General features: G+C 34.9%; 1 non-coding gene across 1 annotated transcript; it reads right to left on the bottom strand.

The window, feature by feature from the left end:
• Positions 1–63,073: 63,073 nt before the first annotated feature.
• On the bottom strand, positions 63,074–63,145 carry trnac-gca (transfer RNA cysteine (anticodon GCA)). The gene has a single exon. It is a non-coding gene; the product is annotated as a tRNA-Cys (tRNA).
• Between the last annotated feature and the right edge of the window lie 8,944 nt (positions 63,146–72,089).

The following is a 72,089-nucleotide window of genomic DNA, read 5'->3' as shown; positions in this document are numbered from 1 at the left end:
TAGAATTTTTGTCTCTACCACATATTGCTGGATTTAATTTGAGTCCTCCATAGTCTCTATAGAGTTGTTGAGTAGTGCTGATCATAGTTAGGAACTGGACAATGAGGGTTAAACCATGTAAGGCAAGGCAATAAGTCTCTAAGGAGACAAGTGACATATATAAGGTACATTTGCCCTTCCCATGTAATTAAGTGTACAATTAGAACAGCACTATTAATGCTATTTAAAGCAGGTAGGCAGGTGACCATGGATTGCGTGTGTAAAAGTCAGAGGAAGAATGGGCAAGACAAATGATTTAAGTGATGTTAAATGTGGTCGGAAACAGACCATTGATGATAGGAGGAGGGTAACATGACTTGTGCAGAATAATAGATGGGATGCAGTCAGTCAACTAACAGCTGAGTACAACAGTGGTGCCAAAAGAGGCATGCCAGAATGCACCTTGTCACTGATGGAGTATGGCAGCCAGTAACCAAGCCAAGTTTTATCTCTGTCAGCAAGAAACAAGAAGGTGCAGTTGCAGTGGGCTTAGGAACACAAACACTGGACTCTGGAGGATTGGAAAAACATTGTGTGGTTGGATGAATCCCGGTTCCTGCTGTTTCATGCTGATGAGAGGACCAGGATATGGACCTGGTCATCAGGACCAAAATCACATGAATCCATAGATCCATCCTGCCAGCCAGCTATCAACAATGCAGGCTGGTGGTGGGGGTGTAATGATGTGGGATGGTTTTACATGTGTTATACATTACAGTATGAGTAGAGGAATGTTTAAATGTCAGAGGATATATGAACATCATTGCCGATTGAGTGCATTCCTTCATTGCACCAGTGTGCCCGTCTGCAGATGGGCTTATTCAGCAGAATAATGCTCCATGCCACAAGGCTTGGAAAGTCCTGGAATGGTTCCAGGATTATTTGGTTCTTAGCTCTTAGCTAGATTTACAGTACCTAATAAAGAATACCTTCTATTAAAGGGGATGCCTGGCCACTGGCCGTTGAAGGGACGAGCCTGCTTCAGTGTGTCAGAGTGTCACTTTATGTGTTGTGATTAGTTAAGGAAGAAGAATGGGGTTTGTCAAGAATTCGGCAATTCCATCTCTTACTGGGAAGTATTATAGAAGACTTGAAGAGTCAATTTGTGGGAGATGAAGAGGGATGGAGGATATTTTTTTAATCAATACCAGTATGATGGACTGTTTTTGGGGACTGAGCAGGCTTCCCTGAAAGAGGACCACTAGTAAGTGCATTGCAGTGCCCAGAGGAGTTCTGCAAGCAAAGAACAGTGACAGACTTCAGAAACACACAATCCATATCTAGTCAACATGTCTGAGTTGGAGTGGGAAGGGGTTTGGCATTTACCACTTAGTTTGGAATAGAGTAAATGGATAGCTTCAGTGTAATTTTTGTCTGTAATTAAGAAGGTCAATAAGAGATTGATTAGTTGTTGGATGCCAATATATATACCTTATTCAAATTATTTGAAGTATGTTGTTCAGATGTAATAGTACTGTACTGTATATTATTTTTGTATGTTAATCTAAACTTACAGTTGATTAGATCCTGAGTTTAACGTATTGAATGAGACATGCAGGAACATGTTGATCTTGTGCTGATAAAGATTAACTTTAAATTGATACAAAATTATATAATTTTATATTAAATTCTATTTACTGTATATTGTAGTAAATTAATGACACTGGTAAAACAAAGAGGAAAAACATACATGTAAGCTGCAAAGCAAATATTTTTCACATCTAAAACTAAGTTGGCATTTCTCTACACACTGAAGCAGATCAGAACATTGACATTAGGGACACTGGAGTTTGAGCAAACAGTTTTCAACATAAGAAGGTTGATTCAGAATGACAGTTCTCAAGAGCTGGATAAACACACTTGGACTGAGGCCATGATTTTGTTATTTAGCTAAAGAACCTCAATTTGTCTAAATGTAGACCAAAAAATGAACGTCATTGCGTTGATGATGATTACAATATATAACCATATATTGTTCAGAGCCTCATGGTGCTAAATATGTATGTATGGTATAATGTTGTCTATTTTAATTTGAAATGTTTAATGTTCATTTCATTTTTATTTCCATTAAAATAGGAAATATACTGTATAATATAGTGATAACAATTACAGTATACTGATTATAAAGATTTTAAAGTCAACTATATTTCAGTTTCACTTTTTGTTTCTATCTTAAGTGCAGCTAACAGATTTTAGGACAATTAAAATTGTAATTTTCTTCCACTTAAAACTATTTTCTTTACAATGCACAGGCATACAGTGCATAGCACACCTGTAACGAACAGTTCTTTCCGGACCTTATGCGGACTACACAATCCGACGAAGTGGGGAAACACTGGGGAAACGTCATGCAGGAAAACGGGGCAGAAGACAGGGGGGCGTGTCCAAGGTGCGCTGGTGCACTGGTGTATTCATAATAAAAGTGATTACATAGGCTTGTATGCTTGATGACTAAGAGATGCGTTTAATTTGTATTGTATTTAGTTCTGTTTGTATGGCCAAAATTTACAGCTCCCAAATCTTGCCATCCTATGAAAGATAATGGTTATCTCTTGTAAGAGTTCATTTCCCACAGTACTTGTATGTGCATACTGTATATAAGCATTAGTTAATTGGGACCCCAGGAAAGTTTTACTGTTTTTTGTCTGGCTATAGAAGGTGGACGTACTGTATTAAAAGATAATTGGATAGTACATCATAGGATACTTAGTTCCCACCTGTGGCAAGCCCAAAGGCCCATTTCTACCTGTGTCAACAAACTAATCTGTAAATGAGATCTCATGTCTGTCAAGCTGAGGCTACTGCCTGACTTCATCTACTTTCAACACCTCAGTTAAATGTTCCCTGCTACTGCACTGTCCTCTTTTGGTCATTCCCAACTGATGCAATGGCACTTCTATGGTTTACAAATAAAAAGTATAACTCTCACATGTGATAGATGCATACTGTAAATAGAGGTTTATTTTTTTCTGATGAACTATCACTAAGACTCTGGGAATCAACTGATTCCCTGCGCATTTGGCTGAATTATCATGCTGGTCAATGAGTGATCTCTAAAAAGAAACATTTTATCTATTTAAGAACACCACTGTTATGTTTTAGTTTTCAACTTACAGCTCCGTCAAGAATGTTTTGTTATTTAAAACACTCCAAATTGAACATTATTTAACCGAAACCCTCGTACCACAAAAACACTGCAAGTAAAAGTCTTCTTTACTCTTGAAATCATTTTCATCAGAAGGATATTTGGGCAAATGTATAAGAAGAAATATACTGTACACAGCAGCATTGTAAAGATGGAGAATTAAAAATGTCTACGTGATTGTTTAGGAACTTCTCTGACCCTGCCATCATTTTATAAAAAATATCTGTTTTAAGAAGAGCATTTTTAGAAGAGAAGTGGTTATTTTCACTGGTTTAAGAGAGAATTCATAAATCCATATGAACATCAATGTGCTACCACTGTTGTTCAACATACAGACCATGTGGGGAAGGTTCACATCAGAAACGGTGTTTAACCATTCACCAGTTAGAAAGAAAGCAAGAAACGTTAAATAAGAAGAGGCTACATGGCCGATCTGGCAGCATGGTTTCTTTTAAAGAAAGTGTCAGATCCAAAAACATTGAAACTCAAATATTCACATGAATATTCCATTAGTCTGTTGCTGGAACATAACTATTATGTCTATTTTTAGTTTCATTGAGCATTTCTTCCGGAGAGAACATTATCACATTCCCAAAGCTGATAGCAAGTTTTCATTGTTAACAGGTGAGTAGTAGCAATATAAAAGCTTGCAGGGCCAGAAATAAAATGCGCTCCAGGGAGGGTAAATGTCACTGGGTCAGTTGTATTGCTTTGTAGAGACCACTTTATTGTGCTGATTCTCTCTGTACTACTTGCACATTCAAACAAATAAACCTGATATCTGTTTCTTAAAAAAATATCTTTTAATCTTTTCATAGGCAACTCATCAAGTGGCATTAAACATTTAGTAGATAATTGCTTCTAGGTCCTGCTTTGCCTTGGAACGATCAATAGTTTTACCTCTGAGGCTGCAAATGATCTGAAAATGGCTATAGAGCTTTCTCTTTGTACTCACAATCATTTTAAAAATACTAAAATATTTAGACTGAAAATGGCATGAAAATCTGAACAAATCAGTGTCATTCAATATTGGAAATCTAGGTACAGTAGCTATGGAAACAGAAAAAAAACTATAAAACTGGTGTTTGCATTGAATTTATTAACTACCGATTCCTTTGTTCAGTCTGTCAACAGCAGTTTAAGCATGTTAAGTCTGTTAATGTGACTCTTTAACAAATCTTGACACAGTTGAGTCTACTCAGACAGCCTTTTTATTCTCTTTTAAATATTATTGTGTTGCATTAAGTGGTCATGAGAGGTAAATAATTGAAAGCTCTAGAGAATTATGTCTTCTATCTCTCTTGCAGGCTCCGAATGCCCTGTCAATTTCTCTTTACTGTAACAAAGAATCCTATTTGCGGTCCCTGTTGGGCTCAGGCAGTCAATTATGTGAGATTGCCATTTCTTTGTGAAGTGGGCCACAGACATACTGCTGTGGGAATTATCACAGGTCACTCATTTGTACAGCAGTATGAAAAAACGTCTAAATGAAGATTTTACATACTTTGCAGCATATCCATGGAGTACAGCATGCATAAGTAAAATTAAAATCATATCTTTCAAGTATGCATTGCTCCACCATAATCAACACTGTTCACATTACTTTAATTGCTAGGAAGGATGAGACACTGCCTAGTACGTGACACCTATTGAATGTAAATACAGTATATACAGGTATATAAACTTTCCCGTCCAGTACAATTATACTTAATATCAATCAATACTGGACACATACAGTACACAGAATCTCAGGGCATGAGTTGATGTCCCCTCAAGGATTATTCAGTTGTATGCGGGTGACCTAAGCACATTTAATGTGAACCTTGCTTAATTCCTTTCAAATTCCTTTCAAGCAAGAAGGAGGATGGTCCTTAGTTTCAGTACCAAACATAGAATTTAACTCATGGTGCATTATTTTAAATATATTGTTCCCATAGATCTTTAGTTACAGTAATACATTTAGTTATTGCAATAACACTCTTTACCCTTTCTAATCCAAGCCTGTTTCTTGCTTTTCTCTGCTCTAGTTTAAGATTTTTAAGATTTAATTTTGTTCTGGTTGAAGTGTCCCACCTGACCATGCTTTCATTTTAGACTGTGTGTATTTTCTCATTATCATTTCCCTTAGGAGCTGAATACATGAAGGGAAATAAGACATCCAGTTGGTAGTGTCTTATCAGACAGTCCTTATTTATTTTGTCTTGTTCACATGAGATGTGTTAGACTGTACAAAGGAGGTTTGATATTCTAAATGTATGTTTTAGTCAAAAACTATCTTACAAAATGTTATGACTCAGAACCACTTTCAGCTAATGTACCATTGTAGACTTAAGGGAAATGAATCACCATACAGCCATAAGCACTGCTTAGAAACCTGTGATACTTTAACATGTTTCAGGGCAGAAATCACCTACAAAGAATTTGACATACTTACAGTAGCGTAAGCGTCTCAGCATTGCTGTGGAAAGTGTGGTCAGAAATAAGCAAACTGGGACTTACTGTGAGGAATGAACTATCTTTACAGTATTTGGGTGTTTGTGGTTTATCACTTGACTAGAACAATAGCAAGTTCCATTTCCACTGGACTCCTAGGGATCAACCCGTCATGGTTATTACTTTAAGCTCTAGAGGGTTGTAATGTATTTTAGCCCTATCCACCCTCAAACTGCATCACCCATACACACAGTGTAGAGTTCTGTGAATATGTTTTTTCTGAGACAAATTATCTCAGAGAAAGATCTATAAAATGACTGTAGTTCATGATACACACCTTCCATTCTTGTTTTCACAGAATGAATGAATACCAAAATTACAAAAAATGTACATATATACATACGTATACTGTAATCTGGTTCACAGCAAGTATCTATAAATGCAGTAGGCGTACAGTAGGTTATCAGTAGGAAGAAATTTTGTTTTCATATAAATCCATCTTTAATGGAGGATTACTAAAGTACCATATTTTTAAAAGAAAATTGGTATAATTACAACACAAATGATATTCACTTTCTTTAACTGCTTTTTGAATTTCCATGAAATGCAATTACCCTTCCTTATGAATTCCAAGAAAGCTGTTAAATACTGATTTAGATATACTGTTCTAAAACTGTTTAATTAATGACACTCAAAGTATTTTTAGAATCATTTTAATTTTAATTAAATGTGCCAGAGCATGTGATGTAGATGACACCCTCATTCCATTGGTCAGTGTCATGAGTGGTGAGCTACCTGTGAATAATCAGTGTTAAGTTGTAAAAACCAGACTAAAAAATGTTTAGTACATACTGTACATATATGCACCTTAAAAAATAAGATAATGTCATATTTAAATCCTAATTATCATTCTAAAGAGTCTTAAAAAACTTAAGTAACCGAGTAAAAATGTATTTTAAAAAATCATCTAAATTCGAATCCTATGTATTATTTGTCAGAATGTTCCAAAAATGAAATTAAGTGAAAAATCAGAGTATTAGAGCCTATTTATTTTCTTTTGATTAAGACCAGCGAACGATTTCCATCACAGAAATGCAAAGGGGGTATGAGCTATTCATTTCTTTGTTCCCTTCAGCTTTCAAAAATGGATCCTCCTAATCTGCTGTCACTTGTCTCATGTCTGACTACACCATCTGGTTTCCTGAAAAGTTCTACAGTTGTTCTTTATGTAACATTCCCAAGATTCTCTCTCATTGTCCATCATCTCCCCGGTAACTGCAGCATTGCTCACAAGTCAATATAAATTGTGTCAACTTTGAGGTTTTGATATGTCACACCAGCCATCAGTATGCTCAATGTTACTTTTAAATGTGTCTCAGATTATGCTGAGCATGTCTGATTTAGCTCCAAACCTAAATATAGAATAGAAGAATACTGAGTGAAGGCAGGTGATTGTGTAATATTCAATTTAAAAAGATAATTTTACGTTTAGTATTTAATGATTATCAGAATCTGTATTGGGTTTAGTAAACTACACAGTTTTTATTATATAAGCATTTTCTATCTGTTCTTTAAAAAAATAGTAAATTCAAATATTCCTGATGTGCAGACATAGAATATTTTGTTGTATGGTCAGGTCAGGTCATGTCATTTGCCATGACATGTCAAACCACTTTATACCATACAGTGTCACAGGAAGCCGGAGCCTACCCAACAAGCAACGAGCGCCAGGGAACACGCTGGACAGGGAGCCTGTCCATCGCAGGGCAAGTGCAAGCAAGTCACACATGGGGACAATTTGGAGGCCACGGTAAAGGCAGAGGGGGGAAATTTGGCCCGGATACCAGGATAACTCCCTACATTATTGAGAAATGCTGAGGATCTTCAATGACCACTGAGAGTCAGGACCTCAGTTTAATGTGTCATCTGAAAGACGGCACTACAATATAGTGTCCCTGCCATATGTGGTACAGTGTCCCACCATAGGTTCCCAGGAGGTCTCTATCCAGGTACTGACCAGGCTCACACCTGCTTAGCTTCAGTGGGTAGCCAGTTGAGAGCTGCAGGGGGGTATGGCTTCTGGCCTGTGTTGTATGGTATTAGAAGAATTTTAAAGTCTTTTCTCAGATATTTTTTAAAACAATTACCATTGGTAATGAGAAACGCAATCCATTGTTTTGCTTACTACTGTATGTTTCCCTATGCCTTTGTTTTACATTGACCATTTCATAATACTCTTGTTACTTTATCATAGGCTACTGTACATGCTTGCATTTTACTAAACGTTTACCATGATTTCATCATGACTCTTTATCTGGGGAGCAATAACCTGAATAAGTCAATACCTATTATGTTCTATGTCTCACTTCAGGTTTGTTTGTGTTTTTTATTTTCTTATTCAGAATTTTCTGTTATGCATGCCACATGTTTTGACTCATTTTTTTCAAATTGACCGTTACAAGGAAAGGCATTCTTCATCACGTTTGTGTAAATTAACATGCAAGAACAAACTGAAAAAGAAAGATGAAGGAAAATAGCACATTCTTGAAATGATAGGTCAAGAAATGGGGAATTCAACATATTTTAACATCTTCCGTGTGAAAGGTGGTATAAGTCTTCCATTTCTCGTACATTTATAATACATTTATAATATTCCTGCTTAACTTGAAAAGGCAGGGGGGTTTAAAAAGATGATCCATCTAAACACTTCTGTTGTGCTTCTTATAACTACAAACACTTAATCAACAGCTTACAGTATACTGTAAAGAATATGATATACATACTGTATACACATATATTATTATTATTACATCAATACTGTATATCCATATATTCCTTCTATTTCTAACTGCCTTCTCCAACATAGGGAGGAGAAGGGGAGCCAGAACCTGTTCCAGCAAGCAAAAGGTACAAGGCAGGGTTCACCCTGGAAAGGACACATACAGTCACAGACATGCATACAGTCACACCAGGGCCGATTAACCTACCGGTATGTCTTTGGACTGTGGGAGGAAACCAGAGCACCAGTGCCATCCTACATGAACACAGGAAGAACATACAAACTCCTCACAGATAGCTGTCCAGGAATGGAACCCAGGGACCCAGTGCTGCAAGGCTAACCATTGTGCCACCATGCCAACCGTACAACATTATACTGTATTGCAAAAATTTGGGGTGTTTTGCTAACAAGCCCCTTTTCTCTATACCTTTTTATTATTTAAAGCTACTTATGAGAGCTTTGAAGACAATATGAAATGAAAAGACACAATATGCAACCCTAAGCACCAAGACGTTCTAATATTGTATATGAATATACAATAAAGTGGAAAGAGAAACACACTAGACAAACGCCTCTGTAAATCAATAGTTTGCTCACCATGATGCAGAGACCAAGGATCCAGCAAAATTTGCTAAAGATTATTGCTTTATTACATATTTCTTGAAAAATCTACAGATGCATTGCAACAATCAAGTGGAAAATTGGATGGCTTTTCGATTTTGATAAAATGTGACACTTTTCTGAGGGACGTTGTCTGATCCCTCTGAGAATAAATCAGTGTCTTCTTTTTGTGTCTGCCAGAGCTCACTGATTAAAGAAACCAAAAACCTGTGGGAGAGGTAAGTTTTCATAATTTTCATTCTTACTTTTTTTGTTGTAACCAGTTTTTACTGTCAGCTGTACACAGTGTGTGCTCCCAGGATATAAAAATAAGCCTTTTGTTCTCACATTTGGATTTTTGATACTAACAAAATAAAACACAAGCAAATGCCAGATGAGATGTATTATACTGATTTGAAACACAGTAGGCTTGCTTTACATTTTATTATAATGCAACCACATATGAATAATTAGAAATTAAAAGAAATTTGGACAGCATGGAGCCACAGTGTTTAGCTTGCTGGAATAGGCTCTGGCTCCCCTGCAACCCTGAATTGAAAGAAGCAGTTATAAAACAGGATGGAAGACATCTCTAAAAGAAAAATATTGAATACAGGGTTTATACAAGTTTATTTGATGCTGAAAGGAAAAGAAAAGAGACACAAGGTGTGGCAAACGTGAAGAAGGCTCCACAGCCGAAACCTTGTGTCTCTTTTCTTTTCCTTTTAGTCTGGAATAAACCTTTACCTGTTCATTTGCACACATGCTGACATAGCTACCTACTTGAAAATCTACAGAGATGTTCATAAGGTAAAGCATGCAAACTGTCATGGGGTTCATGCAAAACATGCTGGTGAAGTAAATACAAACTGACAGAACATTAGCATTTGAAAAAAACATCTTATACTATATAAATGTTGCTTTGCATTCCAGTTCACACCATGCTGTAACATTTGTAAGTAACAGAATATTAAATCAATTACAAGAGTTGTGTAGAATATTGTTTCCTGTTAATTCAAATAACAAGCATGTTTATATCTAATTTTATAAATTGATAACAAAATAATGTTTACATTTGATGAGCTTACCTGATTATTATCTCCAATTATAATCCCCACTCCCCTCCCCCTATTAATGTACTGTATGTTTTGTAGTGCAGTAGATTTTGGTATAGTAAAAATCCTATTAAAAAACTTTTTGGGTATTGACAACTGAACTGCATTGCAATTCATGTACTACTGACCAGCCATAAAATTCAGTTAATCTATACAGTACTTGCGGCTAAAATGATTGGAATGGAAACATCAAAAGAAAAAATGAAAATATAGGATTTACTTATTTTCTTTTCTTTAGCACAAACTGTTAAGAAATTTTGTTATAAGAACATGAATGCCCTTTGGTGTCATACTGTTTTGATCTTTCATAGACCTGCATCCAGAAAATAAGCAACCCAATGCAGTCAATTGCCCTGCCAAAGAGCTGTTCTGATGCCAACTAACATCAGCACAATATTGGAGACACAGGAAGAAAAGAAAACAGAAGGAAGTGGTCGATTTCTTTTCCCATCATCAGGTGTTGTAAAACTATAATATACAGTATTTTTCTGGCAGATAATTGAAACATATGGGATTAGAATACAGGATGCACTAGTTAGTAAATCAAGTCATACAAGATGTAATTACAAGCACTGCTACTGTACTTTCTACGGAGTCTAAAGACAGACACAAGTACAAGCCCTGAAAATTATCATTAAGAATTTTTGAACATAATAAAATTTACATTAAATAATAATAATTACATTATCAAGACTGTATAATAACTGTAACTATACAAATAATACAATCTTAATTTTACTATGGCTCTGATATGTCATATTCTACTGATTTGTCATCTACAGCCAATTGTGATATTGAAAAAAAATTAAGTGTTGAGTTCTCACATCATGATGCATGATCTTATCCTTCAAATGGAATATAGTTTTGCTTATGAGTAACTTTGCTACTTATGGCATATAATAGTGCCTGACTGAAAGCATCATTTGCAACCAACAACGCTTTTTACATTTCCTCACCAAATTGCAAACATTTAGCACAGAAGTGATCGATTCCATTTTGAAGGAAAGTTAGAATTTTCATTCTTCTTTTAATTATTTAATTATCACTATTAATATGTTGTGTCCAGGATCCCAAGAGAAGCAATCAGAGGTGTAAGGTTTTGAAATAAAGCAGTAGTCTCAACCTTCAAAGGAACATGTAATTGGTTTATTCCATGCTGAAAAGAGAGGAAAGAAAACACAACGTTTTTGCTCTGGAACCTTCTTTGGGTGTGAGGGAAACATTTTGGAGAAGAACCAGTGTTACCAGCTACTGTACATAAAAACACTATGCGAATAGAACAAACCCATGCCAGAAGCAGTTATTAGGGGATAAGGGGATTGCATTAGGGTATGGTTCGCATTTTGAATATTGTTAGTGTCATCACCAAAATTTCACACTCTATCAATGTTTTTTTTAATATTCCAGCTATAATATTTATACATGTCTTTTCTCATCCTTTATCTACGGCACTATAATTTTTTTCTTTAATGTATTATATTTTTCAATGAACTGGAAATTAACATATTGTACAATATCTCAATTTAGATGTTGTCTGCCTTGAAAGGAGAGCTGCGCTACTTCTGGTTGATGTCTTAGGGCTTGATTGATTGACAATTATTCTGAAAAAGAGAGATAACAGTATAACTACCTCAGCTGCAATAATGAGGCACATTAAAGTCTTCTAAGAAGACAATAAAAATGAGAACCTACTGTATAAAACACATTTTGAATCTCTGCACAAATGTACCCGTGTCATTGTGTCATTCTCCTACAGGGTTGTAAGATATGTTTGATCCTGTGAATAAAGGATGTTCTTCTGATTGATTGAATGATTTTGGGGACTTCAGCTCTTATGTGGCATTATGGAGTTCTGACATGAAATGAGTTGTATCTTCAAATGGTTAATTAGCATACTGCATTTGGATTAGTCATCCAAATCTTTATGAACCGAGTCAGTCGGTTCTCAAAAACATGATCCCATAAGGAGAAGTCTCAGTTTTATAATATATTTGATTGTAGCTTTTAAGATGTAGTATACTGTTTTCTAAACTGAAAAAATGAGTAAACTGAACTAAACCTCTTTCAACTGATAAAAGATTGTTACAATAAAATCTCCTTTTCCTTGGTAAACTCCATAATGCAATCTGTTCTCTACATAACTGTTATGTAAGAACTCACTGTTGTTCCTTATTTTTCCTATTAGCTTACAGCCTTGAAATTGGCAAATTTCACAGCCTTGTAATACTACGTACGAGTAATGGGAAACAGGCTTTTAAGTGTATTATTCTCACTGCTAAAAACTACTGTATGGCAAACAAATAATCTAGGATTGACCCTATTAAAATGTGTGACCTCAATTGTGCTATTTACCTCAATTTAATAAATTAATTTCTTAGTTACTATAAATAGCATGTTGTATAACTGTTCATTGTCTGGTTACAAATATAGTATACTAATTACATGTTGTATTGTAGTTTATTGTCCATTGTGAGACAAAATAGCAACTTGTTATTGCTATTCTGCTTTCAAAATCAAAATCATTTGTGCATTGATTCTAGCTGATTTTTGCAATTTGGTTTATTCTTCCAGGTTATTTCATGTTATGTAATATAATTAGACAAGGTATCAGTGTTAGTTATCATCACAGAGAATGTTCAAAGCTGTATTCCCCTCACTAATAGTAGCACCAATTGTTTTTTGTAATTACTGGCATACAGACCTACAGTAGACTTTGTTAAACCAAGTAAGGCCAAGTAATGACAAATGAACAAGGGATGGCAAAAGATGAGTTTACGCATGCTTAATTTTCACCTCCTGGCATCGTTCCCCCTGTGGAATTGCACAGACTGAATTTGGAAAAGCAGTGAACTAAAAAAAGCAAATATATTGCCTTATTTTCTTAGGCAATGAATTTGGATTTAAATTATCTTCTTTTACTGAACTGTTAAATCACACTTTACATTTATTCCTTGTTTTTTAAAATAGCTTATTGCTTATTTTTCAACATGAGCTGAAATACTGTATATAGATAAAATAGTTTTGAAGACCTATGGGTGCTTTAAAGCAGGAATGTTTACAGTATATGTGTGTGTGAGGTATGCAACCAAACAATAAACCAAATGTTTGATCCAGTAGAACTTAATACTACGCTGAAAAATAAGATGATGCTGAAAAAGCATAATGTTTTGGTTCTTGGGCCTGTTTTGGATGTAATTCACTTTATACGGTATATTCCTAAGGAACAAACATATGTAAAACTGTCAATGCTAATTCTAATTATTTAATAAAAAGAAGAGATACTGTGTAATGCATATAACTGAAAAAAAAAGTGAAACTTTGTGGTAAGTATGACAACCAAATGTGGTACAGTGTACAGTATGTTATTTACTGTATGCTGCTAAGTATGAAACACTGGAAAAAGCCATCAACATCAAGTGTGCTGACTGAAGAGGTACTTGACCAGCTTTTTGACTTACTGGAGGTAATTCACTTGTTATGTATACCAACATTACATATTTTCCCTATAATACTAATAACCTATATCTTTTTTCACATTCTGTGCTTGAACAGCCACTTACAGACTGTTAGAGTTATTTAACCTTGTAGTTTACCTAGTTTTCATTAACCTAAAACATATTATCTGGTGTAAAATTCTAATGAGTAGCTTAAGCAGAGAAACAGCACAGCTCAAAATCAGACAAACCTTCAGAGGCCTTCAAACAGGTTCATTATCATGCCTGCCACTCCTGTTTGCTGATGTGCAATTCCCAGTATAGTTCTGGAAGTAGGTGAACAGAGTGAGTTACATTCTTATCATGTAGTAATGGCATTTACATTTTCCTCAGATACCAAAGGCTTTTGTGATATTTTGCTGTCCCTGTTATCACTAAAACTAGGTGCTTTGTTATTTGTCATTTTCACCATTGGATTTTGCCTGTAGGCAGGAGGGCTGCAGCTCTGGGCATTGTCTTAGCTCCTCACGGTGACAAATCCTAGCTGCACTACGCCTCCGTTGCCATAGCAACCACATAATAATTTAGCCAATAACATTTATGTGATAAACAAGCTTAGGAATCGCTTTTGACTTGCAGTGGAGAAATCCTATCCATTTCCCTTGCTATCTTTCATAAACTACAGCCATATTGTGCAGCTCTGAGGTTTCTTGTTTCATGTTAGCAGGTATTCAATCTTCTACTAGAAGCTAAGAGATTAAGCAATTTCCCCAAGCAGCTTAAAATATTCAACACTGCTCATTTTAATGTGATCAGGACAGTGGCAGCATCCTCTGCAACCGTCACAGTCCTGTAGCATCAACAATTAATTAGGGAATGCATTTGCAAAACATAATTTCTTTGATTTGTGTGTGGAATGTGCATCTGGATTAACACAGATACATAAACATTTCTGAAGGTTTCAAATATTAATATCATGCTACTAATGAAAATGAACATAACTTCTCTAGGTTATTTAATCATTTTACATACTGTATTTACTAACTCTGTATTTAGCTTAACTTTCAAGGTTAGTCTACTGTCAAAGATGTGATAGAATTCTTATGATCACTTCATTTTATGGAGTGGAATTGAAAACTTTATTTTATTTGTATGTAAAGTTTTGAGAGGCCTATGTATGAGTGATGTACATTTCCATTAATTGGTCAACCTTGTGGCCAGTAAGTCCTTTTGTTCTTTACCACATAGTAAAGAAAACATGTACTGTAGGTCATATACTGTACATTTCAGAAATTAGGATGTAAAGAATTATTGAATGCAAACTGCGTACTTAAAAACCTTAGCAGATCCTGTACCGTGGAAAGATCCTGTATTGTGGAAATACAAAATTCTGGCTTTATGTCAAATAGTTTGAAGAATTTTTCAAATTCCATTATAAAATAATACAGTAAAACCCTTTATTATTTAGTTTTAAGTTCCTCAGATATTTATTTACATCACTTATTTCAATATCCATTTACCAAGCCAAGAATGCTTTGCAGATGTTGAGAGGAAATCTTTCACTTGATTGGGATTTGTTTCAGTAGTAGCTTATAGAAATGATTTTGTATGTTTAAATTCATACATTCATACATTCAGCTCCCTTTGGACAACATTCAAACAACCTATACTGCTAAATTCACACTTCTTTTGTCTTATGAGAAAACAATACATAAATGGATGGAATGTGAATTTTAAGGAGATGCGTTTTAGTTCTAGGAGTCACTTGCCTCTTCATATACAGAGTGTCTCTGAAGCAATTTCACCCTCCAGCCCCTGTTGAACAACCTATGTACACTCCCTCCATCCAGAGTACAGTAGGTCCAACAGCACCTCACCCCTCCCCCCTCACCAACACTCTTCATATAAAATATAGCAGCTTACACCTATCTATCTTTCTTTAATACCTCCTAAAGCTATGGCTGTAGAGTGAAGTGAAACATAACTTATTGAAGCAGACCACTAGGCTCCCCTCAGAATATGTTTTATGGCTGTTCTAAAGTTCTTGCGGGCCGCTCAACAGCCACTGTGGTGTGAAAATCCCTTGCCTGAGCCACTCCCCTGAGGGCTGTCTGGTTCAGCTGCTGTCATTTCTTCTCATCCTCTCCACTTTCCATTTCTCTTGTTACACACTTGTTCAAATTCATGATGAGCAGTTACCATTTTCTTGCTGTGTGACTTAACCTGTTTTTCCACCCAAAACCACACAAAAAACCAAGCCATATGATAATGAATGCACTGTGAAATTAAGGAGCATCGTGTCAGACAAAGCATACATTTACAGTACTGTATGGCAACACTGACTGTATGCATGTCTTAATAAGGGTCACACAATCATGTCATGTGATATTTAGTTAATGATTTGGGTTATCCATCAGACTAACTCCCCATAAGATGTTAAAAGCTTGATATTTATCACAGATATGGCATAACATGCATCATTGTTTCTCAATTATTATTCTAGGTTTATGTCCTAAACAGCACATGTTTCAAATTTACTTGAATCTAATGAATTTTTTGACACAACCATTCCTCACATAGTAACACAAACTTCTTATAATGTTGCTTACCCTGTTTACTAGTACTGTACTGTATATGTAAATTCTGGCACCTGTAATTTACACATAAAACCAAAGGTTGAAAGACAGTATTCATTTAAAAATGAAACAGTGAAAATTCAAGATCTACTTTCCTACTAATTTAACTCATGTTAAACACTTTTTATCCTTCATATTGGACTTAAAAGCACAAACACACATTATATTTTAATACAGAAAGATAAAACAAGAAAAGCAAACAGAAGAGAGAAGAATCTCTTGCAAATAATACATTTTTACATTTTAATAAGTCTGTGTCATAACTTTAACCTGCTATTGTTCTGACAGTTAAAAAGCCTGTCATTTATCTTTGAGTAGGCTTTTAAAGATCAGCTTTGACACTCTTTTATTTAATAGGTTAGATTATAACAATTCTTATTTGCATATGTTCAGAATAGTTATTAAATAGCATATGAATTAAATATTAAGATAAATGTCAAATTTCAAATACAATACTCATCTTTTAAATAATTTAACACATTGAATAAGAAATGTCAGGTATGTAACATGCACGTCCTTCTACTCTCAGCTGAATCCGCGGTAACTGTTGAAGTTGCCATTGTGAAAATATTGTGTTTCCAGCAAAATAAGAGATTTCTTTTTGTTTCTTATGTTTTCATATTGTATCTAGAAAGAACAGGTTAACTGTTAGAAATAAAAACACAAAAAACACTGGTAGAAAGATGATAGCATTTTCAGGGAACAGTTTTAGGGAGACATTTTTATTATATGATATTTAGTTTTACGGTATCTCCCATTTAAATACAGGAAAAAATATAATTTGTCAAAGCTACAGCTATCTTTAAACAGAAAATGTTGTGTACTATTGAAGAAAAACATCCCATTAGTGATTTCAAAAATCTTGATCTTTATGTATGTTAACCAACATAAAGCTGTTATTCTATGTATGTGCTCAGCAGCACTGCTCTGCATTGCAATCCCCCAGTTCAGAGGGAAACATGTCCCTGAGTCAGACTGCAGCAATGCTTGAGAATATGTGAAAGGGTGCGAATGAGAGGAAGCCAATCAACTCCTACAATCTTGCTTGTTAGACTGGTAGAAGCTACTGTAAGTGATCACAGGATCTCATCCCAAGAAGATAGTGTGTGAACTTCAGCAATGTGAGTGCTTTTTTCAGACTAACACAACATTTTGTTGAATTTGCTGCTTCTGTAATGTTTTTTACTTTGACTTTTTTGGCATTATCTGTGAACCTGACTACTTATGAACTACCAGGGTCAAAGTCATTAATACAAATTCCAAAGAGCAGTGATCCCAAAACAGATCCCTGTGGAACTAATTAAATCACCCCTCTTTGAGCATTGACCCCATATGTACAGTATACTCTCTGTTTTCGATCAATTAACAAGACATGCATTAACTTGAATACCTACTGCCTACAATTTGGTAATTATTCTTTTACGAAGAACTTTATCAAAAGCCTCCTGAAAACCTAAATATACAGTACCATATTATATGGTCCATTAATGCTCTTCCTTGTTCAAAGGAGTGTTACAAGATACAATAGTTCCATGGACATGATTCTCTAATTTTTTTCTAATTATCATTTCCTCAATCTCACATGTACTTGAATAACAGTAAGATTTATTGGTCAGTAATTACTAGTTTCAGTTCTGTTGCTCTTTCTTGTAGAAGGTGGTTTAGGGCTGGCAATGGTTTGGAAAGTTCAGGGACTTTGACGGAACGTGTTTGAAGAAAAGTGGTGGTAAGGGGAGGTGTAATATTTAGTGGCATTGGCACAGTTCTTGAAGAGGAAGGTTTGTTTTATTGACATACAAAGAACCATATGAACATATGCAAGCAGAAAAAATGTGAATGTACATTTTGCATTGATTTTCAAGATGAGATTATCTATTTTGTTCTCTTTGGGCACAGATGCAGATTGCAATATATAATGCCACTTCAGGTTAAAAATAGACTTTTTACTCTATCCACATACTGTATGGCAAGCTTAACTAAAGTTAAGAAGAGAGATTCATTCTCACAGAAAAACACAATTGCAGTGTAAAATAATTTCATTTTTTGTTGCACATTTCAAACTCTTCAATTATGAAGACAAATTCATTTTTTGATGTGGAACTGTATTCATGACTAATACAAAACCTTGTAAACATTTACAAAAACACCCTCAGGAATCTGTCTTAAATATGACAGTTGTTTTCACTGTGTAAACAGCTGTTATATTCATGCTAAAGTAAAGATACTAAATAATAGTCCTAAACCCTGCTGAGTGATGTTATTTTAATGGTTCATATTATCGTGTTGCTGTTTCTTCAGCTTCTGATTTAATGGATCTGCTAAGATTCATGCCAATATGAATTGATAAAAAAATCAAATATGTAATAATGGAATGAGGAATTTGTGGGGGGTCCACATCTGTGCTGTGCCAATTCCCAGTTAGTCTGTGATTTATGTGCCTCCACAACTGGACAGACAACATTCTACAATCTGCTAGTCTAGTCACTTTCTCACATCTCTCATTGTTGTGTCATCTATTGATGAAGCTTAGTTTTAATTATTATAATAAAAAGAGCTATGGCAGTTCGCTGCTGAGTTTTATAGAAACGGTCTTTTTAAAACATGCGTACTGTATAACAATTTAAACTAGAGCTACTTCATTTAAGTGCGAGTCACATATGCATATGTAATATATTTTAATTTTATAACCATATAGTTATAAATGAATCTTTACTCACTGCTCACACATATGATTTTAAATTCCATCTGTAGGAATTTGCATTAATTAATCATTTTTAAAAGTGTCATATTTATGAAGATGCTGCTGGAAAATAAGCCAAAATTAATAATAATTTTAAAACTAATTTCTTTGCAACAGAAAACAAAATATATTGAGAGAAAGCTGAAATTGAATCTCTTCCTACCTTGGCTCAATCTGAGTGATGTTACGCCAATAAAAAAGGGGAAGAAACTGAACAGAACAGTCAGGCAAAATTAATGTCACAGGAGGCTGTATTGAAAGCCTTACCAGTCCACTACCTGCCAAGATATTTTGATCACTGCCTGTACCTTTGCTGAAGGCAGGAATGCTCTACTGCAGTAAAACCCAGACTTTGAGTAGAACAGAAGTGGGGACATAAATCTAATGTTTACAGTACAACGTTTTCCTCCTCCGTTGCTACTTCATCTCCCATGTGTGGTGCTTCTGGCGAGAATGCCAGTTAAGCAAATGTTTAACTCAAAAAAGGACAAGCAAAAGGGTTCATTATCGTCAAATGTGCCACATACTGTACAGTACCAACAAAGATGAAAAAAATCCAAGTAATTTTGCACCCCAAAAATACATAAATACAAAAACTTAAATCAGACTGTGATTCTTTCTACCTACCCCTGCTCATGTTATTCTTGGTGTTTCCTCAGAACAGCCAAAATCAATTCAGTGAGTTGGCAGATGAGCTGACAAAGTGCAGGGAAGAGCTGTGTGTTCCCCAGCAAATGGAGTTGCAGTTGAAAAAAGAGAACAGGTCAAGAAGACATTCTATGCTCTGTATTCAGTGAGCACATGTACTGTACTTGCTCCAGACAGGGAAATTATCAGTTAGAGCACATTCACAATCTTGATTCTCTTCTCCAAACCACCATTCCAACATAATGTACAGTACAGGTTGATGGCATAGTCATGACACATTACTATACAAAGCAGTTGAAAATAATTTTGCAGTGAAAGATACTGTATAATTCACTTATTCTCCATCCATAAATGCATTTTCCAATCCATCCATTTCTTAACTACTTTTTCTAGCTCAGGGTCATAGGGGAGTCCGACCCTATCCCAGCAAGAAAGGGGCACAGGGCAAGGTACAAATTGGATGGGATGCACACACAAACAAGCACATGCTAAAACCTAGGGCCAGTCTTCCCAGAAGCCAATTAACCTGGATGTTTTTGGACTGTGGGAGGAAATTGGTGCACCTGAAGGAAACCCATACAAAAATGAGGAGGGCATACAAACTACACACAGAGAGTACCCCAGGTCCAGAATTGAACCCAGGGCATTGCTAACCACTGTGCCACCATGCCGTTCTTTAAAGGTGAAGATGACACTTGTCCATATAAGTAGAGCACTTTAAAATTTTCATTAAACTTCAACTTCTAATATGTATAATTATAATAATTAATAATAATTGCTTACCCTTATATAGCACTTTTCTGGACACTTTACTCAAAGCGCTTTACAGGTAATGGGGACTCCCCTCCACCACCACCAATGTGCAGCATCCACCCAGATGATGTGACGGCAGCCATAGTGAGAAGTTAGTAAAAGTTACTCCAATTTATTTAATCTGTTCACTTTGTGACATTCCCTTTTATCTAAAAGGAGTCCCTTTTATGTTTACTATTATATGAGGTAGGAAACAATGTAAAATGGCTAGTAATCCTGATTAGGAAACAGTTCACAGGAAAATAAATTACAGTTGGCTTAAAATGAGAAGAGGCAATATAGTTCACATAATTCATTTTGTTGTTAGTAGTTAATTGATCCAGGGATCAATTCGACAACATGGCTGCATAGCTTGTCCCAGAAACTCACCTCTCTATTAAAGAAAACTGTTTTTAAATCCTGTTCTGTTTTTAAATTCACTTCAATGTAGTTTCTACTTGTGTCCTGTGGTTCTAGTTCCACTAATGTTTCTGTAGAAGTCAATTGAGTTGATTCTACCAATGCCTTTGAAGATTATGAAGATTTGAATGATGTCTTCATGTAATCTTCTTTGTTTAAGACTGAAAGGTCTTTCTTAGGCTGTCAGGTTAGGACACTCCTTTAACCTAGGAATATATCTCAAGGTGCTTCTCTGTATTGATTCAGCAGCAGGACCATGGTGATTTGCATAGTGACCAATATTCTGTATTGGGACAATACTTCTCTTACTCAAAAATTGAGCTTTAAATTTAAGTTTAAGTTATTTTAAGATTTAGAGTTAAACATGCACATAAAATGTATTCAACTCCATACAAGTTGTTTCATATGGATATTTCCCCTGCTCTTCTCTGACACAGATGTGGGCAGGGCATACCCGCCTACTGTACAGTACATGCATATTGGGAGAGTTCCTGACAGAGTACTTTTGGATAAGGCTGGTGTGTGTGGTGTCCTTGACTCCTTGTGATGATTCCCAAGTTACCATCAGTTTTCAAGCACAACATCTTTTGTACTCTTGTCTAATTGAAGCCAAACAAATTTGTTTTACAAGCCTGGCTGGATACTGAGTTACTATTAAACTGCACTTGGTTAAATTCATTTTCAGAAGCTGTTCATATGGAAAGAAAAACAGCTAGATTACTTTTTGCTAGTGCAAAAATTGTGGCTGCACGCTCAGATGCTTTCTTTCATCTTCAGAATTTTCTTGATCGCCCCCCTTTTTTCTTTCTTGTGAAGTCCCATGTTTTTAAGCATTATTTTATATTTATATTCACTACAGTATAAGATATACATACTCTATTACATATATATTTAAAAAAGGTATTATCATTCTTAGAATAATTGCAGGCAGAAAAGAAGGAGTAGAATTATTCATTATTATGTAATTAATGCTGCTAATATTAGGAGAATATACAGTTACTATATAAAAAATGGTATGTAAGTTCTGCAATTATACTTTAATAAGATAGTGGCAGACTTTCGTGTTTGAAAATTAGAACTAAGCTTTAACATTTAAAAAAATAATTTTGATATCTTGCTAATTAAATAACACTGCATTTATTATATGTTCAATCACACAAAAATGTTAGTATTCATAAACAGAGCACATTTAAAAATTCCACTAAAGGAAATTTTTAGCAATGAAAGCTACTTGTAAGAGATTGCTTTTACTTATTGGAGCACAAGCCTTAATTAATTTATGGCTAACTTTTAAAAAAAATTTAAAGTTCGACCTGACAAGTCATTTTTAAAACCTTAAAAAAAACATTTAAAAATGTAAGAACTAAATTGCTCTACAGTATATACACTATGAACAATCCTACACAGTTTTAAGAAATCTGGAATGGAATCAAAGAATATGTCACAGGTCAAGCAGAGAGAAAAACTAGTTCTAAAAATAAAAATAAAATAACTAGCTCTGGTGATTGCATTTTAGGAACATGTGTAGTAGAAAGCAGAGGTAATGTGTTAAATCTATCCATCTCTCGAAGCAAAATAGATCAAACCATGACTGAATTTGGAAATGCTGTGTATTTGCTTGCTTTAAATAAATTATTTTATTTTAACTACAGCAAGGCAGGGGAATGAAGAGCTTATCTCTTTGTTATTAACACACTCTCATACTAATTTTTTCTTCAGAAATTGAATTACTGTTCGAATGAGTGTGCAATGGAATATGCAGTCAGTGTCAGTTAATTTGTAATAACTTGAACCTGCTACATTGAATTTATCCATTAAATACATTTAAGTTTGCTTTGTTTTGTTTTGTTTTTTCTTTTTAACATACATTATTTCCCCAGAGAGCTTTAGATAGAGCACTAGACTAATTATACTGGTTAAAGAAACAGAAGACAGTGCTAGAACCATCTGGGGGACAGCTGGCTATTATCTGACAAGCAAGTGATAATTAAAAATTGTAAACATATTATTTTTATTAAAAAAAGGACTCCATAATGGGGTTTTTTATCTACTGTGTTAGGTCAGTACTAAATCCATCACAGTGCTTCATGCTACAATTCCTGTTTCCACTGGCTTGTTAAACAGCAAGAAATCTTAAGACATTACATTATGTAAGTAATGTAAGTATTTAACTTGCACATTTTATAAACAGTACTGTATAAACATTATCATAAAAAACAGAAGGTGTCTGGAGGTGGTAGCATGCCAAATTACATCATCAAAAAAGTAAGAGATTAACTGACAAAAGTTTTTTTTTTTTCCAGGAAGTATTTGCACTGCACAACACTGCATGGGAAACAGTTGGTTTGTTTGCAACACGATTTTTCACCAGTGTGCTCACAAGACAAAAGAATAACTAAGATTCAGACATGGATTTAAAATAATGGACATTCTACAAGTAGTAAGATAAGAACATCACACTTTCAATCAGCATGAATTTCCATAACCATTGGATGCACTGATCGGAGAAAAACATTTATCTTTTCATGTATGTGATCTACATTGGACACTTCAAAGAATCATACTGTACAGTAGTTTTGAAAAGATCAGAGTCAACACATCAGCACTATTGTAAAGAAAATGAGATAATTAATAAGTAAGAAAATCAAATGTAAAAGTATTTTTCCATATTTCCAAAGCTCTTTATTGCCTCATTGAAAATGATCAAGGAACGTTGCCATTGCAATAGCCCAATTTAATATTAAATTCAGTGAGCTTGTAATTATATTTGTACCAAACCTAGAAAAACTACAAGCAGAGATTCGGGAACTACATGAAGCTTGTATCAAAACAGGACAGAAAAGAAAAAAGTAAACTAAGTTGTTGTTTGTGAAGTAGTGAGAGAGGGCTTTGTGAGAGAGCCACCTTTTAATGGAGGTGGTGGGGGACCAGCACACCTGGTCTTCTTCAGTAATTGAGTGATAAACACTCAGGAAGAGTACAATTCCACGTGAGGGAATGGAGTTGACAGGATAGGCTCTGCATAGAATTAGCCACTCCTTTAGGCTAATTTAACTGCTTATAAGAACAGCTAGGAGGAAAAGATAAAGTTCCCTTGTGATGGATTGGTCTAGTTTACATCCTTGTAAGATGTAGTGAGCTAGGGAAGCTTGAGAAAATAAAGGCTGTACTGAGAAGCATCACAGTTGCATGGAAACTAGGAAGGGAGTTAACTACCCAAAAGACTACAAAAGGTGAAGGGGCAGGATAAAGGGAGTCCAAAAGACAAATGAAGGTGAGGTGTAAGGCATGTCCAAGTCATCTGCTCCTGTATCTCTGTTACCCTTGCTCTCCCCGATTTGCATTGAGCTCTGGCACCTTGTGTTTTACAAGGTAAACACTGCAAACACCACTGGTAAAATGGTAAAACATGTCTCAATAATGTTTGCAGAAGGAGCTGAAGACAAAACCTTTCTTCCTGGAAACATTTATCCAGCAATGGGTCAATAAATACCAAACTCTTTACTATAAGTTAGATCTAATAAAATTCACTCACTAATAACTATCAAGGAATAGAAATTTAAATTAAAGTGTCCCAGTTGTAGAATATATAGTGCTTCCAGATACCCTTATAAAGAGCGTGAATTCTTCTTACAGTACATCAAATCTTGTTTCAAATTAGAATGTCTTTTCAAATTAGATATTTGTATTATGTAGCATAGCTTCTTTTCCTACTTAACAAAAGCGCAGAGTTGTATTTTCAGCCAATACATTAATAAGGTACACATGATTCTTATTGCAGAGTAACACAATACATATGTTTATGCAAATAGACAGAAACTGTGTCGATGTGCTTTAAATGCCATGCCAGGCTCCAGTGTTATTAGAGGCTTGATGCTAACTGCTTTGACTCTCACCCTGCATGAACAGCAGCCACAGAACTGGACCCTGAAAGACTCATCCAGGGGCTCACAAGGTTTCTAAGGGAGTTGTAGGGGAAGGGAGTTTTCACCCACCATGCTTTACCATATGCTGCTTCTCATGCTTGCAGGTGTGTAGAGATGCTCTGAGTTTCACCTGCCATATTAATGAGCTTTCATTTTTCACAGTAGAACATCTGTAGCCCATTCTTTCCAACAAGGCAGCTCTAGTCTCTTAAGTTACATGAAAACATGTCCTTTAGCTCTGTTTATACAGTACCCGTGAGAACAGATGACATCAGCAGCGATTAAATATTTCAGCCTTCCCTGAGGTAGGGAGTCAAACTCGGTTGATAAGCCACCTGAGTTCTAAGATGCAGTGAAGTTTTTTTAGGTTCTGCTTTAATTGTCTTGAGAGTGAAAGAGGAAGAAAGATAGGCTGAAAAAAGAAAAGAATGTGCAGCTATCCTGCAGCGGATGAACATCAGTATCTAAATTAAAAATGGCTGGAGGCAAAAGGATAGATGAGAAACACACAGACCAAGGAATAACAATAAAAATAGGCCCTGTGAATTGAATTAATTTTAATATTGAACAGCCATTCCTTCATTTCCAGCAGCATGCCAAACACCCAAATTGTAGAGCTGTACCCATGAAGGAGGAAATTAGGTAGCTTTGAAAGTGATAACAAAAGAATAGCACTGAAAGAATCAAATGATGAATTATCTATGTGAGAATTTAGACATGCACATTGACTCACTGTACACTGTTGTCTACTTCAACTGGCTCACACTCAGACTTTATGACATCTTGATTTAAAAAATAAAGACTAGCTTAGGGCTATATTTTCTGTGAACTAGAAAAAAGATGAACACAATAGAAAAGGACGAGTTTCTTTACAAACTATTTGAAAAAGATTACACATGACAGAAGGACCTGTGGAAAATGTGCACATTTTTTCCATCTTCTTTAATCATGCCTGGTACAAAAGATCAGTAGCAGCAGGAGGGGACAGTCTGAGAAATGTTGCAGTACTTAGGATCCATACCAATACAAGATTCTAGCAGCACTAACTAACTGGTCATCAGCCTAGTCCGATTCAACCACGTATAAAGCTTTGGAAGGACCACATGAAGAATCAATTTTGTACAATAACAACTCAAGTGGTCATCTGGGAAAATCTGACCATATCTGCCACTTTCTGATATTGGCACCCCTAAAATGACAGTATGAGTTACAGTACATGCACCATGTACAGTAGTTCACAACACAAAGGACTTTTGTTTACAAATGATGATATACTTTTACAATATCTCTCTCCCTGTAGTAATAACTTATTATTAGAATAAATAAGATGGCTTGCCTTAACATTTGTAGTTGGTAATTGGCAGTGATCCCTTCGGCATTGCAAGGTGTAACTGACCTGAAGGTTGCTGTGTGCTACAAAGAATCTGTCCAAATGAAAATAAATTATTCTGATCTCACTGTTTATATCTACAAGGAAATCACTTCTGGTGACAAGGATTAGTCAGAAAATTTAAATTTGAAAACTGTAACATCCAGCAGTATTGAAGAATTTACAGATAACAGTGAATAGTCAGAATATGTGAAGTGTCCTGTACATTATTTCATTGAAAACGACTTTGAGAATGCAGGACAAAAAGTTAGTTTTCCTTAAGTGTACAGTACTGTATGTGTGCCAAAGACAAATTAAATAAATAAGATCTTTGATGGAGCTAGATAAGAGTCTTGATAAATTGTGTGTTAGACCATGCTCAGAAAATCCCAAACCCTCTACCCCTGTACATTCATTCTAGTTTAATGGTACATTCAGACAAGCTTGGGAATCTGTAGCTATGTACATTGTGAAATTATGATGCTTCTCCAAACACTGTGGATTTGGGTATATGCTTGAACAGATGTTGAGAGACAAATTAGTCTCTTAGGCAGGATTAACAATGATAACATTCATCTCCACTTGCTGTCAGAGCTGGTGTTAGATTTTAAGAAAGAGCTAGACAATGAGCAGATCATGGACCTTGCAACACTGCACAATATCATCAAACTGCATGGTGAACCAGCTGCCTGCTAGTAGTACTACATGGGCAAAAATAAGTCAGATTGTTTTACCTAGTTTAAGTTCGTTCGCCTTAACAGGAGGGATGTATTATACTGGCACAATATTTCCGTCCCTGTAGAAATAAATTGTTTGCTTATTTTAGGCACTCTAACAATCGTAGTTGATAATTGGCAGTGATCCCTTAGGCGTTGCTAGGGGTAACGGACCTGTGTGTCTCTGTGTGTTACATTAGAAGTTGTTCTAAAAAAAAAACAGTTTAACGAGTCTCATCATTTTTATCTACAAGAACAAGAAATAAACAGCAAAAACAAAATGTTTTCTACTGTACCAAACTTAACACTATCTGAAGTTTTTAAAGCAGTTTTTAGAAAGTACTTTAACATTTTGCTAATGTAATCTCACTGAGTAGGTGCAATGAAAAACAAACAATTTCATCTGCAGACATCTGTCAAGACAAGTACAGTACTTCTATTTTCCTAAAGTATTTGAAAATCTGCTTAATAAAAAGGGGGGTTACAGTTGTTTAGATAAGTGAGGTGATATGAAAGGGTAGCATAAAACAACCAAAAAATATCAAATATCTTTTGTGAAATTATTGAACTGACTGTGCCCTGGTACCCATAGCTATGTTTCAAAGACCAACATGAAAAAAATGCCTATAAATGTGATACTTTCCAAATATTTTATTTACTCATATAGTAGTATTACTTATACAGTGGTTTACTTGTTATTATATTTTTTTTGCAAATGTCCTTTAATCCAAATAACCATCAAGCATTATGTATTCACTAGCCCAACATCAGATTGATTCATTTAAATCCATTTTAATGTAATTTTCATCATCTGCTTAATATTTGCCAAACACCGTGGAGACAATTTCACAAATATAAAGATGAGACAATCTAAGACTCAAAGCCTTTGAGTCAAATGTAAATTCACTTGATTTTTTTTTCTGTACCCTTCAAATCACTGTGTAAATGTTCTCGTTGCTGTTCAAAAGAAGTAGAGGTAATTTTTAATCAAATAAACAATGTCATTTTTATGTCGTGCTTAGACACTTGTGTGGGGAGCTACCAACTGTGTAGAACTGCCAGGACTGAGGATTATGAAGGCTCACAGATATAATGCATGATTGATTATGTTCTGTGAAACATATTGTGTCTTTAATCCAGGTGGTTGCCATTTTGAACATAATTAAATGAAAATCAAGATGCAAACTGTAATGTCACATGATGATATTTAAATTAAAAGAGCAGGATTTAAAGAGTTAATAGTTTTTCCGGCTACTCAAAGTAAAGGCTTTCATTACATAAACACAAGAAGCCTAAACCATTAGTATGATTTCCTTTTGGGAATCTTTCATTTTTTGTGATGTTTGTTGTTCCTGACTTCCACTGCATCAATAAAGGTTGATCTTTCTCTGGTACAGTACAGTCTAATTGGCATTTTGCACAGCTGCAGTCTTGAAAAAACCTTAGACATTTTTTCAAAAAATTCTCTGACTCAAAAAGACAGCAGAGAGGACAAGGCCTTTCAACTCTAACACCTCTAATTGCTATCTCTGTAAAAATTAAGCTTACTTAATTGTCTCCTGCTCCAATTTCCATAGTTACAGCCATCTTCTCTATTCAAAACAAAAGTGACATAAAATAATTAGATCACAAAATATCCACTTACGAGAGATTCAGAGTTATAAAGCAAAATGTAACTTCTGAGCTTTATCAATAAAACCTGAATCAATTTTTCTCTGTGATTTTCTGGGAAAATATTGGAAAAAAAATCATAATTGTTAAGTTCATGGAGTGCATCAACATTATAAATTAACAAGTAAAGGTTTATTCTATGCTGAAAAGAGAAGAAAAACACAACATTTCGGCTGTGGAGCTGCTTTCTTCTCCAGAATCTGGAAATACATATCGAATGGACAGCTGCCTTTAATTGTTGTGTTTAAAATCTGCAAATAGCATGTACTGTAGCCTGACAATTTAACCAATACGTAATAGATCAATTTTGTCTGATGTTTACAAGCGTATTTATTGATGTACTTGAATAATCTTCAAATCTTTAGATGTAAAACGTAGAGGGAATGTAGAAAAAAGCCAAACAATGAAATAGAGGTTCATTGCATACTTTTCTTTTGTATTGCACATTATCTCCAGAATAGCTAGAAAACACTATTGTGTAAAGTAATGTGCAATGCTATTCTGGTTTATTTCAAAACAAAAAACAGATTCAAGCAGCACTTGCATAATAAAATTTTAAATAACTATCTACTGTCATACAAAAGGAGTTCATGGAAATGTTTCCCTTTCTTTTGAATTTAAAAATGCATATTGCCGTAAATACATTTTGATAGCAGGGAGAGAGACCACGCATAATTGCAACATTACTCTGCAAAGATTTTTCCTGTAAACCCTTGTAAGCAATAATTGAAGAAGCTGAATTACCATGCCTAACAAATCTTCAAAACTCATAATAGAAATCTACCTTGGCAGCCACAGAGGCCTATAATCACTTCCTAAAAGATAATCAAAGTTAAATGAAACCTGCTTTGATATTTGTGTCCAAATGATAATATGTAGGCCGATAATGAAGTGTCTTCAGCATGTTTATCAAGACTCTTTAGCACCCAGCCTTTCAGTTTTCAAAGAAGGCAAGAGGGCAAGATGTATGACATTTATATGAGATTTGTCCAAGAAGATGGGGTTCGCTATTTGAAGAGCCAAAAGGCCAATGATATAATGCAAAACAATTAAATATTTTAACATTTATGTAAAACATAAGTATTCTTTTGCATGATTTCTCCTACAGTATATAAAACAACCTTGTGTATTTATTTGGTATTGCATGGTAAAAGAATAACGATCAATTTTGTAGCCTTTAAGGATGGATTTCTAATGGATGCCTTCTCATTATAGCAGTAATGGTGGATTCTTGGACAAATCTGTATTTTGATCTGTTATTGGCGAACATCTTAATTTTGTTATGACCTCTTGATGTGCAGCCTTCAACATAGACAAGCATTGCTGAATAGCTTGTACAAACTCTAAACCGTAAAGGTGGTTGGGACCTTTTCCTTAGTTCTGTCAATTCATGGTATTCTGCACAAGAGATCTGCAAGTCGATGGACTTACTCTGCAATAAAATCTCCACTGGTTATGACTGACATGTAAATTAGATCTCTTTTGCAACATTCCTTATTTTATCTTGCTGCATTAGAATTCCATACTACATCAAGATGTCTTAGAGCCTCGTAAGTAGAATTTTAACTTTTGAACTTTTGAAGTAGTATATTGTACCTCTTCAAAAAAAAAAACAACCTTTTTATAGTTCAATTCAGCCCCTGGTATGTACAGTAATAGCAGCACTTCAAAAATGGGTGGATCTTTCTCTCAAGCAAGTATTACACACATTTCTTGGTCACTGCCATTTAAATTTCAGTGTTTCATCTTTACTAAACCATTAACTATAAAACCAATTCATGCTCTTTGGTTTATGAAGCTAGTACAAGCAATGGAATGAAGAGTATTTAATGAGGATTTTAACAAGCCAGCATCACTAGTCTCTTATAAATGCACATTCATATCCAGCAGTGGTTACCATGGAGCTAAAACCCACTATCCTTTAAAGAGATTTATTTATTGATGGTACAAATCCTTGCCTTTAACATAATGTTAGTATCCAAAAATTTCTTAACTTTTGTCCTCCTTTCTAATCATTACCCATGTGGCACATACTGGTTAAAACACCCCTTAATTCTAACATGAAAACAGTGAGCTACAATTTAAATAATACATAATATCATATAAAACTAGGAGAAATGCACAAAATGTACAGAACTTTTGTTTAGGTTAGATCGATGAGTAATGATACTTTCCAAGGATAATATTCTTTTTTTGTATTAGTATCAGATAAAACAGTTACAAAACCTACTTGTATTCAGAATTTCAGCAAAAATGGTTTTACATTTTCAATACATTTTCCAATCAATAAAAATAATTTATTAAAACAAGAATTATATAATTTAAAACTTTTGTTAGGGCCACCCACAGAGACAAAAGACTTCTGGACATAAATAAGTTGAAGAAAAGGCAGACAAGTGCTGCAGACATGAATACACTGCAGCGATTGCTGTTCTAGTCCACAGAGAGCTCTACTCAGAACTCATCCTCAGATGAATAAATATGTCTAAGAGCTGTCATTCACACTGAGAAAGAATTCATTTGAGAATTGGCCAATTAATTACAACATTATAAAATGAAACATGAAACAAAAACATTGTGTCTTTTATAAGAATCACTGTTCTGTAACAAAAAGTATGTTTAAGACATTCAGTAACCTCTAAGTATATAACAGATCCTTCTTTTTGGAAGTTTAACATCCATAAAAATGTTTCCTCATTTAATTTATAAAGTATCTCACAGGAGAGAACTTTCAGCCAGCCCATAGCAAGTTTCAGAAAAATACAGTATTTGCTTCAGATGTACAAGATTATTTTACTCTGACATACCACAGGTAAAAATAATATATTTTGTGTAACGTGTTAGATGTTGGTACAAGTTGTCCCAAAAATAAAAAAATAACATTTAATACGGAAAATTTAATCTGGGGGAAAACACAATATACTGTATGATATTCTACACTCTAGTTTTCTGCACAGAACAAAATGTACAGTACAGTGTAATTTTAGCTACAGAGGGCAATGTCTGTTATATCTCAATTCTGAAAACCTCAGATCTAAACAGAGCAACGAAACAAAGGAAATAAAAATAATTTCAAGGAAAATGTCCATGAAGAGAACATGTATTTGATTAACAACTTTGTTTCAAAGTTCAAATTGCACTTGATTTTTTTACTTTTTACTAAGATAGGAACTTCACCACATCAACACATATGTATACAGTATTTTTGTATAAGTAATAGGTTTATTCCATGCTGAAAAAAAGAAGAAAGAAAACACAATGTTTCGGCCATGAAGCCTTCTTCAGGTATGAGCTCACCTCACCTTCTTCAGGTGTGAGCTCAATAAACCTATTACTTGTTCCTTTGCAGTCAACGCATGCTGACGCAGCTACCCACCTGAAGTATTTTTGTACAGTATATGCATATAAATCAGAGGTGCCTACTATATACATTTCTGAATCCTGTCAAACACTGATGAATGCTGCTTTAAATTTAAGGGGGTAGTTTTCTGAAGAACCGTATTGAAACCATACAGTATCATGGTTTAGTTTTTCTGTGCTTACCCTTACACAGTCCCAGACAGAGTTAAGACAGGCACCAAGGCCATTCTTAAAAGTAGTAACAAGAAGAGGTGTCCAGTTCCTTTCGTATGTGTATCAGGGATCAAGCCCTGACAGGAACAATTTAATCTGATCAAATCTGTGCTGCATCTTTTTGGGAGGTAGACAGCAACAGAATACCTGGAAAATCCCCACATGAACATAGAGAGCATGCAAACTACACACTGACAGGCATTCAAGGCTGGAATTGCACCCGGGACCCAGAGGCTGTGAAGCACAGATTATAAACAAAATACCATTATGCTGATCAGTAATGGATATTTTTTCAACTGCATGATGCCCAGATGCCTGTTCTAGGAAAACCTCCTTATTCCCCATGTTTTATGTTTTCAATCAGGTTGCAGCATTTTTAAATTTTATTCTCCAGCCATATTCCAGACAGTAACATACATGTTTACTAAATTCATTCAAAACTTCTTGTTTTAAAATAGTTCAGACTGAGCTAATTTCCCTAATATTCCCCATTTCATCAGCATTTATGGAACAAATAAACTTACAAATAAACATCTTGTTTTAAAGATGCAGGGAGAAGGTTATGATAATTCTGACAATAAAACCCAGCCTACCTTTTGACTTGGTAGTTAGCATCATTTGGAAAGATTGCTGTACCAGGACACTCCCTGATAAAACTAACATCAACAGCTCAAGGTACCAAGATTAGCTGTTGCAAAAATGAAATGTTACAGGCTATAACTGTATCTCTTAAAATACTGGGGCATTGATGAATGGAAAGGCTGCAAATGATGTAGTGTCACAGCACATACAGTTTGGTAAGGTGGCACAAGAGCACAGAGCAAACCTGCAGGGTATGAAGAGAGTTTACTAAAGACCTTCATTATTTCCATTACCTGTCAGGCTCTGAAGAAACTCAGCTAGATTTCAGAGAATATTCTTTGCACTGAAGGTCAATTGATCTCAAAGAACAATTCGCAGCATGTGCAGTAACCCATGTCTGAACACTGGATTTAAGGAAAATTAAAAATTAACGTTGTAATTTATGTTGTTGTTGTGGGTAAATTCTTGAATGAATGAATATAAAAGTAATTTTCTTTTACTCAAGAAATATACGATTTGAAAAGTGCATGCTGTATCTGAACACAAGAAAGGAACACGATACTTTTTTTCTAAATACTGTATGTCTTTAATTCAGAATTAACAAAAATATATATGTAAAACTGTTTCATAAAGCTTCAAGGTCTTTATTGTGCAACTCCACAATTGATTTACTGATAAGAGACCTTCTGTTGAAATGAAAGCAAAGCACAATCATTCACTTTGCATTTTGAATTGTGTATATTTTCTACTGTTTGTAAGGAGTTCCTGTGTGTTTCCTTTCATCTGTGAAAACTTTTTTTCATAGCAAACTCTAGGGTTTGGATAATTTTCAGATAAGCTGAAAATGAGAATGAGTATAAATTGTGAATATTTTCCCACAGGTAACAGTGAGTGCTGTAGAAAGAAAACATGGGGATTATCTGTAGAAAGCAAGCACTGTATGTTTTCACATTGGTTCAAAAGGGCATTTTTAACATGGACACAAGTCCCTGTCTAGAGAAAGACAGAAAAAATGAAGCGGAACAAATTGATAATTAATGAAGAAAAATCTAGTCCACTGTAACTCTCACAGGCTTCTATTTTCTATTTTATTGCTCATTGTTTATCAACATTTGACCCTGATCGGCAACCAATAATAAAAAATAAAAAGGTAGCACTCAGCATCTTCAGTTTTGCAGCGAGTGATAATGCTTTACATCAATCAAAACCAAATGACAGTATATAACATGCCACCTAAGGCCCTAAACTTCAAGGACTATTGCAAGTGGAATCATCGGGTTTCGTCTTCTATGCAGAAGACAAGGCAATAGTTAATTCCAAAACTCACTATCCTAAAACCATTTTTCACAAATTCTGTTAGTTTTGTTTCCGTAAAGTCACAAACCTCCTCATATACTATCAAGTAAACACACATGCTTCATAAACTCTTTTTAGTATACTCCTTTTAAAAATGTGATAGAAATGGCAAAAGTACATTGAACTCTTTAAATTCAGGGCCTGGTGCCTACTAATTATCTTGCATTATAAAATCAAGGGGTTAAAATTCATTATTAAGTTAAAATTTGCTTTTTATTTTCCTCCAGCTGGTCTACTAAATCACACATGAAATTGTTAGTAAGTGAATGGGAGGCTTAAACTGAGTAATTGATTTGCCAGCATATTCTTGTTACAAACAGAAATAAGAAATTGCTAAACTCTCTAGGGTAAGGGAATAAATAAACACAGCATTAGTATACCACTAACCTTACAGTTAGTGTCACCTTTAAAGATTTTTAAGGAATGACACACTGAAATTAATAGTTTACAGTACATGCTGGTATATTAAACAGTTTGCATTGCATTCTAACATCACTATTTTACATTGTTGCTAGATATTTTTTTCAGAATATTTTCTTGGATATTTTACCATTTTATGATTTCATCATAATCTTGGAATGTAGAGAGATGAGAATTTATTTTTCAATGTGCAAGTTTATGTAACGTTGTAAGACTTCAGTGCATGGGCACTGCAAATAATATTGAAGTGGAGCGCTTACCCATACTTCATATTAAATGCCACTATCTGTCAGCTTCAATTTTTGTGTTAATAGCATAAAAATGACAGGATGCAATTATAAAACCAATTTAATCACTGATAGTTGTCCGTATTGATAAATTGTCAACTCTACCTGAAATATGCATAATGACCAAAATTCTCAATTCAGCACATAAAACCTATTGCAGTGTAAAGCAGTAATTTAATGTAGGAGGATGGTTATTGTGTGTGTCCATTTCTCAATGACAGCTGATATTCTGGAGAATGAACTGTAAGACTCAAGGGTAGAATCAAATGACTTGGTATGATTACAGATGTACATCTTTTTTTTATTTCTGTTGCTGGTTTGATCTTAGTCCTCAGCAGCTGTTGCAGCTCTTCAGCGGTTGTTTTGGAACTTTTCCCAAAGGGGGTATGACTGGACTCTGTGGGCTCTGAAACAGGTACAATATATCCTTTTCGAGACCCAAAACTGCATTAAAAAAATCTGCTCTTACTCTATTTTTGGTATTCCTCTTTCACTCGGGTTAAAAGGGGATGTAGGATCCTTTCAGAATGTTAGCTCAGTTAAGGGAAAGCAAATAATGAAATCATCCCAGCGGACAGAAAAATGTGACAAAGCCAAAGTTAAGAAAGCCATTATATTAGTTACAATGATATTCAGCAGCTTCTGTTTCTCTATTTGAGGCTCATCTGTTGTTTAATGACAGGTAAAGCTTTCCATAAAACTATTACAGTTAAAAATTTTAGTTCTATATCATTAGGATGTAAGGAAAATTAAAACAAGAGGAGACTAGAAAGCTCATCTTGTTCATCTTTGTTCCAGAAATCTCGTGATGCTGTTTTTTTTAAAATACCACGGAACTGACTTGGTATTTTTTCATACATCAACTTCTAATTCTTTGTCATGAAAAAAGGAAAGCTGCAGTTAATATCCTGTCGTTTTATATATCTGATTTAATTTCACCTTTGTGAAATACTTGTGAATCTGAACTGATTTATCAGATTTCACTTCACAACTGTATATATATTTGTGCTGTAGATACAACTAAAAACCAGAACTAAGCAAAAGCATATATAATTTTGTCCTGTCAAAAAATGTAAATTGTTTTTGAAGTAGCAGGCATCTCTTTATCTTTAATAAGAGAAAAAAAACTAAATATAGTTTTAAGTATTGATTCTAAGCTCTAACTCTCAATAAGTAATACTCTCATTACTCTCAATGTCTATGACTGGGCCCAGTCATTAGCTATTTTTCCAAAAGCAATTAAGCAAGAATAATCATTATATTTTTATAATATATATAAATATTAAAGAGAGTTATTACTGTGATGTGACATTCAGAAGTTGGGTCAAATTCTAATAACAATGCAACAAGCTGACAAATATAAAAGAGTATTGCCATTAATACTGTGTTGTTAACTTGCCTGGATGAGGACATGATAGTTCTGGCCAAAGATCAGTGCTGTCATAGCTGCCTCTAACGTACGAGGAATGGACCAACCAGGCTGCTGCACAGGTGCAAATGAGCTGGAGGGAGGGAATGTTGAAAAGATACACACAGAGATGTGGTCAGCAGACGAGTATTTATACATACTGTAGAAGAGCGAAAAGGAGACATGAGTCTGAATTTGACCTAAATTTCAATGTGTCAATAATACTATTTCCTAAAAGCTTGACAGACAATCTTTTTTCATTTTTCAATATTTTAAAATATCACACCAGTAGTTTTATTCTTCAGAAGCAAAAATAAGATTGTGCCAAATATTTTAAATATACTGTACAGTACACTTTGTTGACTAACTATTTTTCCACTTGTGGTTCATCTTACCCTGAATAACTGCTTTTGTGTTAAATGTGTATTTACTGTATGTGTATTCTGGTTTGCAGTATGCTAAACATTGCTAAAAATCAACAGTACAAATTTATTCATTTGAATCTCTCTGGTTTGCTTTGAGGGCTGGCCCTTTTTTATCTCCATAGCAATCTATCCATGCATTCATCCATTCATCCATTTATTTAATTATGAATTATGCTGATAGTTCTGATAAGTTCCGAAACTGTGAAAGAGCTGTGCATGGTTTCTGGTTTTTTATATACCCAAGCAGAATAAGAAGTAATCTGCTTAGATAGTTCTCTTTTCTAGAGTTATGAAACAGGCAGACCTAATTCATAGTCACATTAGTTTATTTCATAGCAACTGCTTGCTCTTGAAAAACATAACCCTGTTTCAAGTTTACAGCAGTTACAGAGAGTTACAAATCACTTTGATTGGTTACACTGACTCTGCAATTATTAACAAAAACCTATTATTAGATCATTATATTATTTATTAGTTTTTTTTCATCATGGTATTAATGTCACAGTCAATTTGAAATGGTACATTTTTACACTATTGTAACCTATGTTAAGAGAGATTCATAATCATATACCAGAGAAAAACTTTTAACCAGATAATTCAATGATTTATGGACAGTAATGTGGTGTTCGATATCACACAGCATAGGTACTATCCTCAGCTACACCGAAGAACACAATCCATGCAATCCATCACTCCATCTGGACGTTTTCTGTTCCTAATGACATTAAAAACTCACAGAGAGGGAAATATTCACTCGCACTTGAAAAGGTCAAACTGCCGTAGATGTGTGACTCGCAGTGTGTAACGCACCCTGCTAACAAAGTCAAATGGAAGGAAAAGGGACCTGGTGTTGTACCAAATGTTTATCTCTATTAGCGTTTCTTAACTGTACATAGCATGGCAGTGCCAAGCCAGGGTTTTATGAAGGATGGGCTACTGTTAGCATTGTGACATCCAGTGGCTGCAGCTGATGGACGCGCAGTCATTCTCTGGGATTTATAGATGCTGTTTACTATGTAGAGTCATCAACTCCATAGTCTTACGTTCATTATTTACCTGAAATGGTTTTATCTGTTCACCTGTATTTACATGGTAAAAGAAGAGTGAAGTATAGGGAAAGCAAGTGAAATCATGATAGATGCGTAGCACAGCATTATGGCATTTATAATTACAGCAAGCGTGATTCAAGCTGTGGGAAACCATAGCAAAGCAAGTAAATGAAGCACTGCATAAGCATGGGTAGGCTTAAATGTACTGTGCAAACTTAATAAGGGATTGGTTCCCAATATTGTGTGTGCATCTTCTGAGCTCACTCCACTCAAAGCGCTTTACAAGTAATGGGGATTCTCCTCCACCACCACCAATGTGCAGCATCTACCTGGATGATGCGACAGAAGCCATAGTGCACTAGAATGCTCACCACAGCAGCTATTAAAGATGAAGATACAGGAGGAGCATATTACGACTTGTCCTAAAGTTCACTTGGCATCCAAAATCTAGCACTGATTGTACAAATGTCTAAGTAGTGTGGTAATGCTAGCCCTAGCTAAGGTTTAAACAGAGCAATTATTCAGTTAAACTTTAGGATGAGTGGTTATTTGCTCCAACTGTATCTTCATCTTTTTTCTCCGAGAGTTTTGGCCACTTATATTATATATTGCACCATTAGGGAGTTCTATTCCAAAACAGAAAGAGATGAAAAGTTTAAAGAAAACCTTTCCCACTGGGTAAATTCTCTTAATGTTGTCAATTAACTTACAAATAGATGTAAAACTGGAGTCAATATTTAGTCATTCTTGCAATCCAAACCCTACACTGGCCTGAAATGTGCCTGAAACTCGTCCTAAAGTTCACTTGGGACCCAATATCCAGCACTGAGTGCAAAAAATGTCTAAGTAGTGTGAGAATCCTCCCTAGTTGGGGTTTCAACAGAGCCATTCTGAAATGTCTTTCTGAAACCCTCCAGTCATCAGATTTCTTCCTCAAACCCAAGACTATGAGTCGAAAACAATTAAAAAAACATTGAAAAAGCTCTTGGAAAAGTATCTCCTTCAACAATCTCTCTTTTTTAAGAAAACATTTCAATCAGCTCAAATATACTGTACTATAAAAATGGCATTTAAATGGGCGTGCATTTCAGACCAGTCCAGGGTTTGGTTTACAAGAAACATTAAATGTTGACTGCAGCTATACATGTATTTGCAAATTAATTGATAAAATTAAGAGAGTTTACACAGCAGGACAGGTTTTCTGTCAACTTTTCTATTGACTCAGTTTTGGAATACAACTCCTGAATGGTGCAATATACAATACAAGCAGCCAAAGCTCTCTGAACAAAAAAAGTTGAAGATAGGAGCAAATAACCACTCCTCTTAAAGTTCACTTGGGGCCCAAAGTCCAACACTGTGAACTTCAGGATGAGTGGCAATTTGCTCCTATGATCAACTTTTTTTCAGAGTTTTGGCTACATGCTTTAGTATAAGGTTAATGGACATTCATGTACAGTTTCATGTTCAAGTACATGCCATGAAAACTAGATGCTGCAAACTTTATGCTGACAATTAAATCACCTGTTTTACAGAAGCCTCATTTTTTCAGTTACTCTTTTTTATTTCATACAGACACCCATGTCTAGTGTTGGGTGTTTCAAGGAATGGAAGTTAACAAGAGTCAGTGTCTTTTACTTATAAAGTTAGTGTCACGTCTCTGTTTTACAGTACATACAGTACAGTAATTTATAACTGAACCCCTTTAAATAAGAGAATACAATTCTCATAGCAAAGACCAAATTACCCATTACTCTAAATATTAATACTGCTGAAAGAGAATTGTAGTTAGACAGTTTAAAGAAAGGTACAGTACCAATATACTGTGTTTAAGGCAATTTATGTTTAACCTTTTCAGTGTTAAATTTTAAAGGTTTTAATATTTTTACAGTTGTTTATGTTTAATTTATTGTAAAATAGTCGTCTCTGTCACTTCCAAAAGTTTTCTGACACTTTGTAGTTTCCTGCAAAATGGTTATTTTAAAACAACAATACTTCAACACTAGTGTACTCTATTGCATTGAAAACAAATTGAGATCACAGGATTACCCTTCTAAAATACTTTTGTGACTAAGAACATAATGTTACTTCAACAATTGTGTCACAAATTATGATTTAAAATATATTTTTTATATTTCTGTTTGGCTTTAATGTTTGTGACATTTTTGTGGTATCTGTAGACTTTTTGTTCCAAGGAAATGTCACTACTGTCTGTTTCGTATTTTATCACAAATGCAGAACACACTTACAGTATATAACTTTGTTGCCTATTCAGTTAATATCAAATGTCCCTTAATTACATGTAACCATATGTTCAGATGTTTCGGGGGAAAAAGAAAAAAATACCGGAGATGCCTAAGAAATTAAAGCTAGATACTGTAGGAATACTCACTGGTACAAGACATGAGCTATGCATTAGACCAATTTGTAGACTAATATACAGTATGATGTTTTGTTCTTCAAGTTAGTGTTCACTTTCTAATGATTTACAGTATTAGGTACAGTGTTTAGCTTGACTGTTCACTAATAACTTTTTTCAACTTTAAGAGTTGAAAGCTCTTTCTTCAGTATTTCAGATTCTGATGTCTTGAACTCTCTCATTGTATTTCAAAAACTGTTTTGTGTTTACTCATGACAGCTAATAGATAGGACACAGCAGTGATGCAAAATCTAAATGTTTCTGGAATTTCTGGAACAAACTAATGAGAAACATCCAATTTTCATGGCAGAAAAAAGAACAGTGAAATCACGGTCAAACTAGATTACATGGGTTCCCAGCACTTTCTTCTAATTAAGTTCACTGCCAAAGTGTATCTAAGGTCAAATACTGTGTGAAAAGTGATAGGGTTTCAAACTGCATGCTGTTTCATGTGCGTAATTTGCCATTCAACAAGATTTGCCTACAAAACTACCATGGGAAAAATAGTACATGTCCCACTTCTTCTAAGAAGCTTTTCACACCCATTCAGGAGATTGGACCACAGGGCATTAAACTCTAAACAAAGTGAATGAGTGAAGAGCGCGGTGTTCTGGGTTTTATACCGTCAATATGTGAATGATACAGATTTTCTTTTAAAATATTTTGGTAATGAGAATTTCAGGATAGACAATAATGTTATTATTGTAAATAATAGTTTCAAGATTCATATTAAATAGCATATCTGTGCAAAACCATACTTGTCAACAAAGTCTAAGAAGTAATCATCTACTGTTAGTTACAATGTTATATAAATGGAAAATATTTATATTGAAAACTGGAAATAACCATCCAAGTGGTGTCCCTGTGCTGCTGTTTGTTCTGTAGGTCAAGAAGAATGCTAATCTTGAGTTCCTGGCATGCCTTCCTCTGTTGAGACTGTTTATCCTTTATTGATACACATAAACACGTAGCCTCTTTGTCTAGCCCTTGGCATTGATGTCTCCCAGTGGATTGATGAATAGAAGAGGCACTTTTAGTGGTGATGAACAACAAATTAATGCTTTATAGTCTTGCTACAACTGGCTCACATTATCAGAGGACACACTGTACTGTGCCTATAATTGTATGCATGCTGGAATCTGTAAGGTCCCAAAGTGCTTTGCAAATGCACGAAGAGATTCCTTCAGTAAAGTTATTCTGCTTAACATTTTAACAGAAGTAAATGTTTTTCTAATGACAAATGATACAGCCTAATGTTTAGAGAAGGGTTAACAGCTAAACCAGTTCCATAGGAAAGCCTATTGTGAGGTGTGCCTGTTACTAAAAGTCTTCAATGTGTATTGTGAAATAAAAAAGAGTTTTAGAAAATGAAGGTTATAATAAATGCAGGGAAGTGAGAGCATTGGACATTTTGAAAATACTGTATGCATTTCTAAACCCAGAGCATCATTAAGCTCCAGTTCTCACTAACAATGCTGGGTCACTTTATGACAATTAGACCTAATACCTGTTATCTTTACAGGCAGAAAAGAACATTGAAAGCTCTGAGTGGTTGAGAGGAAAAGCCTGCGGCTGCCTTTCTGAGAATCCACTTTCTCAGAAGACAAGACCAGAAGCTAAGTCTAGGCCACATAATGTCAGTGGTTGCCATGCCAACATTTGAATCTTGGGATAAATGTTCTTTTAAAATGCAGTATTGGAGTCTCTGGTTATTTACAGGCTCTGTGAAGTAAAATGGCAGTTAAATAAAAATGCCTGTACTTAGTTTACTATTCCAACTCTTGATAGACCTGTTGGTTCAATTATACTTATTTATGGGGATCTGACTTAGAAATCAGAGGCCACAGTGTGCAGTAAATGATTGATACAGTATCACCTACATAAATCTCTGTGAGCTCCATTGTACCTCTGTGTAAAACACAAACAAAAACATTGTATGGCACTTTAAATAAAATGCATTTCATAAAAGTAAATATATTTTTTTAGATAAAATTTTAATGTAATGTTTTTTTATAATCCACAGAGATAAATAATACATATAAATACCCAATTCTGAAACACTCCTGTACTCAAGATGAATACGGATATGGTCTGAAGTAAAGATAATATGGGATTACATTATTTACAAAGAAGAAACATAAAAATTTACAATTACACAAACAGAATACAGAAAAGATTATATTTAAAAATAAAAGTGACACAATGTTCTCTCTCTCCTCTGGAAAGAAGGAAGGTTCCTGAAAATGAGAAAATCAAAGAAAGATTCACCCACAGTTCCTTACTTTTAGTTTTAATTGCAAGACTAAAGGACAGGAATAGTGGACAAAAATGATCAAAATTTTGCAAAGGCTAATGTTTCTTTTGAAAAATTAAAGAGTGACAATCCAATATAACATTTCACAGCAGTCATGACCTCATCCACAATTTGGAGGGAAGAGGTCCTGAAAAACTACAACCATCATTGTCTGAAAATAAAATAATAATAAAAATAATATAATTTGAACTTCCGTTAGGATGAAAGAGTCCTAACTTAATCCAATGCTTTAGATTCTTATATTATTGTTTTCCTGAAGAACTTTTCTAAACAACCAAAAATGATAGAATCTAATTCCTCAAGCAACAGCACATTAGGTATGATGTGTGCACAAATGTGGGCACTATGTAGCCATGTCAAATTAATATAGACTGTTATTTTACTGTTGCTATTTGAATTGTTATCATTGTTTTCAGATTATGGAACACCTAATACTAAACATACTGTAGGGGGGGTGCTTTAAAGCTTGACACTATTACTTCAGTGTTTTTTCAAGTAACAAACGTTCTACCTATAAAATTCGATGAATTACTTGAATCAAGATAATAAATGCTCCAAATATGGAAAGCTATTTTTAACAGATGAGGTTTTGGATCAGCTGCTCTGGCTTTTCTATCTGTATTGCACAAGCTTGATGATACACCAAGGTAAGATAGGAGTATAATTAAAAACTGAAAGCAGAATTAATATAGTTACAGTTGAGAAGTCAATTATGTCCTCATTACCAAGAATTCTGTTTCTGATCTTTCTGTTCATCCAGCACAACATTTTTCACACATTAGCTTAAAAGCTTCCATTTCAGTTTTCAGCGGCTTGTTAATAGTTTAATTTGAGCTTTTTCCCCATAGACAACTTGTAAAAGAATAATAGAATTATAAACACTCTTCAAATTAAAAATAAAAATTTGTTCCATCACCCTTGTAATTTAGTGCACTCACTTCTATGATAATTTTCAATAATTTCAGTAACAATAATGACCAATGAATATACAGTACGATTGAGACAAGCATTCTACCATGGGTTAACAGTTATATAATATCATTCCACAAGGTTTCCTGCCAGCCGCAAAATCTTCAGAGAATGATGTAATTTTCTGTAAAATTGTTACAAAATCATATTAAATACAAGCTCACTCTTTATGAGAGATTTTTGGAAAGAAAAGAGGTTTCATGTGAGATGGTTCAAAACATTCATCATCAGGATCTTTCTCTGTGACCCATTTGCTTTTATTGACCATTGAAGAGGCTGCACCTTTCTTTTCTGTTTTTGGGAATAGTAGAAAGAAATGTGTTGATATGAAAGGGTAAAAAGTTGAGGTGAAGTTAGCGATAGTGGGCATTACAACATTAATCATGTATTTACTATACACACAGTGCTAGACCACAAGAAGTGTTTAAGTATTTATTTCCCTAGAGCTGGTAGAGCAGTACATAAAAGAAGGTGAGACAGAATGAATATACTGTAGTTTAGAGGAAACACTGCATCACTGGATTAGATTAGAATACAATTGTTCGCTGGGAAATGTACATCAATGCCTTTACAAACTCTTTATACATAAAAAGAAGGCACAGAATCGAAATAGGACTGTGACAAAACCATTTGGTAATCAATCCTGGGGTGGCACAGAAGTCTTAAAAACAACCGAAAAAGATTGCAAAAGGGCATTTCTTTTCTGGGTTGAAAAAAAAATATTTTGACAAACAGAAAAAAAGACATTCAGCAAACTGCCGGCTTTCAAGGAAGGTTTACACAAGCAGTTTTAAAGTAATTGTCAATTGCCAGGCTGTGTTTAAGCTTACAGACCAGGTAACAACACACAGACTAGATTTAAAGATTAATTTACTACAGGATGCTGGGTTGAATACTCTAAGCTCCACCCTCAGCTCCTCTCGATGAACAGAAGCCTCCATTTAATCCTGGGGTGGGACAGGCTTTGTAATTCTGATACGACACGGTGGGCTAGACAGATAAGGACAAGACTGTGGTCCTCGATGGGTAAGAAATACACAACCAATACACAGATTAACAATGCAGAATAATTACACCAATATAGAAGTATAAAGAAAGCTCCTTTGTTTTAAGAAATAATCATTGGTTGAGTAAGTGAAAAAAAGCTATGTTATGGGTATGTATCCTCCCTTCATCACAAGGACAATGTATCAATGGAATTTGGGCTTCTAACTTATTACAAATAATCAGAGTGCCCAGATATTTGCATTACTGAGTTACAAATTAAATCTCACAAGCAGTCACACTCTAGCAGATTTGGTTATTTGTGAACAATAATTCTAACCAAGCAACTTATTAAATGCTTAATAAATGCTTAATGATGTATGTTTAAATAACACCAATTTATCTGTTGCACATCATTATATCATAATTACAGATAACCCCAAAGATAGAGCCCATCTAGTTAATACGTGTCATTTGCTCAAGTCTCATTACCCTGTATTAGCTGTTAAGGGTCACTGCAAAATGACTCATGTTCAAAAAAGAAAAATATGATAGATTGCTGCCTTATTTGGTCTGACATTTTTTTTTTAATGTCCGGAACAGTTTTTTGTTATACTCCAAAATGAAAACCCAATGAAAGCCTCCACCATTTCACCACAGAAGAATAATGTCAGAAATGCCTTTGTCTGTTGTAACACAACACGTAGCTCTCAGGAAAAGAATGCCTGCAGAATATGAATCTGAACCCTCATCACTTGCAGATGTGCAGTTGTTTGTCTGTCTTGTGTATTAAGTGTATTGACAATGTCCATTCTTTAATCATTGCAAATGACACAATTAAACAAAATCTCTGATCTGCATTTGAAGTATCATTAGACAGATTTGTTCACTGTATTTGGTCATTATTCCTTTGCTGTGTTTTACAAAAGCAAGGCACTGATTGTACAGTATGACGGGTTTCCCACCAAATCCCTCACCACAATCACATTTCTTAAAGTGAAAAGCAATTATATCACAGACCTCTTTTTTTTCTAAAGAGGTGTCATTTATACTCTGTCTGATCATAATAGAATTACAAGTAGTTGGGAGGAGATGAACAAAGCTAACGTATTCATTAGAAAGCAACTCAACAGCATAGAACAACAACAGTGACAGCAGCTGAATTTATTACAATGTCATCACATTGCTACATTGCAATATGTTATACAGTACTATAGCACTGTAGTTATGTGTCCGTATGTCTGTTTTTTAATAAAACTATCAGATGTGGGCAGACATTTTCCTTGTTGCACTTGTAATATTTGTGGCACAATTTTCTTCTTACAATGCAGTGTTTGACACTTCAGTGGAAGTGCAAGTGAATACCTGTACAATGTATTTTGCTATCAAGAAGGGGGCGTTAGCTAATTCGATGATAATTCAGTAAAGTAGCAATCTTTAGATCATCCTCCTCCAACTCTTAATTAGCTGAGTCTCCCAATGACACATCTGACGCACCAGTCAATCAGTGAATAGCTCCATTATCTAGTTAGCAATTGCTTCATTTGGAAGATAATTTAACTCTACTTTGTTGATTTCCTTTGAGAGAATTTTTTTAAGTAGGTATCCATTAAGACCATCTGGATGCAATTGATGATGTGCTTGTCTCCTGGTAAACTGAATTGAGATGTTCCTGGACAATTGATCATACGATTCCCTTTGGCATCTTTGTATTCCAGTAATCAGCAGAGATGTTCTATAGGTTTTCATTATTTCCCAGGCCAAGTCTTGCAATTTTTCTATGATGATTTACAAACAGAAGTAACACGGTTTTAAGAAATCAAACAGCAAGGTCATGATACAGTATATCAGTGGTCATAAAGACAAAAAATACAGTTATCACACAATCACAAGATGGCTGAAGATCCACAAACAACATTTATGTGCCCGGTTTTCTACTTGCATTCAAAGCAATTACAAAAATGCTACTTTTTTTCTTTTTTTCTTGTGAAAACATAACTGAATTTGTCTATTAAGGAGGTGAGTGACTCTGTACTCAGATCTGGCATCACATATGGCTGTCCATGTCCAGATGCTTTGACTGGTTTTCATCTTTTGCTGTAGAGTGAAGTGTCAACATCACTGCCCCCTTGTGGTCCATTCAGGGAGATTACACTCCACAAAGTCTCTGCCTTATCATGCCGACTGCCTCATATGCAGGACTACTCTGTTTCAGGTACTGTACATTCTACTCAAACCTTTTTTCCCAGTATACTATATTAAAATAAGAAAATGCTATGGGATATTTAAAGTTAAAAGATATTTTAGTGAAAATAATTAAAAAGGGATTTTAGCTACATTTGAACAATAATTTGTAGTGTACTTTGCCTGGTACAGGCACTCCAGTCAAACCGGAAAAGGTAAATTTGTTTCAAATAGGACATTAACTCCATTTAATGTTTAATTATGAATTAAAACTGAGACTTTCTCTCTTTTTTTAGAGTCAAAATTTATTTTGTGTATTTATGAATGTGAGAAAACTACAACAGAAGATCTTGGCAATAATAAAATGTTTTAGAAATAGGTGAGTTTTTAAAAAGGTCTTACATCAAGTAAAGTATACAAGAATAAATTCTTACATTTCATTTTACTAGGAACTCTAAATGCATAACTACTCCTTGATCAATGGTGCTCTTTATACAGTAGCAGACAAATGAAGAAGTAAGAGGACATTCATTGATTCATCATCACTTACTAGCCAAGGTCTCATGTCATGTCATGTTTTGTTCCTCAGGCACAGGAATCAAGGAAGCACAAACCTCAATTAGGTGGTGAAGGTCTTGTAATTCAATAGTTTAAATTGTGTCTTTATATTTGTCTTAAAAACAGAAAATAGAAAATTGAGCTCTACCTTCTATTGTTAATGCAAACAAAAACCTGTTTTTTAATGATTTAATTGATAATTGATTGGTCGTTTGAATTAATCGATTAAGAAATTCAACTCTAAAGTCATATCTTTCCTTTGCCTCCGTGGTTTGAGCAGTTATCAGGATGAGATGAGAATTTATGACAAAAACAAAGAATATTAAATGAAAAGGAAAAACATTCAAATGGTGGACCAGTAGGTAACAACCTTCTCTCTAGATCACAATTTACGACTGCAAATACTGAGCACAGTGACCAAGGACCTTGTGCTATAGGAGCTGCCATCCCTCAGAAATGAATTTTCTCTTTAACAGGGCTACTGGAGAATAATGGCTGCTCTGTATCAAGCCAGGTTAGTTCTGCAACTCTGTGGTAGACACTGTATAGTGGGTTCCATCTTACTGCATATGTAAAGAGGTTTTATATTCGTTGAGATAAAAGTAATATACAAATGCAATTATTAATTAATTTAATAGATTAAATGGTGATAAATAATATATTTCTATGTGGGAGTGAACGATCACTTGCTTTTAGACCTTATAATTTCTGCCACAGTCATGGTTATCCACTGTTCAGAATGAGAATTAAAGTTGTCCTGAGGTTTAGCTTATTCCAAGGACTGCACATATTGAACAATTCCCAACATGTCTTGTCAGCAAAGGTTAAATTCGTCTTCATTGCTATATGACCTTCATACTAAAGGCATAAAGGAATCAGTTAAAAAGAGTTAACCACACAACCTTGCACCAATGTGATATTTAACTAAGCCCTGTGGAAGAAATGATTAGAGGACTTCTCCTATCTATCTTGAAATACTCGCTAATGTGGCTTTGATTAGGATAACTTGTACTACCTTTGAAAGGACTGAGTGGTCAGCATGATGGTCAGAAGGAGCCAATTCATTGATTTTAGAAGAGTATGAAAATTGATAGACTAGTGTAGCTTTTTAATTTATTTCTTTAGGCTTGGTTTGCCACAAAAAGTAATTAGAACTATAATTTTAACAGTGGTGATTCCAAATTTAGATCTATGACTTTAATACTTGAAACAGAAGGGAAAAAATGAAATTAAGATTAATGTCTATCACTGTCCATTGACAGATACACAGATTCCTTCACAGGCTTGATGCTTTTTTAATATTAAATGTCAGCCTTGTAAAACAATGTGAATATATAAATAAATGCTTTGCTGTTGACCGTGCTCTAAGTGTTTGGAAATGCCATTATGTGTCTGGGATATCAATGAAGGCAGTGACACGCACTTGTATTGTTTGATCTATGAGGGGCTGTACTGTGAGGCGCATTTTATTACACTAAAACAGAAGATAACCGCATCCAAGGAGAATATCAGTTTGAGTTTAATATTATGCACATATGCACAGGCTTGCTTGAAAATGGCTCATTGCTTAAAAAGGGATATTAATCATAGTTATAACCTTAGAGGAACACTGGCAAGGCTAAAGCACAGAGCTGCCTGTATGGAAGACCTTGTAAGAATTGTTTTCCGCGAGTTCTCACTATCCTAGGCATGTACAAAAAAAAAGAACAGTTTGACAAAACACAAACTACTTATTGCTGAAGATACAATAGTGCACAAAGAAAGCATCAGAATCTATTTTTTCATCCTTATTGCCAGTAAATAACAAGATTTACAGAAGCCAACAATGCTCTGTGGAAATATAGTATCATGGTAAGGTAAAATGTTTTGAAACAGAGTAGGTAATGAAAATACACATTACTACTGTGTGAAGTGAAAGTACATTATCAACAAGGTGATCCATCACAAAATTCCACATAAGCTTTTTGAGTAAAGACTTTTTGGCTTCATACAGCCCATGTACTGTAATTAGCAGAGGATGAGCTATCAAAGGTGTGATTGCTCTTTTTAAAAACCTGACTATAGCAGTCTTTTAGATGTACAGTACAAAGGAAACACATTTTACCTCTATAGATTTAGTCTTCTTAAGAAGGAAAGGTTGTTAAAAGCAACAGTTTTGTGTTTATTTGAAAACACACTAGCATGGTTGTGTAGTAAACATGCAAGATATAATTGCATTATTTGATGTTTCACTTTGAAAATGTCTTACGTGATATGGACTCAGAGCTAGCTTGAGTAGCTCAACAGCATCCTTCGCATTAGCTGTACCACATACAATAAGTAAATGTACAGTACATGGTGTGAGAAAACAGTGATGAAGAATCGAAAATGAGCAGGTAAGAGTACTGCAGTGTTGTGTGTATACCATTGCTTATTTACATCATTTCTAGGTTATTGCTTTTGAGGAAGTAGAAAATGTATAGATTTCTTTTCTGTATTAGTCATTCTCAGTGACTTGTAATGGCAGCTTATCAATGTGAAATTTTCTAGCACTGTGGAAACAATTGGCAGTCTGAGTCAAACAGTAAAGAAAGTTTAGCTACCTATTACAAACTTTCTGACATTTTATTGCTCATTATCCTTGTAATTTTCTACAGTAAATATGTATATTGCAACTTGTTATAACTGTCTAATTCACTGTATTATGGGATTGTTTTGATCTGAATATGACCGTACCTTCGCCTTGATCTGTTCGGTATTGAGGAGCAAACACTCAGAGAACTGCAACCCACTATACAACCCACTAAAAAAAGATAATTCATTCCTTTAGCTAGAATCTGCAGACAACCTGTAGCACGAACTGTGAGGTGAACCCATTTTTGTGTCTCGGCCCACTTTAGGGTGTAGTGCACAATGTAGACGTTCCCAAGTTTAAATAATCACTTTCAAATTATAGTGGATGTATTCTGTAAAATCCTGATCACTCCAGCTGTATACTATTGCTAGTCTTTCTAATTCTAGAAAAAAAATCATGGTTGATGTTACAAATTATGCCCTTTTATCCTGCTGACAAATCAGCTTCTTGCTTGTTATGCTAAATACTTGAAGCAAGCTGGTGGTCTCTATTGTTCATACCCCACTTCAGAGAATAAAGCAGTAAATTGTCAAAACAATTGCTGTAATTAAGTCATGATATGTTTGTAATGAAATTGAAAATGCTTTGTGTTAAAATATACAGTTCACACATGGTTCTTCAAAGGACATCTTAAATTGAGATCTTTGTGTAACTTATAGAATTCAAATAGAAAAATCAATAATTGCTGTTCTCTGCAGGTTATCTCATTAAATTTGATTATGCAAGATGGAAAGAAATTACAGACAAGGTATAACATTATAATGTGTACATAGGGTAGTTTTGCTTTTTACCCACTGTGCATCATTGTTATTATTCTGTTTCAAGCTTTTTAACAAGCTGTTGTACAGAAAACAGAAGTCTTTGTTACACAACTGAAGCTAAGATCTGAGACATGGTTTTTACTTTTCAAGGCTTTTAAAAGTTAGTGCTTTTAGTAAACATATATTTTAAAATATTTAGACTTTTCACAAAGAATACTACAGTAGATCTTTCTTAAACTGCATTTCAACCATACTATTGTAAACAGCATGGTATTCATTAAGAAAATTAACATTGATCATTTAACAAAAGGATGTCACAGATGTTTATACCATAGATGTAGATAATAACTGATTAATTCAGTTATCCACATATTATTCGAATTCCACTTATTCATGGTAAAGATTGCATGAACCCAGAGTCTAACACACAAGCACCAACCACAAGGCAGAATGTTCCATCAAGGGAATATTCCCATTACTCATATGTGTACAGTATGCCCACACCCACATTTTAGAGACACTTATTACGCTAGATTGCATGTCTTTGGGAGGTTGGAGTGAGCTGATGCACCCAGAGAAAGCCCTTGTGAAAATGAGGATAGATACAGAATGAACTCCTGGCTAGATTCAAAACCAGGACCTGTGAGGTAGCACTGTCAAATACTAAAGATTGTTTTTAGCTGTGCAAAATATTGCTTTTATGATAATTACATTCTATTGTTTAGTCATATCCTCATTTTCAATTGCATCATGTCAATTCTAGTGAGAAGGACTAATCATTGAATGTTATTGTGTAGACAGAGGTACCTCAGTGTGTAAGGTCAAAGGCAATAAATTACCATACAATATTGAAATGGTAAATATGTACAAATGAAATATGCTGAGTCCAGAATTCAAAAAAATTAAATTGCTTATATTATAAAAACTGAAAATAACTAATCAAAGGTGGAAAATCAAGCATCTTGTGGTATTCATGCTTTGTGTGTTTAAACACATTAAAATTTAATAGATTATACCCCTGAGATCTTATGAGTTTATTAAAATGTACATCAGTTTCTCCATATTTAGGAATGGAACACAATGACTTTCTGTAAGAGGTTTGGCCGATGTTCTGTAAGTATAAAAAAACAAAACAGCCTGGAAAATGTGATATGAAAAGAACATATCGAAGGACATTTATCAAAAATAAATAAATAGGAAGCAGGATTTGTTCTGAAATAGGCATATAAGAGAAATTCTCCAAATCTCTAAGATTGTCTAAAAGGGAGGAAATGAGCTCTTTGTGCAAGAGCAATGGAAAGAGGTAATGATTAATCTGGTTTGCTTTGACACCAAGCAGTGAATATTTCTGCAAGTGATGTTGCACAAACTCATGGCTGACTTTATTTAGATGCTCTTTTTAACTTTTTCTTTCCCTGCACATGTAGTTTATTTTTCCTGTGAATGCAGTGTGTAGAAAAATGTGAGACAATTAAGTCAACCCTGAGTTTGTACAACCCCATTTGCATAGATATTTACTGCTGTACTGTAAGAGAATTAAGGATAAAGATGGATATGAAAGCTCATCTCATGTCATCTTTTAATGTGTATAGTGTCTTCTCTACGCCAGAAAGTGTCTTGCATAATAAAAGTGTATATTCTATGTTATTCAATATTCAAACAATAAGAAAATAAGATAAAATAAGTATAACACATGAAGCCTTAAAGCAAACAATGGGTGAGAAAGCATAAGTCCTATACAAAGCATTTGAAGAAACTGAAATTTATAGTAAACTGATTTGATTTTAAATTTTACATCACGACTTCCCTTTCTTCGGCCTTTTAATTAAGAGCTTTTTCAATCAAGTGGCCTTAATGTAGTTCACTATTATGCATATTTTATCTACCTTAACACCGAACATAACAGTGTCCCTAAGCTGAATTCACAAACTAATATTGATTTTCTTCCCTGCAGATTGTGTCTCCGACCTGTGATTTGCTGTGTCTCTAGTTAAACCAAACAATAAGCAAGTTGACTACTGTAATCTAGGATCTTGACATTCTCATTCAGAAACATAAACAAATGTTCATCCTTGTGCTCATTTTCATGCTGTATATACTGTATTAAACACATCATGTCCATAAATGCTCAGAAAAGTGGGAACTATGAGGCCAATTCCCCAGCTAAAATATATTGTAAAAAGTAGTTAAGACTGATGCTATGCTTTTTTTGTTCCTTTACTTATGTCTTAGGATTTGTGTTCTATATCTTATTTATCTTGGTTAAGTAAAATAGCTTTTTAAATTCCTTTGGACATGTACAAGCAAGACCACTCTTACGTATGCTATAATAATCTTCTCTAAATCATGTTCGTTGATTTGCCTGGAGAGGTCATCTTGGAAGTCATATTTTATAAGGTAAACAATGTTAAAAGTAAAAATTAACACAGTATGAGAGTATGAGAGAATAATAGACTTCTTTAGTAGAATAAAATGATATTAAATGGATATGTAAGAAACAGAATACTAGGGATAAGAATACGTGAACATTATTTGACAACACATTGAGGGCCTCAGTGTTTGCAAGTCTCCCATGGATAGAGTAATTCTATCACAGTGTCAAGCTGACATTTTATGGATCCTAGAATATCAGTCTCCACAGCATGCCTCTGAGTTATTTTATTAGTTTTAAAAGGTTGTCGAGTGTTAAAGAATAATGCTCTTAAGCTTCCATTTGTGTTCCCATGTTTTGGTTGCTGGAATTTATTTAGTTCAACAAAGTGTCAATTGTATTTATAATTTATAATTCCAATTAAAGTATAAATGTACTGTATGTATATAATTTCAGGAATTCAGATGAGGAATTAAACAGAGTTAAAGTGAAAAAGAATGGGATAAAATAGAGGTGGAATAAGCACTGAATAGTTGACAACAGTTGAAAGATATCCGGTTTAAAGCACAGACCAGGCTCATCTTTAGAGTAAGCAAATCAAAGCTGAGAAAGCAGTTGCCATATTTAGCTTAATTAAGACTAGTATAAGGAGAAAGAAAACATTCTACAAAATGATTAAAGTATCCTCTTCAAGAAACCATGTACAATAAGTTACAAACACAGGCAAAAATGGATATTAGAAGTTTCAAGACATAGCTATAACATTTTTAAAGCACAGTACAAATATCAGAGCTGATAATGGAAAACATTTAGATTTTAAAAGGGGAAAAGTTATTTGTTAAATGAATATTTAAAGATTTGAAGATTCACAATCCTTGCAAACCAGACAACACAAAAAAGCTACAAGAAAGGGCATTTAAAATTGAGAACAAGAAGCACTTTTTATATAAAGGGTGGTGGAAAACTTGGAACAAGTTACACAGTCATGTTGTAGAAACTGATACCCTGGCTTCTTCCACACAAATCACTAGATGCAAGATTTAATCACAAAAGAAGGGATCTTATCATACTTTAGACTCCAGAGGTTTGTAAAATCGCTGGCATTTTCTATCTTAACTTTATCTTAGACATCTTTTTTTTTGCATATTTTGTTTACAATTTATAGACATATCTGTGATATGAAGAATTTTGAATAATCTGCACACTATTGCCCTCAAACAGCTGTGTTAGAATGATTTTAAGTGCCTATAGGTGTGCCTAAAATCTCTTGCTTTTCAAATGGCAAAAACTGCAATAAATAGTTCATAGTTATGTGCTTTCCTTCAGAATGGTAAGATAATTTATTTTGTGTTTAACCCCTTTAGATCCATTTAATCTGAAAAATGTTTCAACCTGCTCAAAGATGAGAAGATGACGAGACATTTTAGCAGTTCATCGATACATTCTTACAAAACTGTTAGCATACCAACTATAATCCTCATGTAACCACACACTTATCCAAGATTTAAACTATTACATCAAAATGGCAAAAAAAAAAATATTTTCCCTATTTCATTATTAGCACGCCTAAAGGAGAATTGCTGCAAAGGTCACTGCTTCAGAAAGGGGAGGAAAGAAAGAAGGGAAAAAAGCAGCTGATAGTTTTCAACCCTGACAGAATTGTACAGACTTGCCATTTAAAAGCCAACAGGCTTTAACAGTAATCCCTCAGCAAGCTTTAATTCTAATCCGGCAGCCACTATAGCTATTGATTTCCTGTTTTATTGTTCTTTGATTTCCATTTTGGTTATTTAACGAAAGGATGATGGATTCCTGACCTTCAGTGAGACTGCAGCCGAAACAGGCATTTTCTTCTGTCCTGTGATCAGATTCCCTTAGGGCCTACAGTATATCATCAGTATATAACACACCTAAAGAGACCTAATTTAGAGAGAATAGTTCGGCTTTGTGATAATTTCAGAAGCTGCGCCTCCACCTGCCTTTCATCTAAATGGGAGATGTCCACATTGTCAGCTGCCTTTTGCTTTGGGTGACAATGACACTGCAGTCCTGTGTAGTTTGTTCTCAACTTGAACTTGTGTTTTTTTGAAATTGTGTTTTTAGCATGTCAAAAGGAATGAAGATATCAGTAAGGTATGTGTTTCATGATAAAATTACACCAAATTATTACCTTGCTAATTTAAGCACTTTTAAAGAGGGGTTTATGTTAAGTGCTACTTACCTTAATTAAGTCTTTTGTAAGGAGATTACAACATACTGTATGGGACAGCAAACTGCTTTTTCTTGTATTGTGTTCCACACATCTTGAAAATATAAACTGGGCACATTTTTACAAATGAATCTTACCATGATGTATTATGCAAAAAATTATCCTTGTACAAGAACAGATATTTTTTATTTATTTACATGGGTTATAGAGTGGCTTTGGGAACATTTCATATTACAATAGTTACGATACAAACTATCATCAAGAGGGTTTTAAAGTGCACTATTCTCATGCCTTTGTCTAATACAGGGGGTCATAGCACAGTGGGTAAATTTCTGGACTCTTAAGTGGTGGGAATGGATTTCAGTTCCCTACAGCAGACCTGTTATACCCTTGAGTGAGGTGCTTTGTCCCAGTTGCTCCTGTACTCCCAGTTATAAAAATGCAAACAGACAATACTCGGAGTAGACCCTGGATGGACCAAAGTCCCATCCATAGGGGTAGTTGCCTGCTCTCTTGCCCACTTTACACCATGATAATCAGGATAAGCTCTGGACCAATGTGGTGAATATGGAAATTGCTTTACAATAGTGAAGTATAATGACAGATTTTGGTATATAATTACTACAGCATTAGCAGAATAAGCACTGACCCTTAAATCATTAATTAATGTTATTATTTTAAAGAAGTAAGACTGGAAAGTGATGTGTGCAGTGAGTTGTGTTATCAAAGCTGACTGCTTGTTTATGAGAGGCACAAGGAGATGAGGATAAGTGTAACAATGATCAAGATACATTATTAAAGCCCCATTAGCTATGTGTCTTCCCTAGGAAAGTAATTAAGTTTTAAAAGTGTACAGGATTAACCAGCACTGTGGTAAACACATTCCTTATCTGAGGTGCTGACCTTTACTTTCAGAACTTCATTACTTTAAATAACAGCTCTGCCAGTCAGACTGGAAACCGACTGAGAATGTCTTAACTGGATTAAACTTCATCTAGCCAATTTGGGTTGTCAAGGAAAGTAAGTACATGTTTCATGTTTCTGGAATGTCAAATAAATAAATGATGTATTAGGAATTAATATTTCTGCTTGTGAAGATAAATAAATTCATCTATATTCATTAGTTGTCAATCTTGATGTTTTGTCATCATGTTCTTCTTCAATAAAACTAACTTTAGTAGCTAAATGACTTCTTCTTGTTTGTAGTCTTTGTGTTGTCCAGTAACATCTTGTCTGGCAAACATTATACCCTGACGTTAAGAGATTTGCATAACAAATACAGGTATCTGAGCATTCAATTAAAGTAGTTGGTACATTTTACAGGCATGTGTGAGGCATGAGAAAGGTTGAGATCTGTGACCAGGATCACAGCTGCAAGTGAAATACTATTGCAAGAACATATTGATTTGAGAGGGTACATGAGCAAAGCTGTCCAGTTTATTATTGCATAGGAAAGGATAACAGGTTAGTGGTGTGCATTCATTTGAAAGCAAACATTGATTTTTTGAGCTTGCGAAAAGACTCTAACTTGCCTATGTCCTTGAGCCATTCTAAGGAAATATTCACCGGTGCATTGCAAAAACATGCTAGTTATTTATGCCAGAATGTTCTCCTGTTTATATTCCTGCTTATTGAAAGTGACCAGTAGAAGATAGTGTCCACCAATAGCTTGACCCATGTAACCAGTATGGCATACACAAGTAAAGATCTTGCACACAGATCACAGTGATTTTCCTAAATTCAATCAAACCATAGGCCCTCATCCTAAATCAGCACTATTGGCCTCACACCATTACACTTGTCCTACCACAGCGATGTTATTCTTGTACAAAAAGAGAACTGGTCAAAGAGAACTGTCTTTTCTAGTATGCATATGCTATTTCCAAATAGCATAAATAAGAATTCTACTGTACATGTACATCTACTTCTAAATGACATACTGAGACAAGATTAATCTGAGAACCACTCTTTCCTAGTATCCAGATGATCAGCCTGGTGACATACAGTAATAATGTTGCAGCTGAAGGGGTGCCTGTATCCGAAACCAAGGACAGCCAAGGACAGTGGCTGGGGGAATGATCACTTCTATGTTTGTGTTAGCAACTGGAGCTGCAGTTTTTGTACAGAAGAGATCACTCAATAGATCACTTCTGGTTTGGTGGGATGGGTTAACCAGGCTTATGTCGATATCTTGCAGCTGACAAACCTGCTGGAGCCTAGTGGTGGGGAATGAATCCGGAATGCCCTGTTGACTTTGCGATGTGACTATCAGAAATCCAGTAACATTATGAGAGCACTTTTCTTTCCTCTTTCACTACGCCACAGCATTTTTCTAACATGATTACACCCAGTGAACCTGGGCACGGTATGTGAGTGCAAATTCACAAGCACACATATCTTATAATGCACACAGTATGTTGGCACAGTACACTTTTTGACTTATTCCACTAGATTCCTAAGAGTGCAGAGTTAAAGATGTGAGCTCTGAGGTTTTCATAGGAATAACACAAACTACAATATCATAATTTAAATTAAATCAGGCTCAACCTTAAATAAAAAATAATCATTATTGATTGATGTTTCTAAAATATTATGAAACCTCTATAACAATATTCAGATGATTCTTATCAAGGTGTTTCCTTTTGTTCCCAACCTAGAATGTCAGTGTATTAGATAAGATGGCATACAATATACAGTAAAGACGTAATGAGAAAAAATAGTGTATAGTGCTATTAGGGAAGTGCATTCAAACCCCAGTATAACTAATCAAGGTGTATAAAAGTACATTAGAAGGCATTTTGTTCCCTTGCGTTGTAATGAAGCTAAGATGCTTCATTTTGTGTAAAGAGTGAAGAATGACTAGCAAGCCAAGGTTTAATAAAACAAAGGTGATTAGAACAATTTTCTACTCCAGCAGTTTCCCTAGGGCATAAGCCTGTAGTGTGAACTGTAATCTATTAGATTCAGGCCTGATGAAAAAGATTAGCAAGACAACACAGGCATCATTTTTTTATTTTTGCCTTTCGTGCCCCTACTTTATACTTTCTCTTGTACAGTCAGCAAAATCTTTCAGCTTAATCCTTAAGTAAAAAGAGCTCTGTTTAGCCTATTGCTGTTATAACAAGCCAGGGTCCCAAAGTGTTTCCATCAGCTATTAACAGAAGGACCCCAACAGTAATTATTCTTGTCTGCAATAGATTTCTCTCATCCACATGATAGGAATATACAAATGGGTAGGAGGAGCACTGTGGCAACTTGACTAATGATCGGCTCAGTTCCTGTATAAAAATAACTTCTTTCATTTTAAATATCTTTTAATATCTCAGAAGGGAAAATGATACAAAGGATGGTGTGTGTTGTCACTGTAAATTAGATCAGTGATGGAGAGATTCTCTAGCTTCATTTAGAATGGGAGGCACTGTTGTTTCTCTAGCACGTCTACCAAGGAAAGGAACATATGGAGGACTGAATGATTGGGTGAGAGAGGGCCAGACCCTTTTGTATGTGCCTTACTGAAGAATCCTAAACAAATAAGCCACATACCAATGGTGGCACTAAAAAATAACATTAACATTAGCTTTTTCATTTAATAAAAAACATGATCAGATATATGAAGCAATGACTAAGCATTTTTAGCAGATGTGATGTGTGAAATCATGAAATCATGTTTCATGTTGAGTTTTGTGCACCAGTTAAACATAGTCTTGTAATACCAACATGTGAGAATACACACCCAGGCAGACAATGTTGTACCAACCTTTTTCGAGGACATAAGAAATAGATACTTCTCAGTGCATACATTTTTTAGTTTACAATAATTTTCTTCTCCTTCCTGAATTAAATTTAGTTACATAAAGTATGTGCACATAAATATTTTTGTAAAAATACTAATCAGATAACAGAAATACATATTATAAACTGTTTTAAACTGTCAATGGTTTCCATGTGTTATATTATACATTTATATACTGTATTACTCTACATACAGTAGTTATACCCTAAAGTGCTTTGTCAAGATTCCTCAAACACAGAGTATTCATATTGTATTTTATGCATTTTTAATCTTTAAAAGAAGTTGGAGTATGATAGGTTTTAATCATTCCCCAGTGAGAAAAATAGGTTTCCTTTGTTGTAGTCCAATTAATACACTGATTGCCACAGGCTAGAAGGCAATTGCAGATCAGGGCTCTGCAGCTTCTCCACTACAGCCCTGCAATACCAGCCAATAGCTAGAGGACAGGGTTTTCCAATTAAATACACTGAAAAGTGGTTCTTAATTTGGACAAATGATATACCAATGGGGCCCGAATGCAACTACTGCCTGGTAATTTCAGTTCAGATTAATTTTATAATCCATCTTCAGAGTGTAAGAGGTGGCTTTAGAAGTGAACATTTTAGCTGCTAAGTAACAAATCGGCCCCTTTTTGTGCATTCCTTTCAGAGTGTCCCTGGGCTTGCCATGTTCCATTTGATTATATCTTTGAAGGAAAAGAGCAACAGCATAATAGCATTATCAGTTACAGATGATTGAGATCTTCAAAAGCCTTTTCTGCTGCACTGCCTCTTCGCTGACCTGTTAGTGTACCCTGGTGATCAAAGCAGTCTAAATATAAAGATACAGCACAGCCTGCCTTGCCAGAGGTCAGTCAGACAGGAGGAATAAAGTCTCCAGACCACAATTCCTTGCGGGTCATTCTGAGCATTGCACAGAGTTCTGCTGTGAATCTCAACAAGTTTCCAGAAGGGTCCTCCTTTCACAAACAGTTATTTTATTGAACAGCATAATGATAACCTTCTTATTCAATTTGCTCCCCTCTTTTAGGTATGAGATTGTTTCTTTCAGCTCCCCAAATCAATTGTTTTATGGTAGCAGCTCATGAAACTGTAGAAAATAAAAACATTTCCTTCATAATTCTTATTATTTTTCCTAGCAAACTAAGTTCAAACCATGATTTGTTTTGTAACACATAGTTCATATTATGTTTTTAATTTTTTATATTAATTTGTAGAATATTTATAAGCATTCATATTAATAAGTCATAACCTATACTGTAGATACTTATACACAGTATGGGATTAATGTAGTATGTGTATTATATCATTAATGTTTTCAGAAAAGGTGTCAGAACATACCCTACTGTTACATTTTGAAATTATATGCTTCTTTCTACTACTAATGGTCTGCTTGTGTTATTTTTAATAAACTGTAAGAAAATTGTGAATGCTGGTAACAAGATTTTGTTGATGCGGCAGTAAAGAATTGCACTGAAAGCTTAGCTGCAATGAATGCTGAACATTTCTATATCATTTGTCTTTGGAATTCAAATGGCTTCTTACTCATCAAAAAGGTAATCAATACCACCAAATCAGGAGGAAAAGAAAAACACACAGGCAAACTCGGACATCTGAGCCACATGGGGACCAGGAGCCAGGGCAGCTTTCCTTCAGCATCGCAAACTCTCAATTCCACTGGCTGCCTGGGGGTTCAGCACTGTTTTCTGCAGGCACCTCAGTTATTGCACGTTTTATTATTTTCTTCTTTGAAATGAAAAAATTCTGGCTCACCTTGACCACTCACCCACTTTAGAAAATAGCTCTAAACATCTCCCTATCATCCACCCGCCAACCCAACCCCTTGTTCTATCTGCAACACTAATGCTTAATTAATGGATTAATCCTTAAACCAAAAAAGAACAGCAGCTATTCTTACTCCTAGCCCACACAAAGCATGAACCACATACAGAATATTTATAATTTACTCAAGTGGACATTTAATTCATAGACTTAGTTTTAATCCCAAACAAAGGCCAGATCTCAAACTGCTGTGCATTTGCATGAGATGTGCTTTAACATCTAATAGGTAAAAGTGAGGTACTCAAAAATGATATGACAATCTTGATAGAGACTATATGTTGGAACTCGAAGCCAAATAAAATAAAATTATCCAATAAAGATTCCCTATCTACTCAAGATTAAAACTCATTATGTTATAATAGGGCTTCCCCAAAATTGGGAGCCTGGCTTCCAACAAATAAGTCTTTTTTTTTTCCTTAGGACATAGCTAATCTGCCTCATCTGCCTCAGACGCAGATGGATATGCTGATATGGAAAAGGGTCATTGTGAGGTGTCAGTACTTAGAGCATTTCTTTTAAACAATGTAAATGCATGTGCAGGCAAATGATGATGCCAATAAAAGCTGTCATGTATTGCTTTTTCAAAATTTTAACAGCATGGTAATACAGATAAAATGGAATATCTTGCAACTTTAAATCACAATGAAAATTATAATATTGGCTCAATTTCAATAATCCAATGGATGATAAAATAATTTAATTGAATGATTTAAAATTGTTTGCAAGAAATCTGAAAGCCAAAATATTATCAGGTGAGGAAATTACCTTTATTAAGATATTTTCTCCACTTTCTTAATATGCAATATTTATAATCTCAGCATTCCTTTGCAAGTATTTCATTACTACTGCTTTGACTAAAAATATAAGGCAGAAATGATTAAGTGTTTGGGGGATGAAACTGAGCATCTCCAGTCTCTCAGTATTTAGAATAAGCAAAGTACAATCCATGCCTCTACTATCTTTTATTCATCTTGCGTCACTTCCTTAATCAGTTTACTCATTTAACAACTTACAGTCTGATATGATTAATATGCTCACATTCTGAAGGTATATTAAAATTGTTGCAGAATTAAAAAGAACTGTAGATGTATGGCAAGGCCTGACCAAAGCTGAAATTTAGCCATGACCTTGTAACCATAACAACGCTGCCTGCCTTTAAATTCAAACTGGCAAATCAATACAGCAGGTGAGACCTTACTTTGGTGTTCAAAAGGGTGAAATATCACATATCTAGAATAAACTCCTCAATGCTATTGAAGAAATGCCTCCACTCTTCTTCCTTTCCACTAAGCTGTTTTTTTTTCTTCATAGAACTTCCAAAGAAAATCTATATATTAAATTAAATGTGCTCCTTTATCTGGCACTTTTTTCTCTCAGTCATAAATGGAAGTTATGAACTGAAGTTCAGGAGGGATAACAAAGACAAGGCAATCTCGCACAGCTGCACCTAATCATCTTCATCACCAAACTAGCTACTGGAAATAAACTGGACTCAACACCTCCCTTCACATTTGTCTGAAACATCCCTCCTCTGAATGGGGTTTGAGCCTCCTTGTGTTGTTGTACACAGTGAACTGTTTTTTGGTGTGGTTTTTTTTCAGTTTTTTAATCGCACGACCCCTCTTATGCAGATATAATGCAAATTAGTGCATAAATATAATCTTTTTCTTCAGGAAATCATCCATAGGTCATGTCAGAGAATGAAAAATGAAAAACAAATGTGACAAGCACAGAAACAAGAACGTGTGTAACTGTTAAGAGGTACTGTTTGAGAATTTAAGTTGCAGGGGTCATTAAGACTTAAACAGTGTCGTTGCTCACATTAAGCATCCTGGCCAGATATTAGGATTCCTGTCTTCTGTTTAATTGCAGGACTGCAGGGTCCCAGCAATTTTGTTTTAACCAAGCCTGAGATATGTTACAGATAACATACAGTAGAATCATACTGAAACCAAACAGCAGTTGTACAGATACTGAATTATTTTGTTGTGTTTTATTGCTTATAGGTTTAATGTATAACAAGGGCTTTATTTTGTGTTTTGTACACACTATCCTGAAATAAGTCATTTTAAACATGAGATGTTCTTTTTTTGTCTGAGGTGTTCGCTTACAGCTTTGCTGTCAGCCTTCTCATTGTTCCAAAACCTGGTCTGGAATTCTGTCGACCCTTTAAAAGAACCCCAAAAGCTGTTCTCTTCAGGTTTCTGAGCTTAATTTCTCTACTGATTGTTTACATGGTTATAAGATTGTTAGTTTATAAAACAACATTACCATGTATTAAACTAGTAGTATTGTACAGGCATAGTATATTGTCTTGACACAAAGATCAAATTCTGCTACAACGCTACTGTAACAGCCATAAGTACATGCTATTACCAGTAAAGAAAAGCTTTTAATGTGCTCTGACAAATTAAAATGTTTCAAATGTCCATTCAATAGATAGATAGATACTTTATTGATCCCGTGAGGGAAATTGCAGAAAACTAAGAACTGTTGAGGGGGCACCCGGATTTGAACCGGGGACCTCTTGATCTGCAGTCAAATGCTCTACCACTGAGCTATACCCCCACAGGCTAATAAGTGTATATTATAGCTTAATTTTTATTAGACAGTATAGTAAATAATTTGCTGCCACAACAGCAATTAATATTTTGAAAATACACCATATTCAATTTGCTAAAACCTTTTTTCCGTTATTGGTAAATAAAATAGAAGAAGGGTAAATGATTATGTTTCTAAAAATGAAATTTAGTGCAGGGTATTTTTGTGTTTTTGTCATTACGTTTTAACAGGTTTCTCCACCTACTAAGTTTAAAGTGAGAAAACCACATTACGTTGCTTTAGTTCCCCTCATGGGCCACGGGTGCAGACGCTGTAGAGAGGGAGGTCTTGTCAAACTAGCTGGGAAAACCTTAAGAAATGCCTGATTCCCCTGTGTTTTTTTTCTATTTCTCAAATGGCAGCACTCAGTTTTAGTTCTGAGGTCAGCTGGGCTTTTCACATGACCTGCAGAGGCAAGAGACTATGAAGAACAATGATAAAGAGGGAGCAGCACTGTTAGCTTGGTCCCCCTCACAGTATAAACCTGTACACTGTATCCAAGAAGGTTGTAGATTAACTCCTCTTTTTGTTGCTACGATAAGGCACAGAGTGCTATAAAATAGAATACAATTTAACATGCCTTATAGAAAGGTGTTAACCAGAAAGGTCTGGTATTTGACTTTGATTGAATACAGTGCTTCCAATAATCAATCCATTCAAACATCAGATGTATGATGAAACCAAGGTTGCTTGCATAATTGCTTTATGTACAATTTAAATACAAATTATTTTTGTATGTTTGTTTTTTAAGGATAAAAATGACAAATCCAACAAGACATACATTTTAACTAGTAGTCTATAATAATAATGTATACAGTAAGTCTTCACTGTGTTCATTTATTTCTGCATACAGTATGTGATTCATTTTCATGTTTACATCCTGAATGGTAAGGGTTTAGATATTGTGCTTTGTTTAACAGAGTATTGTGTAATGTGTGTGCTTTTAAGAGCATTTCACATGATATGCATTTCAGCGTACAAGTTGTAGGACCTTTGGTGTATACTGTTGTCAAATTCTTTTCCTAACGAGAAACATTTTGTCTTTTTGGCATCTCTTTATTTCACATCACTGAGTACAGAGCTTGTGTGTTTGCACTCAGAAGGCTTCATTAATGAAGCAGTCTCTCAGTAAAGCTGGTTGTTGCCACTGGCACTTTTTTCTGTGTCACTAAAGTTAACTGAATAAAGGTTAACAGAATGTATTGATAAATTGAAAAAGACACTGCGTTTTCTTTTGTGCATCTGTGAGTAATTGTCCACATATACATTTTAAGCATGAATGGAGAGATGATTGGTAGATATAAATCTATAAATCCTGAGTTAAAAGATATATTATCAAGTAACCTTCTTTGTACAAACCAAATGAGTAACTGAATTCTTTCATTGTTTTGTATTTTTTATTTCACATTTTATTAAATTTTATAGAGCAATTAAGCAGCTCAGTGAATTTAACACACAATTCATTCCAGAAAACTTAATTATGTAAACATTCTTACCACAATTTTCTTCTAAGTGAGCCTTTGGGGACTGTAAAGCATAAGTGCCACTAAAGAAAGAAAGACTTGAATGTCTAGTTATTTCATGGAAGAAGAAACTAATTTTATTACCTATATAAGCGCTTTCTGCAGAATCTCATTTGCTTTTAATTCAGCTCCTCTTTCAAAAATAGTAGGTGTTTAGCTGAATGTAAAGCCTTCATAATTGCCTTCTATCTACAGCTCCTCAGTACCATGCATAGTGACTGAAATGCTGAACGCTATCATTATTGTTTAATAGCTATAGCAGTTTTCTATTAGGATTGCATTTGCACCCTGATATCACTGCACAGAGACGAATGTGTTTCTTATGTGATACTGTACCTGTATCAATGTGGCAGCTGTAGGAATGACTATGTTTCTGTGAATTAATCCTATTTTAGTAATCCTATCATGCACTCTATGCACTTCCAATATATTAAAATAATAAAAAGGATAAAGTAACTTGGAAAATTAATATATTTTTTATCTTTCACTAACATTGCACTTGGTGTCATTGTATATCAGAGTTTTGGTAAGCGGAACTGTAAATTTCTGTAAGTGTTTCGACAATGGTTTTAACAAATAATGGAAATCTCAAAGGAATATTAATTTATTTTGTCCTCCATTATTTACAATAAAGCAGTTCATTTACCTTTAATTCTGCCAAAGCATGGAAACCATCATAAAATATGTGTTCATGACAAATCTTGAAGAACCCTTAGAAAGTTTATAATCCTTTTTCTTCACAGCCAGTTCTACATTATTGTTCACTGTATATTTATTTTAAATGTATGTTCACAGGTTTAGTACATCAGGTAATGTATTTCTGCAATGAAGCAAGCTCTAATTCACTTGCTTAATTGTTCAGCCTCATTAATAAAGTATTGCCTGTAAAATTTGCATAAGCACATGAGGGAGTATTACATTACAAAACAGCTCAACATTCAGATGAATGATCAGAAATTGCAGCACAATTCTACTCCAACATACTTTGGTGTGACCCTTGACCGGATGCTGAACTTCTCAGGGCCTATAAGACAACAACAACTAAGGCAAAATAAAGGAATAACCTGATCTCCAGATTTGCTAGTACAACATGGGACATTGCCAATAACACCCTCCAGACTTTAGACCTTGCGCTGCATGAAAAGAGAAAAGAAATTTGAACCGCTTTATGACTGGTCAGGGTTCATGTCTTGCCAACCTCTATACATGGGGAAACAGTGCAAGCCCTATTTTTCCTTTTGGTATTAAGAAAACTATGCAGCACATCCTAAAGTACTGCCCATTCCACAGATTCAGAGGATTTAACATTTCAACACAGCTGGATCAGAAGCTATCAATTGGCTCAGGGACTTTGCATTTTCAAAAAAAAATTAAATATATAGTATTATGTTTTGGAGTCTTACATAGCTTCACTAATAACAAAAGGAACATTTTAAATGAGAAGAGGCAAGTAGGTAGCCTGTTCACCTCTAGCCATTTCTTTTAAGATGTCAAGATATCAGCTTCTACAACATGACTGGGTAGATCGTTCCATGCTCCAACAACCCTTTGGGTGAAGAAGGACCTCTTGTTCTTGGTTCTAAATTTCACTTCCACGTGTTCCCCTTTGGTTCATGTTCCACTGGGCACTGTACCACATCTATGAAGCCTGCTAATTTCTCTGACACATGCTATGCTCTTTTTACATAATCTGTTCCTTTACATTTGACCTGTTACTTTAATTTTAAGGTATTATTGTAATGTAACATCAATATTTAAAAACTCCAGCAAAAAGGTTATTCTCTGAGACTTGAGAATAATTCAACTGATGACTTTACTATACCATGAACCAGAATATGGGTAACATGAAATATTACATCAACAAAGATAAGAATAGCAAGTGCATGCTTTAGCAAGACAAAGTTGACTTTAAGTGGTGAGTTATAGAGTAATAAGTTTGAACAGGGGTGAGTAGTGATATTTTATACTATGTTTGGTGATAACACATGGCCAAGAATACCAGAGTAGTTTAAAGGTGCATTTATTAAACACTGACACAATCACAAAGAATTGGCTAGATGAATAATAAATAAACAAAACCATATAAAAGAAAGGCACATAAAATTAAACATTGCATTCATGATTCTGCAATATTTCCCTCCATTCATCTTAATTAATTTGTTTCACATGAAAGCTCCTGCATTCAACAGTTCTACCTTTCCTCATTAACATTCAGATAGTTATTTATTAGTTAAAAACTGAATGACATAAAACTCAATACTGTCAGATTTGAACAAATTAAATTGTGAATACTTAAAATAAGTGTATAAAAGAAAAAGAACGGGAGAAAATTTTGTACACATTTATTGGGAGAGCAGGAATAGGAACAGAGTTGAATTACTTTATGTACTGTAAATCGCAGAAACCAGACTTTAAACACTAAACTACAACAGCTGATAACTAAACTTTTGCAAATGAAAGAACGTTAAATGGTTCTAATGCAATCACAGATCCGTTTCTTGAGGGCAAACTAGAAAAGGAGTGACAGCCAAGTTCATTCAATCAAACTGGATTTTAATTTTCGGATGTATTATGTCATTCTTCGCCTTAAATGGAATGGATCCACAGTCAGGGCTCAGAGATCTTGAAAGACCCCTGCCTAAACATTAGCTGTTTCATCTATCAAAGTGTGACAAGGAGCATAGGACACCATTCTGTGGTGAAGGCACTCAAACAGCAAGAAAATGGATGCCTCGTTGACAATAAATGCAGCTAGTCACAAATTCCACTGGGCCCTTTTTAAGTATTTATTTACAGACCCAAAAGATATATTTTTTTATTTTTATGGTAATTCTTTCTTCACTAAGTCCTAGACCTTTTAATCCCTTCCAAATGCTGTTGCCTCTGTATTCTGTCTCTCACGTCAGAGCTCCATTGATCTGTAACTGCAAAATGCATTTGTTACTTTCCAAATGTCTGTTCTCGCATGTTCATGAGGGACTTTATGACATAAATAACAAAACATAGAAACAGATTGAGGCCCTGGTGAGTTTCATTCACAGTCTGAGCTCCTCAACACAGCTAATTGCATCAAAAGAATCCCCAGATTGAAATTATTTTTTATTTCATTTCATTTATCTGGTGAGTCTTAATTATTTATTTTTTCCCTTCATTATTTAAATTGGTTTGAATTCTGTTGTAGATCATAAGTAAATGGGAGCACAATATTACTTGTGCTAGCTAGAATGTTGTGATCATATTCAACATTGACCAGCAATTCTGCTGTCTGCCTTATTTTGGAAACAGTGTAGCAAACAGAAATTCAATTACCTGCTCTGTAGAAATCCCTTCAAATACTATTGCTGGATAAAGCTTATTGAAACCCATTTATTTCTACTTTACTTTTTTCTTTTAGGAATAGTTTTGGTCATCACATTTTTTTTTATCAGTGGTAATGGAAATATCTTGGAATAAGCCATATTATTTGACTATATGGAATATTTTATTTTCTCTCAGTATCTTGATAATGACAATGACAATATAAAGAAAAAGAACTGGAAGGATTAAATGTTTCCATTTCCATGAAAGAAAAAGTGGTAACATGAATACATTCCTGAATAACTGTGGAGTTTCACTACAGTGTATGTTGGAGATGGGTTAAGGTGCATGCTCTTATTTGTACTTGTTACAGTTTACAGACATTTTTTCTTTACTGACAGTATGAATTAGGACATAGTTTGAAAAGGTGATTTAATTCCTAAAGGACTTATAAAGGCTCTCAGGGTTCATGGCTTTGTGTTATTGGTCTGGTAGTCCATAATGATTGAGACAGATTTACTTCTTGATGTTCTGGCTTTATTGCAAGCAGGGATTTCACTTAAGCCTTGCTTTATGTTGTGCTTTTGTGGTTTCTGTTGTGTTAGTGGTCACTGGGCTGCGGCAGGGTCATTAACAGACTGGTTCCCTTCACATTAGCTGAAGGTCCTCAATGAGTGCTGGCTGCTCTTTACACAATGACCTCTTATCAGCCATGAGAAACCAGAATTGCTCCAGTGCTTTAGCACTTTCATGGGATCCTCTGACTGTTTCTATCCTGTAATAAACCTGGGCATCCTCGTTGCAATCTGTCACATTGAAACTGCACTTGTCCCTTTCTGGAATGTGCTAAGCATCCTTCAACCATGAAACGTGCACAATACACAGACAGGGGTGAGCTAAAACACCAGTCACGTGACACAGGATGGCTCCAGTTTAGGGTTATGTCACTGTAACATAGTCACACAGAATTTAGGAATACCATCCTAAATAAAAGGTATTTGTCCACATGTGGAGTCTTACAAAATTTAAACTGAAACCTAGTGTTCCAGTTTCTGAGATGATATGCAAAACAAAATATGTGGGGACGTGGTGGCTCCAAGCTAAAGCGTAATGCCAATGCCAAGCCTTCATTTTCTTTTTCAGCTCAGTTATATTTCCATTAGGGGATCGTCCTACATCATGTGATGCAAATCCTCAAGAAGAAAATTTGTCAGCAATGGAAATGGAAGACTGTGACAGAGTGCTTGTTATTTTTTCTTTCTGAATGTGAAATACTCCAATACTTCCCTCTACCCTTCTGGTATGTTTGAGAGGGTGTATGTGATACTAATGAAGTGTGAATGATACTTACCCTTTTTGTTGTTTCCCTAAGAGCACTGCAGTGTTTTCCCCATTTGGAGTATTGTATTGTGTTGATCAAGATGGCCACCAGTCACCTTTCCTGTTTGTAGTATCACACAAATGATCTTAAAGGGGAAGTTTACTGGTGAGCCATCTATAAATAACCGATGTAAGGTTAGGTGTTTTGTTTAAATGAATATATCACGGTTGCATGACTCTGTTAAAATTTATAAGGATTTTTTTTGGATGGTTGAATGCTTTATTTTGAGCAAACTGCCCATCTCTGTTAAGAAAATGTGAGCGAGTCCCTTTAAGAGGAGGGGCTATAAAAGGGACTGGGAGAGCTCAGTATGGAGGAGGGTGCCTTGGAGGAAAGGTGTGGAGAGTACTCCTGTGAAGTTCTTGTTAACCATATTCTGATGGCAATAAATCCAGTTTTGTTTGCATTTGAAGACTGCTTTGTGGGAGTTTTTCTTTTGAGCCAAACCTGGTCACTTGGCCGGTGACAGAGACCTACCATCCCTCCCACATACAGCACACATCCAAAAAAGAGTAAGAAAGTCAAGAGCCTGCTCGTTTTAGTTAATGTCACAATTAGACAGAAGATGCGATTTCTTTCAATGACTCACCAGGGGAACTATCTTGGCTTTCTGATGCAAAGCTTTGCTAGTTAAGGGACTTCATTGTCCAAATTGACCTGCTTGCTGAGGTTAAAATCATCTACTGTACATCTAAACCATCAGGCCATACAGAAGCAAAACTGACATTGTATTAGATAGTAAGAGAAAGATGTTTTGCAGTAGTACAGTATATAATAATTAGTAGTATATAATAATAGTGTAATTGCATTGACTGGAAATAATCTTTTTCGTCCCAAAAGGTGATTTTACTTCAGAGAACAAAAGAGAAGCATCAAAAGACGGGAATTAAAAGTGTTGATACTAATTACAAATCCCACAACTCCCATCTTAACTTTTTAAGAAGTAAAAGTGAAATTAAAAATGTGCATCAGACAGATGATTCACATCAATTATCCAACAATTAAGAGCTCAACTGGAAAAATAAAACAGAAGGCACTGGGATCCCCTGGGACCAGAATTGGGAACCACTGCCCATGTATTAATCTCAACATCATAAGTGTTCCTGGCACTAGAAAGTTTTTAAAGGTTAAAGTTGCATTGCGTTGTCTCAGGACCTGGAAGAGAGCTTTCTCCACTCATTTCTCCTGCATTTTTCCCTAGATATTTAGTTTGCAATAATATTCACACACTTAGGTGCCAATTGCCTGCTGACCAAGCTTTTAAGAGGTAACGGGAAAGTATAGTAGGGTTAACAATTAATCATGATTACTCATCAAGGCAGTGGCATTGATTTTTGAAGTAATGCAGTTGTGAGCTTGACTTCAGGCCAAGCTACATAAAGAAAACTGCAGACCTCATACAATATGCCATTATTGAGCTTTACACTTCAAGACAGTGAGCTCTGCATGTTACCATGGAGGGATTAATGAGAGCTGAATTGTTCAGTCTGATTGTAATGGGCAATTATTATACCAGTTTTGGTAATTCTAAAGATCTCCATATCCTTAGAATTGCATACATGAATATTATTTGAAGTTTCCAAGTATCATATTTCAATATACCATACTACATAATGAACTATGGCTGTAAGATAATGTATTTTTGGCTATAGGATAGTGTATTTTCTAATATAAATATAGGTATAATTTACTACTGCTTGCTTCAAATCTACTAAACCATATTTTTTCCAGGTTCTGTATTTTAGATCTTGAAATGTATTCATAAGTTCTGAGTAAAGCAACACAATTTTACTTTTCTGTTAAATTGTCATATGTTTAAATACCAGCTATGACAAAGGTTGAAATAGACAATTTATGAAGTACCACAGCAATGAGTACAAAAACATTAGTTAATATGATTTATAATATACAACTACAAAGGTTAAATAACTACCAAAGCTCTAGTGTGGCTAAGTAACTAATGGACATCGTCTAGAGATCAAGCTCTAGTATTCCTGTAGTCCAGACACCTTTTATGAACTTAGGCTAGAACATTAGCTGACTGTGACTGGAATTCTCCATTCTGCAGCAAATAAATGGTCTCCGACAATAACTTTTGTGATCTGCCAAGCATCTGCAAGCTTGCAGTGACATCTGTGAAAGATATGACACTCTTTCAGTCGGTGGTAACCATACTCTAAGGAATTCTGGAGTTCTCAACTTTTCAACTGGACAAGAAGGCAGGTGTACAGTATTGGAGAAGAGAATGCTTGTTCTTCACAAGTGTTTCATGGGGCTTGTATCAGTAAGCCAATATGAATAACAACTGCTCCATACTACCATATTGGAAGGGTATAATATGGAAAATAAAAATTCCAAATTGGTTACTGGCATATGCATTTCAACAATTATTCCTAGTGCTGTCCCTAACATGGCATTGAAGACAAAAAGAGTAAAAGACACTCAACCCTCATAAAATTACAAGCACAAGAAATCATACACGGCACATAAATAAAACTTGTAATCCATCTTTTATTTCTAAATTCAGCTTAAACTTGCACACAAATAAGTTCAGATTCAAGAGAGACTGTACAGGCACTGCAGGCCTATAGTAAAACAGATTCCTGAATGCAAAGCATGATGTCAAGATTAGTTTGTCTATACAATTTTGTAGTAAATTATCCCTATCCCTTTATTTACCAACCATACCACTGAACCATTATTATGGCTC

Source organism: Lepisosteus oculatus, chromosome 17, assembly GCF_040954835.1.
Source record: "Lepisosteus oculatus isolate fLepOcu1 chromosome 17, fLepOcu1.hap2, whole genome shotgun sequence".
NCBI lineage: Eukaryota > Metazoa > Chordata > Actinopteri > Semionotiformes > Lepisosteidae > Lepisosteus > Lepisosteus oculatus.
Note: the sequence above shows the minus strand (reverse complement) of the source record. Positions and strands in the feature narration are given on the sequence as shown.